At 37.9% G+C, this 72,089-nt stretch overlaps 1 protein-coding gene across 4 annotated transcripts; it reads left to right on the top strand.

The window, feature by feature from the left end:
* The first annotated feature begins 28,595 nt into the window (after nt 1-28,595).
* Nucleotides 28,596-71,155, top strand: LOC131151757 (ubiquitin-like domain-containing protein CIP73). Of its 4 annotated transcripts, none has more exons than XM_058103160.1 (16): nt 28,596-29,222; nt 37,436-37,588; nt 39,305-39,422; nt 39,958-40,038; nt 46,238-46,356; nt 46,464-46,535; nt 46,986-47,132; nt 47,218-47,287; nt 47,368-47,555; nt 59,682-59,846; nt 60,027-60,098; nt 60,191-60,323; nt 60,552-60,968; nt 68,047-68,396; nt 68,673-68,744; nt 70,761-71,155. In XM_058103160.1, exons 2-16 carry the CDS (start codon nt 37,457-37,459, stop codon nt 70,767-70,769), a joined length of 2,145 nt encoding a protein of 714 aa, XP_057959143.1. In that variant the 5' UTR covers nt 28,596-29,222; nt 37,436-37,456; the 3' UTR covers nt 70,770-71,155. The 4 variants fall into 4 exon arrangements, with proteins under 4 accessions (XP_057959143.1, XP_057959141.1, XP_057959144.1 ...); XM_058103161.1 differs by having other exon boundaries at nt 28,618-29,222; nt 60,570-60,968; XM_058103158.1 differs by lacking the exon at nt 70,761-71,155 and having other exon boundaries at nt 28,616-29,222; nt 60,570-60,968; nt 68,673-69,187.
* The last annotated feature ends 934 nt before the right edge of the window (nt 71,156-72,089 follow it).

The raw sequence follows: 72,089 nt of genomic DNA, 5'->3' as shown, positions 1-72,089 counted from the left end.
CTCTTGGCCTCCTCTGCCCTCTTGTAGTATGGCCAGCCTCCTCCACCATCTTCAGCAGTCCCCAAGCACAGCTGAACACTAGCCGACTCCATAGCAGGACCACCAAAGCGCAGCAGCAACTTCTCCAGCACAGCAGCAACTTCACGGCTCCGTGGATTTGTTTCTCTCTCTCTCTTTTCCTTTCTTTCTTTCTTTTATTTACTTTTCTTTGAATCTTGGAATATTGAAGAAATTTTAGTTTTTTTTAATGTTATTGGAGTTTTCTTTCTTTTTGTTTAAGTTGAGTAATGTTGAGTATTTCATTATTGTTAAATTAATCTCTTTGTTTATCTAATTGATAATTATTTTAATTTAGCATTCTTAATTAAATTCAGATATTTTTTTTGTCGAAATTCAATTTAGTTAGGGTCTATGATTAGTAAAGGTTGTGTTTTTATTGTGTTCCGTTATTGTTTATGTCTTTTAAATTTCCGTTGAGTTCATGTTTACATTTAAATTGTGAGTCTTGATTTGATCTCTTAATTGTGCTAAAGGTTCAATTTTTAGTAGGTTTGGTTTTTTTTTAGTGTGTGTCTAATTTAGTTTCCATTGTGTGTTTTTAATTCCATGTTCTAGGTTGCCATTTTTAATTAACGCGTGTCCCAATGTTTCCTTGAGTAGATTAGAGTTTTCATTTTTGCTCTCAATTTCATTGCATGCTAGGTTTAGAGTTTTGTTTGTTTCGTGTTTAAATTGTGATTGTGGTTGCGTATTTTTAATTCCATGTTTAAGGTTTCCATTTGTAGTTAGTATGCTCTAGTGTTTCCTTAAGTAGATTAGGGTTTTTATTATGGTTATTTAATTCTGTGCGTGCTAGTTTTAGGACTTTAATTTGTGTTTTCATTTAAGTTTCCACAATCTTGAAAACCCGAATCTGAACCAAGTTCAGTGCATTTTTGTTTTCGATTGGACGAACGTGAAATTGAGATTAAAACGCATTCCCTGAGGAGACAATCTAGCCCTTGGGCTTAATATTACACGATGTAACTCCTATACTTGGGATAGCTTTCGAGCTGCTCATTTTTCGAGTGAGTCACTCCTCTTCCTCATGTTCAACTCCTTCTATGTGAAAAAGTATTTGAGGCTCGTGTGGACTATGAAGATCTCACACTGTACACCGTACAAGTAGTGTCTCCAATCTTCAACGCATATACTATTGCCTCTAACTCTAAATAGTGCGTGGGGTAATTCTTCTCGTACTCCTTGAGTTTCCGAGAAGCATAAGCAATTACCTTGCCCTTTTGTATTAGCACATATCCCAAACCCTTTAACAATGCATCACTGTAAATCACAAAACCACCGTCCCCAGATGGGATGGTTAAAATCGGAGGAGTGACCAGTCAGTGTTTCAACTCTTAGAAACTCTGCTTGCACTCGTCAGTCCAGTCAAATCTCACATCTTCCTCGTTAACCGTGTTAGAGGGCCAAATAACTTAAAGAATTCCTCCATGAACCGCCGGTAGTACACAGCTAGTCCAAGGAAACTCTGAACATCCTGTACGCTCTTTGGTGTCACCCAATCAACAACTACATCTATCTTACTAGGATCAATTGAGATACTACCCTTCAACACGACATGGCCTAGAAACGCAACCTGATTCAGCCAGAACTCGCATTTCTTCAGCTTAGCATACAACTTCTTCTCCTGTAATACCTAAAGTACCAACCTTAGATGGTTTTCATGCTCTTCCGAACTCTTAGAGTATACTAGAATGTCGTCGATGAACATTAGTACAAACTGATCTAGGTATTCATGGAAAACCTTGTTTATTAGGTCCACAAATATCACCGGAGCGTTAGTCAACCTAAAAAGCATGACCAGAAACTCGTAGTGACCTTATCTAGTTCGGAAGGCAGTCTTCACAACATCCTCTGTCCTAACCTTCACCTAATGATAACCTGACCATAGTTAGATCTTCGAAAAGACCTACGTTCCCTGCAGTTGGGAAAAAAAATCATCTATACAAGACAACGGGTATCGGTTTTTTATTATCACATTGTTGATCTCATGGTAATCAATGCATATTCGCATCAACCCGTCCTTCTTCTTCACGAACAATACTGGAGCTCCCCAGGGCGAAACACTCGGTCTGATAAAGCCCTTGTCCAATAGTTCCTGCAATTGCTCCTTCAACTCTCTAAGTTCAACTGGAGCCATCCGGTATAGAGCTTTAGAAATCGGTGCCTTACCTGACAACAACTTGATAGCGAACTTCACCTCTCAATCGAGAGGTAAATCAGGTAAGTATTTCAAGAATACATCCAGAAATTCGTTAACCACTCGAATATCTTCCAGTTTCACATCATCTAGAGGTGGTTCCTTCACACAAGCTAGGTACCCTTGACAACCCTCCAAGAGTAATCATTTTGCCTATATAGCTGACAGAATTTATGGCGTCGAACGCATACACGATCTCACGAACTCATACTCCTACTCCCCAAGAGGCCTAAACACGACCTCGTTCCTACGATAATCAATCACCACATAACTAAATAATAACCAATCCATCCCCTGTATGACGTCAAATCCACACATGTCATACACTATTAGGTTCTCCGGTAGTAGTCTTCCCTAAATAACCACTGGGCGGTTTCCTAACATCTTACTACAAATCGTTACACTCCCAGTTGGTGTAGCCACAGACAACCACTCATCCATTACTTGGGTTTCAACCCCACACAGTTTCACAAAACTAACAGATATAAATGAATGGTTTACTCCCAAATCAAATAAAACAACAACTCTATTCAAAAGTAATAACATGGTACCTATCACCATGTTCCCAACGTGTTCCGCATCTGCTGGAGTAAGGCAGTACACCCTTGCCATAGCCATGTTTGCCTGATAGTTTCCCCGAGGCATCTAATTACTCCCATGGTTCTAGCTCTGTGCAGGCATATCACTCCTCTGTGCCTGACAGTTCTGGGATATGTGGCCCGATTTTCCACAGTTGTAGCAGTTACCCCAGAATGGCTAACATTCACCATTGTGCCATTTACGGCACTTGGTGCATGGTGCAGAGGATGGATCCCCCTAAGAACTCTGCCGCTCGGTATTCTGACGATAACCAGAACTATAGTTCTTCTTCTTCTTCCACTGTCCCTGTTGAGGACCAGTTTGAGAACTAAAAGATACTGGCCTCTTCTTCTGTTCATGTACTACCTCATCCCCCCCGGAAGTCAGTCTCAACCATGGTGGATTCATCCACTAGAATAGAAAACTCTCGGATCTGTAGCATCCCCACAAGCCTGCGGATGTCCTTCCTCATACCCTTCTCAAATCACCAAGCCTTCTCATACTTGTTTAGGACCAGGTATGGAGCGAAACGAGATAACTCGATTTATCTGGTGGCATATCTATGCACCATCAAGGTTCGCTGTGCCAGGCTCGAGAACTCATCAGCTTTAGCATCACAAGTGGAAGCTGGGAAGTATCTCTAAAAAAATACCTCCTTGAAGTGACTCCACGTCATACTAGATGGACTAACTCTCTACTTCTCAAGAAGATTCACAGTCATCCACCATATTTCCGCTTCTTTTGCCAGCTGAAAGGTAGAATAGAGAACCTTCTACTGGTCGGTGCAGTGCAGAACTTCCAATATCTTCTCGGTCTTTTGCACCCAATTCTCTACTATTATCGAATCGGGTCCTCCCGTAAACGTCGAAGGGTGCATGCGGGTGAACCTCTCTATAGTATAACCCGTAGCCGTAAAAGAGTGCTCACATCTCCTAACACTCTGTCCGATCTCCCGCATAACTTGCCTCGTCAAACCTCGAGGCACAGAAGGAGACTCATCACTCATAGTCCCCTTGGAACCACTATCCAAGTTGTTATCCTTAAGATCCATTCTAAAAATAGGATATGAATCAGTTAGAATTCCTATTTCATACACAGTTAACACAATCATTGAAAGCTAATCATGTCAACCACTACTCTCACAGGTACAGGTTCGTCCTACCACACCGACACAAAACCATCAATGGTTTACCGTGATTTTACTGAAATCATCATTCTAGAAAAAACACAGAATACCACCAATGAGTCTCCATCAAGCAACAAAACAACCCTCGACCTACTCTACACATTTCCTACATCCTATACTCTGGTATGTACACATAACTATGCCTAACCAAGTCTACAAGACCTAACAACCCGGTTTAACTCTAATACCAAGTTGTCACGCCCCGAACCTACAGATGGGTCCCAGGTGTAAATATAGTAACCTAACCTATCTCTGTATCAATTAAACATACATGATACAATACTGAATGAGGATCCGACCCCGTGGGGTACACGTACACCCTATACACATTGACATACATATCCATACTCACCAAATACGCAGCAAAAAATGTTCTTTCTATGCATACATCATACCATACCAAAGTCTATACATAATTGGAAATATACATCCCAAAATACAATACATACTCCGGGTGTTTACAAAACCCAACATTGACAACCCGACTACAAAACTCGTACCTACATAGGTACTAAATGTAGCTAAAAGACACCCCCGCTTTCGGACGCTAGGATGCTAGTTTCAGCTACCTAAAGGACCTGAAAAAAATTTGTATGTTCGGGGTGAGACACCTCTCAATAAGAAAGAAAGTAGGTTATATGAGTGTGTGGCATACGAGTGTTATTTCAGTGTAAAACATAACACAATACAATACAGTTCAATACAGTTCAATACAGTTCCAGTATTTTTCACAAATCCATTCCAATATATACAATACTAAACATACGGTCAGTGTCATTACACTAAGCATCCAATTACCCTGCGATAACCAAAGCCTCACAGTGATAACGTTGCCAATACGAGCACCCAATAACCTGCAATAACCAAAACCTCACAGCGATATCGTTGCCACTACGGTGTTGCTCACACCCATCAGTGACCACCTAGAAAGAACAAGCGATATTTCACACCCTCAGATATAGAGTTAGACACTCTCGCCCATAGTAATTAGTCGAGACATGGCATCAGCATACGGTAATTAGCCGCCCCTAGCTGATTCAGCGTATGGTAATTAGCCGCCCCTAACTGATTTACAAAACTTGGAACAATTTTGGAACTCATGTCCCTATACTCATCAGCGTACGGTAATTAGCCACCCCTAGCCATTTTACAAAACCTGGAACATTTACATACGACATTTTATTCCACACTTATTTGAGTATACAACAAATCATATCGCTTTTCAGTTCAAGAATACAATTTAATACAAATATGGGTATGATCATTTCAATACTATAATTTTAATAAAAGTATACGATTTCTCCAACAAAATAGAGATGATACCCGAAACCCCCAAATTTTTCCAAAAACTATAACCCAAAAATCCTACATTTTCACCCAATAGATTTTCCCAAATAAGTAACCAAAACATACATACGATCGTAAACTACAGGTTTACCGATCCTAATTTCAAAAATAAACTGATATAAACAATATCCCCTTACCTTTTCCTGAATACCAAAATACGAACTCTACGGCTCCAAAACTACGAATTGAGACACCAAAACCTAAACAATGAAGAACAATACTTCCTTACAATTCTTACTACTACATATATTCCGAAACGAAATTTAATCAGACCCTTACCTCGTTTTTGGGTCAAAACCCAAAAATCCTCAAAACGAGATTTCGATTTGCTAAAAACATAAAGCTTCCTCCCTTGATCCATGTAGTAACGTCGGATCGTTGAATCAAGCAACGAACAATGAAGAATCGAAGAGAGAAGAAGAGGTTTCGCTGGTTCTAGAGAGAGAGAGAGAGAGAGAGTTTGAGGTTTCTTAGCAACTAAGCAAGAGAAATGGATATTTATAGACCTTTTGACCCAGCCAACCTAGTCGACAAGATGGTGCCTTCGTTGGCGAGTCATCCATACATTTCGTTGATGAACTGGCTCCTTCGGTGATGAACCCTATTCTGATATTTTACAACACGTTCGGTATCTTTTCGTCAACGAGGCTCTAAATTTCAACGACAAAAAGTACGAAGGCCTTCGTCGACGAGAACAATGGCTTCGTCGATGAAGCTTGCAAAATTTACCTTTTTACCCTTTCGCTATTTAGTCAATCTACATATCTCGAGTCAAGTTTTTAAAAAATAAGTAATAAAGTAAGGATAAGCTAATAAGGGTCTAAAATCATGCATTTTAGGGACTCATTAGTAGAAGAAGGGGATTTTGGGAGCAGTAACAGTGATATGCTCTCGGTTTCATCTAGGTCAGATGAGTTTGCAGATGCTTGGATCTTGGACTCAGCATGTTCTTATCATATGACACCCAACAAGGACTGATTCACTACGTACAGATTGGTGAGTTCTAGTTCTGTTCTGATGGGGAAAGATGTTGCATGCAAAGTGATCAGGATGGGGAATATCATAATAAAGATGTACGATAGTGTGTTGAGGATGTTGTGTAATTTGAGGCATATACTTGAGTTGAGGAAGAATCTTGTTTCTTTAGGCACCTTGGATTGTAATGGGTTTAGTTACAAATATGAAGGTGGGATAATGAAGGTGAGCAAGGGCGTTCTGACCGTGATGAAGGGGAAGAGAGTGCGGAGGAATATATATACACTGCTGGGTATAACAGTTATAGGTGGAGTTGCAGCCGCAGAGTTTGAGTCTAACATTACAATTTTGTGGCATATGCGATTAAGGCATATGGGTGAACGTGGGATGAAGGAACTTCATACGAGAAATCTTCTGAAGGTTTTAAAATCATGTAAGTTAGATTTCTACAAGTACAATGTGCTTGGGAAGAAGAATAGAGTTCAGTTTATGGCAGTCATGCACAAAATAGAGGGATTATTGGATTGTGTTTATACAAATGTTTGGGGGTCGATAAGAGTGGCATCACGAGGGGAATATGTGTACTTCTTGAATTTCATTGATAGCTACTCATGAAAGGTCTTGGTGTACTTCATGTGGCACAAATCTAAGACGTTTTCCAAGTTTAAATTGTGGAAAGGTGAGGTGGAGAACCAGACCAGGAGAAAGATAAAGTGCCTTGGGTCAGATAGTGACACTAAGTACACAAATTTAGGTTTCAAAGAGTTTTTTTAGTAGCATGGTATAAGGAGACATTTTTTAGTATGTTGGACACCATAACAAAATGGTGTGGTGGAGAGGATAAGTCGAACCCTAGCTAAAAGGGCTTGGTGTCTTAGTTTGAATGCTGGATTTGTAATGAATTTTTGGGTCAAGGCGGCGAGAATGACTTGTTTGTTGGTTAAGAAATCACCAAGGACATCACAAGATAAGAAAGTTGTCGAGGAGGTGTGGACAGGTAACGAGGTAGACTACTCCAAGTTTAAAGTATTTGGGTGTCCAGCCTATGCGCATATTCCTTGTGAGGAGAGATCAAAGCTTAAGGAAAAATCTAGACAGTGCATCTTTTTGGGGTATCAAAATGGTGTGAAAGGGTTCAAGCTGTGGGATCTAGTGGCAAACAAGGTGGTGATCAACAAAGATATGACTTTTGATGAGAAAGTCATGTTGCGACATACTCAGGAAGAAGAAGAGAAATAGGTGTTAGAAAACTGCAGTAATAATAGGCATATGGTTTAGCTGAAGTTGGGGACTCAAGGCAGAAATGCAGAGGATTCCAGCTCGAAAGATCAGCAAGTGGTGCAGTTGGAGTCAGAAACTCAAGATGGTAATGATGATAATGTTTAGATCACAGGGAGTTCTAGCTCAGGTGATCAGCATCCGCTATGTAGTATAGCTGTAGATAGAAATAGACGCATTGTCGGGCCACCCCCCAAATATGGTTTTGATGATCTGGTGTCTTATGCCCTTGTCACTAGCAACAGGGATCCTACTATGTTGACTTTTGAGTTCGATCCCTGTTTTGATTATGAAAAATCACAGTATCTCATCTGTGTGTTAAGTGTATGAACAGGTTCATTTTTCTAAGCATGGATGACAGATGAGAAATGGAAGCCGAAAAGTATTTGAATGCGCACACCATTCAGCGCAATCCATGAAATTGCAAATGAGCAGAGCATGAAGTTTCTTATTTTTTTCAAGTTGTATTGTATTTCATTCTATTTTTATTTAGGTCTGTAATAATTAATGCATGACATGCATGGTAGGACTGTAATAATTAACGCCAAGTTTTTAGGCTAAATTAAAAAGCCTAGGTCGTAGACTGACCATAGGTCCCTACACACCACATGACAAATCCCCTATATCTTAAAATTTATACTCATATGAACAGGGGTAAACTATAATCAAAATTAAGACCTAAAATAAAAATTAAAAGTCACTCAGTCGATTGAACCCAGCTGGTTATATTCAGCTCAGTCAACCAAACCATTCAGGGGTTAATAGTTTGACCAAGGTTCAGTCGACCAAATATATTATGAACGTATCTTCCACAATTGACCAAACTGGCATATGTCTGACCCCCAATAAATTAGTTGACCGAACTCATAGGTCATTTTAGATTGGGTCGATCGAGCTCAATGAGTAGTCGACTGAATCTAAATATAGTCGACCAAACCTCAAACGTTCTCAAAATCGCCTTAATTCAGCCCACTATATCTACAATTCAAAAGAGCCTCGGTCGACTGTACTTATCAATATAGTCGACCGAACTTATTTTTAAGTCGATCGAAAACTCTCGGGTTGGACATTTTTACTGCAAGTTAAATGAGATTAATTTTAATTAATCTTAATTAATATTTTCTAAAATTCCACCTATGTCCCCCAACAGTTATAATTTTGAGCATGTCTATATATACTCCTTCATTTGGAAAGATTAAGCATGGATTAGGAAAATCATTAGCCAAAAATTTCTCTAAAATTTCTTGAGCCTTTCATTTCCATACAAGCCCAAATACTCCACCCACTCTCATTCCTTTGCTAAAACATCTTTGGTGAGAGTATTGTTAGATACCCCATATTGTTCATATGTGCTTATACTCTCAAATACGTGAATTGGTTGTTGATTTTTCTGAAAGTAAACCAAGAGGTCTTCCCTGGTGATTTAATTCATAAATTCATTTTTGGGGAAACCTTCTTAAGCTTGTGAGTCTTTGCATCTTTATTGCAAGACTTTTGTGCTTGTCTTGTGTTTTGTAGAAAATATTTTTGACAAGCTTGTTTGCTAAATATTTCTTGTGCTTAAACTTTTGGAAATCATTTTTTAGATATTTGATTATACTATTGAAAATCTTTGAAACCTTATCTTTGGTTGATATATTTATATATATTGTTTCAAAGAAACTTTGCTAAACTCACTCTCACACTTTGATTGCATATTGACATTATATTGAGAGTAGTTTCATATATCTTCACTGAGCTTATATTTCCTATCATATTGAAGTGCATTGGTTATTGCTTGTGCTTATCTGTACAAATCTGCTTGTATTAGAAACATCTTTATTTGTACACAAATTTTATATTCATTGTTGTATTCCATGCGTGGTCTAAGGGTGTGTTGATCTAGCTCGCAAGGATCGATTGTTAGGGCCTTCTCCACTCCATAAGGAGAGTGTGTAAAGGTTTAGGTCAGCCCTGGTAATTTGACCTATTTGTAACTGGTACCGCTCCACTCGTTAAGTGAGCATTAGTTGAATCATCAGGCTTGCGAGCTAAGGCGGGGTCGTAAGCAGTATTGGCTAAACTTCGATAACATATCATGTGCACACTTTATATTTCCGCACATTATATTTATTTGCGCATTTGGGATTGTATAAACAGACCCTAGGTTGTATATTACTGATATCTGGTTTAACCTAGAAAGAGGTTTTAAAATTCCAATTCACCCCCTCTTGGGAATACACAAATTCCAACATACTACTTTTTAGGAGGTCGTGCACAGCCAGGAGAAAAGTAGTTGGATGAGTGTAATGACCCGAAGTATAATGGTATTTAAATAATAATTAAGAGAGTAGAAAATGGAAACAGGGAAAAGGGGGCCAGCAAGCTTCATCGACAAACGCTTCACGACGTTGCATTATGAGCTTGTCGACGAAAGTGAATTTTGTTGACGAGAAGATACCAAAAGGATTTTTAGGAGACTCTGAATTTTGTCGACGAGTCGATGAATTGCCTATTGACCTCGTCGACGAGGTGACGTGGCTCGTCGACGAAGCCCCTAGTATAAATAGTGTGAAACTCGATTTTAAAGCAAGAAAAAAAATCAGAAATCACTCCCTCTCTCTCTCCTTACGGTTTCTCTCTCCTCTCTCTTCGATTTCGGCTCCGTCGTTCGCCGGATCGATGATCTAAGACCACCACAATGCTCCTAGGGAAGTTCTCTCCAAATCTTCTGGAGCGGATCGTTGGTGGAAGCGAGTTGAAATTCATCCCTGAGTTGAGATAAGGTTTTTTATGCCAAATTTGATCTTTTCGCAGTTATAGGAAATGATACTCACGTGAAAATACTAAAGTTTAGTTCTGAGAGTTATTATTTTTAGGGAGTTGAACGGGGAACCCTGCGAGTGCAGGACCGAAATTTTTAGGGGGTTTCTCTCTAGTGTCAGGTAAGGGAATAAACTAAAGCAGTTATTTTTCCATGCAAATTAGTATTATTTATCAGCAAATTAATTTTTAGGAAAGCATATGATATATTTGAATATTATTGAGAAAATGGGTATTTGGGAAAATACTGCTGTTATATAGGAAATGTAATTTTAGAACGAAAAGTATGATTTTACTCAGCATTGTGTCGCATGAACATTATTTTACGTGACAAGTATTATGTTATAGTAATTTTACAAGTAAAACATGTTTTCAGGAATTATGAAATAATACAGTACATTATGATTTTGAAAATACATGAAAATTGGTTTATTTATTCAGAATGGTATTTATGAAATGTTCAGCGCAAGGCCGTATTTATGAAATGTTCGGCACGATTCCGTATTTATGAAATTATAGAAAATGCTATCAATTCCTTTATGTTAAACGTCATATTATCATGTATTATATGTTATCAAACCCCAGATGTTAGTTTAGTTCAGTTTCAGGAGCACGGTACCGTAGCTATATAGATCAAATATCTATATTCATATTGGTGCTAACCACCCCATGAGGGGGTGGGAGATGGATAGTTGATGTGGCTTTCAGTGTAGAGTTTTAGACGTCCACCTGGTAGTTCAGACCAGGGTGTGGCGGGCCTATCATACTTACAGACATTTTTGACTCGGCAGTGGTCAACCAGCCATTGTTGGGTCCCGCCTTCGGACTGCACAACCCGTCATGGGGGGTAATACATAGCATCAGCTAGCTATTCATCTTAGGTATGTTTTTAGTATTATTAGCTATAGCAGACATTTTATGTACGGAATGATTTATTAGAAAATACGAAAGTATATGATTATTCAGTATGTTATGATGAATGTTTATAGATATATGAAATGTATTGTATATGTATAATTACATTAAATGTTCATATTGCCACACAACTGTATTTAGTTTATTTTCCTTTATTGAGAAGTGTCTCACCCACGAACATTAAATGATTTTCAGGAAACCCAGAAAGACCAGCGAATCGAGGCTGTCGTTGAGTTAGTATGTAACACCCCGAACCCTTAAACCCGGGTCCGGCGCATTATGCCTAATAATATCTTGATAAATCCATAATCAACATATACGTAGCGGAAAACATAAACATAATCTCCATATAACATAATACCATAGTTTACTAATTCTAACTACCAACCATAATAAATTAATCATCCATCTGTATTCAAATATATACATGTCTCCAAAACATTATCCACTAATACCAGTATGTTTGACAACCATCCATATCTTATAAAACTTAAAACATAAAATATACATATCAAAATTAACATAAAAATATATCATTTTCTCTTTCTATTTACCAAAAATGCTATAAAATCTCGAGCTCTCTAAGTTCGATCTCAAGGAAATCCTGAAAAAAATAATTTCATATTCAAGTGAGACACATCTCAGTAAGGGAAGAAACCATATATTAAACTTAGCGTGTGGCCATCATGAGATTATACATATCATTTTATAATATTTGCAAATCATTAACATAATACTGAAAGTAATTTTCTAATCCTAATCAAACACATGCAAATGTTTAACCCATGAGATTACCCGAGGATAGGGGTGATTACCCGCCCATACAAGTAGCACCCCTCTGCTCTGATATTTAGGTAACCCAAAGGTCGCAGTTTAAGCATACCAGGGCACTCACCTTACTCAGTAAGCCCTCAAGTGTTAAATTGATCTCGTACTCACGCATTCAACAATAGTTTACCGGCAAAGGCCCTAAGGATAGGGAATTATACCCACCCATACAAGTAGGTTCCCTCTGCCCTAGTGCATTATGTAGCTACTGCCACATCTGAAACTACTAGTGTACTCGCCTTACTCAGCAAGCCCTCAGGCGAAGAGTATGCCTCGCCCAATCGTAACATGTTCTACGTACATACATGTTTCTAATATCATAATACACCATTCTTTCCATCGTTATTCAATCATTCACATTCTTTCATGTTCATAACTTAACATTTCCTTGTGTTTCACTTTAAGTGACTCTTTCCCATTTGTATCATTCACATTTCACATTTCACATTTCATTTCATTGCATTGTCATTCCTTATCATTTTATTTCATAACATTTTCATTTCATTCATTTGTACTACAACCGCTCTTTAGCCGTCATCAGTTAGTCCACATAGAAATGCGCTAGAATCTGCTAACAGTTAGTCCGCATAGAAATGAGCTAGAATCTGCTAACTCGGCTTTCAGCTATCGTATCTTTACATGGTTGCATTTAACATACACAGGCAACATTGTCCATATCATATTTTATTCTCATTATTTTACTTACTTAGCCTGCATCTCATACATTTAACATATATTTTGCACAAACTCTCATGCCACACAATTTAGTAGTAAAATTCATACATATTTCTCATAAAATAAGTCAACCCACATTTGACATTTATATGCTCAAAATACATTTCATTTCTTATTTAATTCATCAGAAATTCCTTTCCACTTTCATTCATTCATTTTCACATATGCATAATTATATCGACAATCCTAGGCTCAGAAAACATAAATTTCATGGCTGGAAGTTTAAACCCACGTAAAACATACATATATATATATATATATATATATAAATAACTCATAATCATTTTTTAATTCATGAAAAACCTGACTTAATATATAAATTTCTCCCTTACCTGATTTCTTGAACTACGCCAACAGGGATCCCGAAAAATACATGCGGCGCGCACCTGGACCCTGAATCAAAAATCCTAGTTCCATGTAATTAATCCTGAATAAAATATTATGTTAATATTTTCTAGGCCCATAAATTATAAATAAATAAATATACCCTTAAATATAACCAAATTACCAAATTTCTCAAATTCCACTCTCGCTTTGGAGTAAGGCCTAAAAAACCCCAATTGAAAAATTACCTATGTCAAAATGACGACGACGACGACTAGGACCTCGTGGTGGTGTCTGCTCGTCGATTCAACAATAGATTTAACCAGAAATTGAAAAATTAGGAAAAATATACCTTTTCCTAGGAATGATGCCTATGCCGCTCCCACGACAAATCCGCTCCAGTAGAAATGTCGGTGGCGGAGTTACGAATCCAACGACACCTTCCGTTTCCCGATCGGTTAAGTATCCACCGAGAAATGAGGGGAGAGGGAGAGAAGATAGAGACGGAGGACAAAGGAGTGGATGGACGAGCAGGAGACAGAGAAGGAGAGAAGCTGAGAGTGACTGAAATCCTGAGAAGCGTGAAGAGGTAAGGTTTCTAATTGAATTGGATTTCAAATTGAAATCCAATTCATTTAATTCTATCTTTATATTATTTTATATTATATATATACTTATTACTTCAACAATATATATACCTTATCCTTATATATATACTCATCATATAATTTACTTAATTAATTAAATTTAATAATATTTAATTAATTAGTTAATTACTAATTATTCTTTAATTAATTATTTTATTTTTATTTTCGTACTAATTTTTTTATTTGTTTATTTAATACCTTAATTTAATAGTGTTTAACCACTTAATTAATTATTTATTTTTTAAAAAAAAAATTTCGGGTTATCACATAGTAGTACTACCCACTCTATCCCACTAGGAGGATAAGTTTTGATCTAAGGACAGTAGATGTGTGTTGTGGGTTCCTAGTTATGCATATATGTTTTGTGTTTTGGTAGATGTATATAAACACCATATTTATCGATTATAGTTAACTCTGGTATTATATCTTTTGTGATTATCATGATAATGTTTTTCATTTACTGCTGCCTAGGTTCCACTGTGTATGATAGGTGTCCTTGTTACCCACGGGTTCGGGTTGACTTATTTATTAAATTCATATTATAATATGATAAATTAAGCAGGACATTACAGTTTGGTATCAGGGCCTAAGATACTAGGTTCTGTAGACTCTAGAATGCAACAGTAATGATACCAGAGTATAGGATAAGGGGATTTGAGGTCTGGTTTTGTAGTCTAGATGTAGGATTTCCATAGTGGTTTGAGTGATTTTCCTGGAGTGACGATTTCAAGAAAGTCATGGTAAACTATCGTCGAGTTGGGTATCTAGGTTGTAGGATTGAACCTTGAATTAAGATCAAGAGAGATGAATTAATTAGGAGTATATACTATATTGGTTGGGTGATATGTATAGTGAAGGGGTTCCAAGTTAAGTTATTTGTTTTTTAGGATGGACCCTGGTGGCAGTAGTGCCCACGCTTGTGGGAATGAGGATGCTAGACCCTCAAGCGTTGCAAGTGGTGATTCAGATGCAGTTTTACGTAACGTGGTAACAGGTTATAATAGAAATTGCCAGGAATTCCAGTGAACATGGTGGTCTGTCAGCGGGTCATGGTAGCTTGATCGAGAAATTCGTAAAGATGAATCCTCCAGCTTTCTCAGGGGGAACAGATCCTGCAATCACTAAAAACTGGGTACAGGAGATAGAGAAAATATTTGCAGTGTTGCAGTGTTCAGAGGAGCAGAGGGTGCTACTTGCTACCTACAGATTGATTGGAGAGGCCGAGAGATGGTGGATGGCGATGGAACTCTTAAAGCAGCAAAGAACAGTACCTGTGGAGATGACATAGGATAGGTTTAAGGAGATATTCTTCAATAGGTATTTTCCAGTCTCGTCCAGGGAAGTCAAGATTGAAGAGTTCTTGAATCTGAAGCAGGGACAGCAGACTGTACAACAATACGCGGTGAGGTTCATCGAACTATCTCGCTTCGCTCCGTACATTATACCAGATGAAGCAAAGAAGGTAAAACAGTTTAAAAGAGGTTTGAGGAGAGAAATATATAAGCAGGTGTCGATTCTGAAGTTGTAGGATTTTGCTGAGCTGGTGGATAGAGCCACTATAGCAAAGATTGGAGAGCAGTTGGAGGCTAAAGAGCATAGGCAGAAGAAAAGATCCACACCTTCTGGTTCCCAGTAGGGAGTCGGTTGTGGTTCGTGGAAGAGAGGTAGCTACTACAGAGATCAGGGGCTGGAGACTGGGAATTGCGATTTCCAGGGTGTGCAGTCATCTCCAACTTGCCCGTATTGCGAGAAAAGACACCTGGGGGAGTGTCATGCCAGGCGAGGTGTTTGCTACAGGTGTGGGGAGCCAAGGAATATGATGAGGGACTATCAGGCTCAGATTGGTGCTGCTCTTGCTCCTAGACCTGCTTGAGGAGGCTACTAGGCGCCACATGGAGGCCAGCAGCGGAATATGGCCCCAGCCAGGGTTTTTGCTCTGACGCCGAGTGATGCAGAAACAGGCGACAACGTGGTGACAGATACGGTTAATATGTTTTCATTTAAAGTTATTGCACTATTTGCCTCAGGGGCCACACACTCTTTTGTATCTATGAGATGTGTTAAATTGTGTAGGGCCAAAACATAGACATTAGATGTTGAATTATTAGTAGCTACACCGATCGAGTCAGCAGTGAGATGTAGTAGGGTACTCCATGGTTGTCTAGTTGATGTTTAGGGGAGGATTATATCTGCTAATTTGGTGGTGCTAGACATGCATGAGTTTGATATTATTTTTGGCATGGATTGGCTATCAACTAATTTTGCCAGTTAATTACGCATCAAAACTGCGTAATTGGGCATTGTTATCCGGGCTTTACGGTTTATATTTTTAATTAAATGTCCAAAATTATCCAATATTTTAATAAAGTTCCAAAATCATCATTCTTGAACTTTATTGCATTATTTATTAAATTTTGGTAATTTTTTGTCGTAGGAAAATTCCCGGGGACCAAAACCGACACCTATTTGTATTTCGTACATAACTTTTCCTTCTGAGCTCCAATCGAGACGATTCAAATTTCTAGAGAAAGAGGAAAGGATTATCTACAACTTTTATGTTTTGAGTTTTGTGAGATACGAGCTCCAGAAGAGTCAGATTTGCGATGAACAAAGAATAAATAAAACGAGAAAATAAAAAAAATCTATTTATGAATGGGTATTTGATGTGACCCGGCCATGCATGGCCGGGTCGGGTTGGCTAAACCGGGTAAGGCTTCTTCCTTTTATTTTTAAGCTCCTCCAGTGCAGCTCCTTGGGGATCCTCTTCTCTTCCCTACTTTTCCCTTCTCTTCTCCTTCTCTTCTCTGCTCCTTGCTGCCTCTCTGATCTCTCCCTCAGTTTTTCTTATCTCTCCCTTAGCTCTTCTCTTCCAAGAATTACCGCCAAGAATGAAATGCCTATGTCCCCCATATTGACTCTTGAGATTTTTGATTGTTGGGGTATTGATTTTATGGGACCTTTTCCTATTTCTTTTGGGCATTCTTACATTTTGGTTGCTGTGGACTATGTTTCTAAATGGATGGAGGCAATACCTTGTCGGATCAATGACCACAAGGTTGTCATACGTTTTCTCAAAGAGTTATTTACACGCTTTGGCATGCCTAAGGCAATCATTAGTGATGGAGGGTCCCACTTCTGTAACAAACCTTTTGAAAAACTCATGCAAAAATATGGTGTAACCCATAAAGTCTCTGCCCCTTACCACCCTCAGACCAATGGTCAAGCTGAGTTGGCTAATAGAGAGATCAAAACGATACTTGAGAAACCCGTGTGTCCTAACCGTAAGGACTGGTCAGAAAAACTTGTTGACGCACTTTGGGCCTACCGAACAGCTTTCAAGACAAACTTAAGGATGTCTCCCTACCGGTTAGTATACAGTAAGGCATGTCATTTACCTGTTGAAATTCAGCATCGTGCTTTATGGGCTATCCAACAGATTAACCTTTCACTTGATGATGCCACAGGTTTAAGAAAATTGCAGGTATGTGAGCTTAAAGAATCTCGAAGGGACGCTTATGATAATGCTCATTTGGCTAAGGAGCAGATGAAGTTGCTACATGATAGGAACATCAAAGAAAAACAACTTTTCCCTTCTCAACAAGTGCTACTCTATGACTCCCGACTGCATGTATTTCCTGGGAAATTGAAATCCCGGTGGGGTGGTTCGTATATTATTGAAAGAGTTCATTCTCATGGTGCGGTAGAGATTGTAGATCCGAAGAATGGCCACCGCTTTACAGTCAATGGATAGCGCCTAAAGCCTTTCATGACCCTATTCGATGTCAACAAAGAGGTCTTGCAAAGGGGAGTCCTCTGACCTTTCTATGCTACTGTTTTATTTTTATTTTTATTTTTCTCGTTTATTTGTTTTAGTTGTGTTTTTCCCTTTTCTTTCTTGTTACGTTAATCAGTAGTACTTTTCCATTAGTCGTTTACCGTGCATAATTTTATTTCTTCTACGCTTTCACATTGAGGACAATGTTCCATTTTAGTTGGGGGGGGTGAGCATTCGCATGTGACATTGTGCACATACACGTACCGAGTTTCATATTATTAAAACAAAAAAAAACAAAAAAAAAACAAAAAAAAATAAAAATCAAATCAAAAAGAGAGAGAAAGAAAGGAGGAGCACTGAGGAATTACATTGCACTATGCCATGCTTAACACTGTGTATACCTTTTACATACTTGCATATAACTTAAGAATGACACACTTGAGTCAATCATGTGTAGTTTTCTCTTTATATGATCTTATGACTCTATGAAGAATTGATTGGTAGCACACGCATGTTAATTTGGTTATATAATTTCATGTATTTACACGGTATCTCATGAGGTTGAATACACACTCACATGATTCATTGCACTTAGGGTTTCCAGTGAGCATTGAGAGAACACCCGTGGAGACTATGACACCTTGTGAGATATCCTTGAGCTATTTATCGTCATTTTGAGCATTAATATCAAATCAGAGTTCACAGAACTCAATTCTCTTTTTCTGGATGATTCCTTGTACACTAGTCTTTATTTTTGATTTGCTAGCCTAGAGGTGACACCTAGTGGGGAGATAGAAACCTAGGTCTTGTAGTCTACTCAAGATGTGAAGGCTAAACCACCCCTAGAGATAGACTTAGTTCATAGACCACTATTCGAGCTCAATTCCCATTGATGGTATGAAGATTACAAAAGAAGTGTTATGATTGTCCTAATTGATCAAGAAAAGACAGAAAATGAAGAATGAGCAAAATAAAGAATAAGCAATACACATGCGCGTGAAATGAAATGTCAATGCCACCCGAATACATATCACAAAAAGTCAAGGACGACACATATTTTCCACGTATGAAGATGCTTCAACTGGTTAATGCCTCAGATGTATTCACGACAAGTTTGTGAGTAAGTTGATCTAGGGTGGTCTCAGTTGGATACGGCGAGTAGGTGAGAAGATGCTAGGGTGAAGGACCCGACACCTCATAGATAGGCTAGATCCTTTCCAGACTAGTCCACTCCATATACTTAGCGTTTGTTCCTTTTTAATATGTGGGATGTTTGATCGCGACACTCCTCTTCACATATGATGAGTGAACCTATTTTCTTTGAGTGTTCTCGAGGGTATACCAGTTAGGCTGAGTCAAAGCGACCGTTCTGTAGGTGTCCACTGGTGTTCTAGGTGTACTAAGTCACTCACATCACATACACCTCGAGAATTTACTGTTTATACTCAAACTTATATGATTGCATTAACTCTAAATGTGCCACTGATTAATTACATGAGAGAATACTGCTCTCAAATCACATATAAACGATGAAACTTGCATGAGTGACGTGCTTCGAAGTCGTGTGTATTGAATATGAATGACCTTGTGTGAAATTCAATTATGTTCTTGTATGTGAAGTGGTATAGTTATATCGCATGTGCATTGATTTAATGATCACCACCCTGAGATTCATTCACGTCATTTGCTAGAGACTAGCAAAACGTTAGTTGGGGGGTGTGATTATGCGTCAAAATTGCATAATTGGGCATTGTTATCCGGGCTTTACGGTTTATATTTTTAATTAAATGTCCAAAATTGTCCAATATTTTAATAAAGTGCCAAAATCATCATTCTTGAACTTTATTGCATTATTTATTAAGTTTTGGTAATTTTTTGTCGCTGGAAAATTCTCGGGGACCAAAACCAATATCTGTTTGTATTTCGTGCATAACTTTTCCATCTGAGCTCCGATCGAGACGATTCAAATTTTTGAAAAAAGAGGAAAGGATTATCTACAACTTTTGTGTTTTGAGTTTTGTGAGATACAGGCTCCAAAAGAGTTATATTTGCGATGAACATAGAACAAATAAAATGAGAAAATAAAAAAAATATATTTATGAATGGGTATTTGATGTGACCCGGCCATCAGGTTGGCTAAACCAGGTAGGGCTTCTTTCTTTTATTTTTAAGCTCCTCCAGTGCAGCTCCTTGGGGATCCTCTTCTCTTCCATACTTTTCCCTTCTCTTCTCTGCTCCTTGCTGCCTCTTTGATCTCTCCTTCAGTTTTTCTTATCTCTCCCTTAGCTCTTCTCTTCTCTCCCTCCATCTCTTCCTTTAGCTCTCTCTCTCCCTCTCTTTCTCCTTCTTCCCTCTATCCCCTGTTCCCAGTATCCTCTGAAAATCTCTCCTCTGTTTGCTGCAACTCCGGTAAGTACCCCAGCAGGCTAGGCCAGCAGGACCAGAGCCACCAGCCCTCTCAGCTACCAACACAGCAGGCCTCTCAGCCAGTCCCCAGTACAGCAAGTCTCTCAGCCTCTGCAACTCTAGCTAGGTCCTCTATATCTCCACAACAGCCACAACCCGACAGCACCATCTCCAGCTTCTGTAAACCACCTGAGGCCCTCCTCTGCCTCTCAGCACAGCAGCACCCGAGAACTCCCAGCACTAGCAGTCCTCCTCTGTTCCAATCCAGCTGCAACAGTATACACCAGCAAACCTGCTCCGGCCATTCCACCTCAAGTCCAGTTGCAGCCAAGGACCACACGAGCCGTAAGCCAGCCGAGCAGTGCACAACCAAACACTCCGACAGCAGACACCATAGACCCTCAGAAGCCTCAACACCCCGATCCTCTGTTTTACTCTCTCTCTCTCTCTCTCTCTCATCTCCTTCTTCTTCTTGTTTTTTCATTTATTTATTTTATGTTAATTGTTATTTTGTTTTTACTCATTGGATTTTATTAAAGACTTGGTTTTTTTATTCTATTTTTTTTCTTTATCATTTATTTAGATGCTCTTTTAATTATAGTTCTTTTTAGTATTAAAGTTTATTGAATTTATGTGTTTAATTAATGAAGTCTAAGATAAAAATAAAAAATATATAGAAAAATAAAATAAAATACAAAGTTCGTGTTTTTTTTATTTATTGTGTCACGTTATTGTTTAGGTTGATTGATAGTCTAATTTTGATTCGAGTTCTGTGTTCGTGTTAAAGGTCCAATTTTTATTGCGCGCGTGTGTGTATTTGATTGAGTTTCCATTGCATACTCTATTTCCTTGTTTGAAGTTGTCATTTTTAATTAATGCATGTTTCAGTGCTTCCTTAAGTAGGTTAGGGTTTTCATTCTTGCTTTTTAATTTAGTGAATGTTAGTTTTAGGTTTAAATTGCGTGTTATTTTATTTGTCAAAAGTGAAATTGAACAATCTTGAGATCCCAAATCTGAACCGAGTTCAGTACCTTTTTAATTTTGATTGGAAAGACGTAAAATCTGAGATTAAAACGCATTCCCTGAGGAGACGATCTAGCCCTTGGGCTTAATATTACACGACGTAACTCCTATACTTGGGATAGCTTTCAAGCTGCTCATTTTTCGAGTGAGTCACCAGTATAGATTGTCGTGCGAGAGAAGTGATATTCAGATTTCCGGGAAAATTAAAATTCAGATTTACAGGGTCACGAGTGTAATCTCTACCTCAGATGGTCTCAGTTGTTCAAGTGAGGAGACTACTCTTGAATGGTTGTCAGGGATTTGTGGCCTTTGTGAAGGAATCAACAGGGAATGAAGTAAAGCTTACTAGTACTCCAGTAGTAAAGGAGTTTACCGATGTGTTTCCAGATGAATTACTAGATTTGCCACCTGATCATAAGGTAGATTTCCCTATTGATCTACTTCCAAGTACAACACCGATCTCTAAAGCACCGTATCGAATGGCGTCAGCAGAGTTAGCAGAATTAAAAGATCAATTGTAAGATTTACTTGATAAGGGCTTCATACGACCTAGTGTATCTCCGTGGGGAGCTCCAGTATTATTCGTGAAGAAGAAGGACGGGTCTATGAGAATGTACATAGACTACAAGGAGATTAATAAATTGACCATCAAGAACAAGTATCCTCTACCACGTATTGATGATTTGTTTGACCAGCTCCAAGGTACATGGGTATATTCTAAGATCGACCTCAGGTCAGGATACCATCAAATAAAGGTAAGAGCAGAAGATGTATCGAAAACGGCTTTTAAGATCAAGTATTTACATTATGTATTCCTTGTTATGTCATTTGGTCTGACGAATGCTTCTGCGATATTTATGGATTTTATGAATAGGATTTTTCATCCATATTTAGATCAATTTGTTGTTGTTTTAATTGATGATGTACTGGTCTATTCGATGAGCTATGAGGAGTATGAGATACATTTGAGGCAGGTTTTGCAGATGCTCAGAGAGAAGAAGTTGTATGCCAAATTCAATAAATGTGATTTCTGACTCGAGAAAGTTGTGTTTTTGGGGCATGTTATCTCAGGAGATGGAATTTTTATGGATCCCAGTAAGATTGATACGGTAGTGGATTGGGCTAGACCGAGGAGATCAGGAGTTTCTTGGGGTTAGCTGGATATTACCATCATTTTGTTGAGAGATTTTTCAGCTTTATTAGGGCCTTTGACACAATTGAGTAGGAAAAATGCCAGATTTGAATGGGACGACAGTTATGAGCAGAGTTTTCAAGAATTGAAGCAGAGGCTAGTCACAGCACCAGTACTGATCATCTCGTCTTGGGGTGAGGGTTATACTATCTACAGTGATGCGTCCTTGAAAGGACTTGATTGTGTATTGATGCAGCATCATAGAGTGGTGGCGTATGTGTCTAGACAATTGAAGGAATATGAAAAGAACTACCCTACTCATGATCTTGAATTAGCTGTTGTGGTACACGCATTGAAGATTTGGAGGCACTACCTGTACGGTGAGCAGTGTGAAATTTTCTTTGACCACAAGAGTTTAAAGTATTTCTTCACTCAGAAGGAACAGAATATGAGACAGAGAAGGTGGTTAGAGTTGATTAAGGATTTTGATTGTACTATCAGTTACCACCCAAGGAAAGCAAACGTGGTAGTTGATGCACTGAGCCAGAAGTCTGGGGAATCAGCGTTGGCTGCTATGAAGATCCAGCATCAGATCATGATCGATCTAGAGAGACTCGGCATTGAATTGATCGAGGGTAATTCTTCAGAATGTATCTCTAGGCTAGTAGTATAGCCTACTTTGCAGGAAAGAATTAAAGCCACTTAGAAGGAAGACCCATAATTAGCAAAGGTGATAGATAGAGTGCAAACAGGCCAGGGAGATGAATTCTGCATTTTAGATGACGAGATTTTACGGTTCCGTTCTAGACTGTGTGTTCTTGCTGATGCTGGGATCAGGAAGACTATTTTAGAGGAGGCTCATAGATCTTTATACACAGTTCATCCTAGCAGTACAAAACGTACAGGGATCTACGAGAGTTTTACAAGTGGAGTGGTATGAAGAAGGAAATTGCTAAGTATGTAGCCCAGTGTTTGATGTGCCAGCTAAGTAAAAGCTGAGCACCAGAGGCCAGCGGGTCAGTTGCAGCCGCTATTTATCCCAGAGTGGAAGTGGGATCATATATCCATAGATTTTGTTTCAGGGTTGTCATCGACATTGCATGGCCATAATGCAATTTGGGTGATTGTAGATCGGTTGACTAAGACCGCCCATTTCCTCCCTATCAAGATCAACTATTCCCTCAACCATTTAGTGGAGATTTACGTTCAAGAGATAGTTTATTCTCATGGAGTGCCAGTATTTATAGTGTCAGATCGAGACCCGCATTTCACATCACGTTTCTAGAGAAGCTTACATGAAGCTTTAGGGTCTCGATTATCGTTTAGCACAACATTCCATCCTCAGTCAGATGAGCAGACTAAGAGGATGATAAGATATGCTCTGAGCATGTGTATTAGATTTTGGGGGTAGCTGGGCTCAGTTCATGCCGCTGGTGGAATTCGCATATAATAACAGTTACCAGTCTAGTATTGACATAGCACCGTTTGAGGCTTTATATGGTAGGAAATGCCATTCTCTAGTATATTGGGACGAGATGGGTGAGGGGAAAGTTGTGGGACTAGAGCTTGTACAACAGACGTACGATAAGGTTCGGCTCATTAGGGATAGAATTAGTGTAGCTCAGAATCGACAGAAGAGTTATGCAGATAATCGCGGTAGGAATTTGGAGTTCGATGCAGGTGATCATGTATTTTTGAAGATAGCTCCGTTAAAAGCAGTTATGAGGCTCGGAAGGAAGAGTAAACTTGGCCCTAGGTTCATCGGTTCGTTTAAGATTTTAGAGAAAGTGAGACCGGTTGCCTACATGCTAGCTTTGCCACCTACACTATCCAGGATGCATGACGTATTCCACGTATCTATGTTGAGAAATACGTCCCAAACCCTTCTCATATTATCAGTTAAGGTGAGTTAGAGCTCAGTGATTCGCTAGTATATGAGGAGGTACCAATGCAGATTCTAGACAGAAAGGAACAGGAACTACGTAATAAGAAGATTCCTCTAGTAAAAGTTCTTTGAAGGAATCATGCAGTACCCACAATTGTTCCAAGAAGTTCAGATGTAATTAGGAAATGTAAGTAAATATGTAGTATTTCTTTTGTAGGTACATGTAATACTTTGGTTAGTAAGTGATATTTCAGTTTTGGGGGAAATTTCTTTTGATATATGTAATCTTACAGAACTCGGAATATAACAACGGTATTCCTCCGCCATAAGTGAGGGTAAGTAATAAAATAAATAGACCATTTTACCTTTAAGGGATGATGAGTTATATGAATAGTAAATTTCGAGGACGAAATTTTATAAGGAGAGGAGAATGTAATGACCCGAAGTATAATGGTATTTAAATAATAATTAAAAGAGTATAAAATGGAAACAGGGAAAAGGGGGCCAATAGGCTTCGTCGACGAATGCGACGTCGTATTATGAGCTCATCGGCGAAGGTGAATTTCATCGACGAGAAGATACCGAGAGGATTTTTTGGCGACTCTGAATTTCGTCGACGAAGGGGAGAGTTCATTGACAAATTGCCTATTGACCTCGTCGACGAGGTGACGTGGCTCGTCGACGAAGCCCCTAGTATAAATAATGTGAAACTCAGTTTTAACACAGGAAAAAAAATCAGAAATCACTCCCTCTCTCTCTCCTTACGGTGTCTCTCTCCTCTCTTTTCATATTTCGGCTCCGTCGTTCTCCGGATCGATGATCTGAGGCCACCACTAAGCTCCTGGGGAAGTTCTCTCCAAATCTGCCGGAGTGGATCGTTGGTGGAAGCGAGTTGAAATTCATCCCTGAGTTGAGGTAAGACTTTTTATGCCAAATTTGATCTTTTCACAATTATAGGAAATGATACTCACATGAAAATACTAAAGTTTAGTTCTGAGAGTTATTATTTTTAGGGAGTTGAACGAGGAACCCTGCGAGTCCAGTACTAGAATTTTTAAGGGGTTTCTCTCCAGTGTCAGGTAAGGGAATAAACTAAAGCAGTTATTTTTCCATGCAAATTAGTATTATTTATCAGCAAATTAATTTTTAAGAAAGCATGTGATATATTTGAATATTATTAAGAAAATGCATATTTGGGAAAATACTGCTGTTATACAGGAAATGTAATTTTAGAATGAAATGTATGATTTTACTTAGCATTGTGTGGCATGAACATTATTTTATGTGACAAGTATTATGTTATAACAATTTTACGAGTAAAGCATGTTTTCAGGAATTATGAAATAATACAGTACATTATGATTTTGAAAATACATAATAATTGAATTATTTATTCAGAATGGTATTTATGAAATGTTCGGCTCGAGGCCGTATTTATAAAATGTTTAGCACGAGGCTGTTTTTATGAAATATTCGGCGCGAGGCCATATTTACGAAATGATCGGCGTGAGGCCGTATTTATGGTATGATTAGCGCGAGGTAGTATTTATGAAATGTTCGGCGCGAGGCCGTATTTATGAAATTATAGAAAATGCTCAATTCTTTAATGTTAAATGTTATATTATCATGCATTATATATTATCAGAACCTAGATGTTAGTTTAGTTCAGTTTCAGGAGCATGATACCGTAGCTATATAGATCATATATATATATATATATTTAGATTGGTGCTAACCACCCCACGAGGGGGTGGGAGATGGATAGTCGATGTGGCTTTCAGTGTAGAGTTGTAGACGTCCACCTGGCAGTCCGGACTAGGGTGTGGCTGGATCATCGTACTTACAGACATTTTTTACTCAGCAGTGGTCGACCAACCATTGTCGGGTTCTGCCTTTGGGCTGCACACCTAGAGTAGATGGACATAAAGATGACGTTCCTTTATGGTGATCTCGAGGAGCTAATTTACATGACACAACTAGAAGGGTTTTGCCAACTTGGACAAGAGCACTTAGTTTATAAACTGAAGAAGTCACTTTATGGGCTTAAGCAATCTCCAAGGCAATGGTACAAACGATTTGATGCCTACATGATCCATATCGACTATAGAAGGTGTGAGTACGATTGCTGCGTCTATTTGAGGAGTCTTAATGATGGGTCTTTCATATTTCTGTTGCTTTATGTAGACGACATGCTGATTGCTGCTAAAGACATAATCGAGGTGAATTGGTTGAAGATTTTGTCAGGAAAGGAGTTAGATATGAAAGACTTGGGTGCACCCAAGAGAATACTTGACATAGAGATTCGCAGGGACAAAGTTGCTGGGAGACTATGGTTATCTCAAGGTGGCTATGTGGAGAAGGTGTTGGAGCGGTTTTGTATGACAGATGCTAAATCGGTGAGCACACCATTAGTGAGTCATTTCAGGTTGTCTACCGCCTAGTGCCCTAAGAAGGACGATGAAATCTGTGACATGTCGAAGGTCCCCTATGCCAGTGTAGTGAGATGTCTGATGTATGCCATGGTATGTATGATTCTAGATCTGGCACAGTCTGTTAGTGTGGTGAGCAAATTATTTTCAAATCCGGATCGACAACATTGGGATGCAGTTAAGTGGATTCTCAAGTACTTGAGAGTTACGACCAGGTATGACATCATGTTCAGTACACAATAGAGTGATCCGTCAGTGGTAGGGTATGTGGATGTAGACTACACAGAAGACTTGGACGACAGGAGGTCCACCATAAGGTACGTATTCACCTTTGTGGGTGGACCCATTTGTTGGAGGTCTATGGTATAGTCACTAGTTGCCTTATCTACTACTGAGTCGCAGTACATAGCAGTGGCTGAGGCTGCCAAGGAAGCCTTGTGGCTCATAGGATTGGTTAGGGAGCTGGGAGTCCAACAAGGTAGAGTTCAGTTGCAGTGTGATGGTGAGTGTGATCTACTTGACAAAGAATCAGGTGTGTCATGCGAGGACAAATCACATTGATGTTCGGGAGTAGTGGGTATGCTTTCAGTTGTTTTTCTTCTACGTGGTGAATATTCACCAAGGTTGAGATGTGGCTTATATTTAGGTGGATACATGTACTGGGAAAGCATAGTGATGCAAAGAACAAAAGGGAAAAGCTTATAGGAGGAAACTGTCACCGATTTTGCTTAACGGTTTGGCATCAGCAAGGAAACCGTCGACGATTTTGTTAGGCGCAAATACGGAAATTCGAATCAGAGATTGGTAGATTGGGGAAATTTGGGGGATTTTCCTTCGGGATTTTATGTAGGACCTCTTGTGCGCATATAGTTGATATATATACATGTTTATGTAACCTTATTTGTAAGTTTGAACAATCTTATAGTGAAAATCGACCATTACTCTCGTGGACATAGGCACATTACCAAACCACATAAATCTTGTGTCTTTTGTCTATTATTTTTCAATTGCTGTGTATGATTGTGATTCGTGCTTGCTTGATCCGTATTTTCATCATTGATTGTTTTGTATCAATTGTTCTGGATTGATTTGAGTTGTGTGTGATTCTGCTATGTGTTCAACTTCGACGATTAGTGTTAGAGCACCGATTGTCACAACAAGCATTCTATTAGGAATTTTGACAAGATTATGTTACATGCACTTTGGATCAATTTTGTAAATATACTTCATTTTGGGTGAAATCCATCTTCACCATTTTTCTTTTTGTTTTTTAATAACCAAATATAGCTACATTCAAGAAGCTTACTTATTTTGAAGAGCTTGCCACCAACATTGAGTTTGATGTGGTCTTCCCATAAACAAACTATAATAACATTGAAAGTTTTGTTTACTTTTTAAATTATTGTTATTATTATTGTTATTGTTAACAACAACAATAACAAAACAATTACAACAACAATTATTATTATTATTATTATTATTAGAGATACAACATTCTTAAAAAGGAACAAAAGTTTGCATGGGTAGGTCCTAGAGTTGCCGTGCAAGTATTCTCAGCGGAGGAATTCTCCTTTAATCTAGTCCTATCATCATTTTCTTCAAATAAGACTGCACCCCAATAATTGTTACTTGGGACTGCTACAAGATTCTTTTTGGACGAAAAAAGAAATGTTGCTATATTTTATGTACTTTAGAAGCCTAATTACAAAAATTAAAAATTAACAAAAAACATTGTTCCCTCATAAGATTTGGCAAATAGGCACGGACTTTTCTTCAAGTTTCAAAAATTCAGGGACTTCCATGAGATTTGCAGTAAAGATGCAGAGTTGTGATGAAATTTTTAAAAAAAATTATAAATCTCCTTTTAAGTTTAACACAAATATTTCCTTACTTTGGTAAATAAATAAGTTTAAAACCAAATACTAGGAGAGGTTTGTGAGATTTTTTGAAAGCACAAAGGAGATTTGTGTTTTTTTTTTTGGTCAAATTAGGAAGTTCTTGGCAATTTTAAAAATTTAGGGCTAAATTGCATAAAACCTCTCCATACTAAAACCCAAGTGCATGAAATGCCCCCTTACCATCTAACCCTGTTCAACTATTCATAATATTTTTTACTTCTCTTTTGTTAATGAATTGTTAGATATTTTGAAGAAACAATTATTCAATTCCATAAAACCCTTACTAATAATTCTATGATATATCTTTTTTTTTTCTTAAAAAAAGAAAAAACCTGAGGTGACGATGCCGCTGGTAGACGCTCAGGTGAGGTATTGTCAGGCGCACGGCAGATTGAATCAAGAAGAGGAAACGCAACATGAATGGACTCTCTCACTCTCTCTCGTTCAGTCTCTTGCTCTATGTAGCTAATCGAATAGCTTCTTCATTGAACCTGAATACCGCCCACTGTTGATGTCCCTAATGTGATATCTCCCTCGATTGAGCTCGCCAAGAACCTTCATGGATCTGGAGCCGACGATTTCGTTGTAAAACATCTACAATAAGATATCATTCGTGCAATAGAGAGTGGAAAGGTGTTGGTGCTGATGGGTGCGCTAGAGATGGAATAAAATGTTCGTCGTTTTAACCTCCTTGAAATGGACTTCAGAGGGAGATTTGCAAAAGGAGTCGGGTCGAGTGTAGCAAAAGGAGTGATCGAAGCCTTTGTCAAGATTCTCAATGCTTAGATCTGCAGTTGGAAGGTATCTTTCTATAGGGGAATTGTTCATGAAATTGAGATAAATTTTTATTACATGTAGAGCTGTGGGTCCAGTTGTAGTTGATTGAATGCTAAATATATTTCCAAACTCCTTGAATTTCTCATTGTAATAGATTAGGTGCCTGCCTTTTTAGGGTAAGGATCATATTATGGGTTGAATTTCTTGGGTCAAAGTAATTTATTCAAAGTTGGAGGAATGGTTGAATGTGATTGGAGATTCTATAGTGGCCCTTTTTGGTTGAAAGATCCACTAAGGGTGCTTCTTTGGTGAGAAAGATAAGAAAATCTGAAATTGCTTTCAAAGCTTTTATGACTTTAGTTCAAACAAAGAAGATCCCAGCATTAGCAGTAGTCCATTCTCGGATCTTAGTAGCAGTCCGTTCCCGGAGATCCCATTTGCAGGTTCTGGTTGCTGAATCCTTTATTAGGTGACACTTGGTGTTTCATTTTGGGGTGTTCTGGGCTTTGTTTTTTGGTTGTGTGTTGTGGTTTGAATCTGTTTTGGTTTGTTGTTTGTGGTGGTGCGTGTTTGTGTAATTGATTTCTTGCTCAGCCAAAAAAGAAAAAAAAAAAAAAGGAAAAAGAAAAAGTAAAGAGAAGAACTAAATGGCTTGAGTTCTTTGGCAATCCCTTTTAATTGAAAGAGACTGATTTCTTGGTTTGTATTGTCAAAGATGATGTTTCCATTTTCAGTGAAGTGCATTTGCATTTTGCAATGATACAAGCTTTCCGTCGGCATATACTGTTGAAATTGATTGTAACTGATTCTAAGATACATTAAGAAATTTGTGTTGGAATATGATTGTAAGGCCCATGTGGCCAAGGATTCAAAAACGAATTTTCTTAATGTATTCTTTTATACTCAAAAACATGTTTGGTTAGTTTTTCCAAATTGTTCTTAGGAAGGAAAATAGCATAACCCTGTGTTTGGGAAAGGACTTGGATTTGGATTTTTGTAGATTAGTAACACAAAATTGTATTTTGTTCAAATCCGCACAAATCCAACTTAATTGTATTTACTTAAGATTTATTCAAGTGGCAATTTGCTAATAAAATAATAATATTGCTTATAATTATAATTGTTGGTATTATTATTAAAACATAGGTTGTATTCCATGAGGGATTTTTTATTTTCTTCTGGATTGATTTTTTTTTTTGGGTTTTTGTTTTGTAGTTTTATTCCTCACTAACTATTGTTCCCATGTTTATGTATTTTCTTTTGTTATGAATTTTAATTTGAAAAAAAGAGAGACTCAATTTTTTGGAGCCATAGCAACATAATTCATTGCAGCCGACCAGGTGATATCATTTTGGGTTTATATATGAAATTCATCTTTGATTTATGGGTGGAAAAGCAGTTGTATCTTCAACTGTGGTGGCTAATCCATCTCCAAGGAGGGTGAAGTAAAATATTTGATTTAACCCAATTAATAAACAGGGTGCAGCACATTGTGGGTGTTGGATGTCAGAGTATGGACGTAGAGTAAAATATTTTTTTAATCCATGTTCATTTGCATCAAGTATCAATCCACCAAGGGAATCCTCCGTGCATTAAGAGATGATATCACATACCTGTGCGCATACTGTGAGTTTTCAAAGTTGCAATTTATCTTCAGCCTAGGCAATAATATTTTTGGTTGGTAGCGGCTAGGATTTACAACCCTAATCATTCTTTAAACATTTTAAATATTATCTTGGTTACTATGTAATTTGTTAAATTAATTGTTGTAATATATAAACACTTATTTAATTATTATGTTCAATGGTCGTCTCACTTTGGAGGTTATAACAGTCTTTTGGTTATTGTAATTAACAATGTAACCCCCTTGAATACTTAAAAGGGGTTAGATAGTGATTTACTTAGTGTAGAGGGGCATTCTGCACTTAGCTTTTAGTATAAGGGGATTTTATGCTTTTTAGCCAAATTTCAGATGAGGTCTGTGTCCTTAGGCGGTCAATGTTTTTGTTCTTGAAAATTTGATAATGAATTTGATCATTAACTTAGTGATTATAGGGACATTTTATCCAAATAAAAAAAATACATTAAACAAACAATTACAATTTCTTTTTCAGAAATTTTATTTTTTTACAGCAAAGAAATGTAACTGTATTATTATTATTTATACTCAACTAAATTATATAAATTATAGTAAAAACATCAATTAATTAATAAAAATAGTTTATTTTAAATGTAAATTAATGTATAATTATTTTCTACAAAGTAGCTGGAACTGTTTAAATAAACAAGTCAATTTAAAAGATTTTAAAATTCATAATTATCAGCTTTACTCAAAGTTCTTGGGCACTCAAAGCCAAGCAGCTCTCTCTCTCTCTCCACCTGGTTGAATCCATAATGACTGCAGCATCAGGAAGCGCTTGCCTCTCTCTCTGTCCCAAGCCTCACAGCAGGAGGCAGCTCTCATTTTCTCTGTAGCAGGCTATGCAGCAGACTCTTGTCTCTATCATGGCAGACTTTGCAGGAGCAGGAAGTCCTCTTCTCTACTTCCACTGCAGGCTTCACAGCAGCAGTAATTTTTTCATATGATTTTGAACATTCTGAATATATTTGTATATTTTTTATTTTGAAAAAAAAGATAGTTAACAAATTGGGGTCGCTACTTTTGGCGATTTGGATCCTCACCCCCATCGATCTGAGACCATATTGATCCTCCAGTTGGTATGTGGGATCCAAATGGCAGTTCCGGTGGGGACCAAGGTAACTCTGGTCTGGACTTGCCTTACAATCTAAGGCTATTTCTTATAGAGTACTGCCTGGACTGTAGAGCAGCACCCCTGCTTGTCCTAGTGCCTTTATTTGTGATCCTCATGCTAGTAGCTCCTCAGTTTAGTGTCATCATTGTTGTGCTAGAGATCATATTATTGCTTGATGCTCCAATATGCCTTAGCTTTTGATAGTGAGCTAGTTGACCTACAGGTGAGGGAGGATCTGATTATAGTTGCAATTGAGTACTCAGGAGATGAAGGCAAGCTGTGGATGACTTTTGAGATTGATGACACCCATGTTGGCATTTTGAGATGTTCCTTGTCCAGCACTGTGCAAAATGATGACTTGAAGAGGATCACTATCTTCCACACTTCCATTATATGTGGTGATAGGTCCTGTAAGCTAGTTATTGATACAGTTTATAGCATGAACCTAGTGAATAAGGCTGCTTCCATGAACCTTAAAGCAGAGCCACACCCACAACCCTTTAGAGTAGCTTGGGTTAATGGGACTGCTTTGTTCATTATAGAGGGGTGTTTAGTGGTCATTCAAATAGGAGACCACAAAGATATGGTCTATTGCGATGTATTACCTATAGTTTTGGCCTGACACCCTTGGTTATATGATTTGAATGTAAGATCATGGAGGGGAGAACAACTATATGTTCTAGTTAAAGGGAAAGAACATAATGTTTTGTCTTGTTGAGCCCACACTCAAGGAGATTATGAATAAGTAGCTAGTCACACAAGTCCTGTTAGGAAAGAAGTCCATGTCCCAAACCATTGGGTATTTTATTACGAGAGATTGAAGAGTGACTTTCTTGTTGGCTATTGTTGTGAGAGAGACCCCTTTGGAAGTTAGTGATTCTATTTGTAAGCTTTCTCATGCTATCAAAGATTTGTTGATCTGGTTATGAAAAGTTGTCCTAATTGAGCTCCTTGTGAACTTCCACCCATAAGGGACATTAAGCATGCTATAAATTTGGTTGTTGGATCCCTATTATCTAATCTTCCTCACAGTAGCTTAAATCCAAAGGAGTGTGCTGGATTGAATAGGCATTTAGGAGAGCTTTTAGAGGGATTTTGTAGGGCATTTCATTAGTCAATGTGTTGTGCCAGCCCTTTTAACCCCTAAGAAAGAATAATATTGGAGGATGTGAATAAATAGTGGAGCCATTTATAAGACTATTGCCAAGTGTAGGTTTTTGACACTTGACTTGAGGGCATGATGCGTTAGTTGGCTCCAGTTGGTACTTTGTGATTGATTTAGGCCATGGTACCACTAGATTAGAATTATACTAGACATTTAAGACCTAGGATCAATGTAAGATTGCTCCTTTGTGACCAGTTGGTCATGGGTTCGAGTCCAAGGAAACAACTTCTCTGCATTAAAGCAGGGGTAAGCTTGCATACATTATGACAACCCTCTCCCTACCCTTGTAAAGCGACCTGGGACACTTTTTTTTTAATTACTTAAGAGCTAGGATTCTTTTAGTGCTTGAAGTGGGGAAGCCTTTTCCCATGAGTGGATTGTTAATTTTTTTTTTTTTTTAAATGAATCCTAACTATTCTCCATTCCATAATGGAATGGAAATGAATGTGTAGAATAAGTAGCATATGGATAAAGAGTTTTATTTGAGTGGTTGTTCGTGCCCTTTGGACTTCTTAATGTCCCTAGCTCATGAGGGTTGTGAGACATGTCTACGTAGAGAAATTTCTAGCAATCTATTTTGGTAAAATTTTTGTGTATAGTAGGACCAAGAAGGAGTACTTAACACATCTTTGTTAGTTTTTGTCACTCTATGGGAAGCTAAGTTGTATGCTAACCTCAATAGTGTCGCTTTCTCCATGCTCTTTCATGTTTTTATGGTTTTGCATAAGATATGATAGCTGATTGTATGAGGTTAGTGCCATTAAGGAGTGTCTTGAGCCTGATGCTATTTCTGGAATCCTTATATTTTATGGCTTGGCTAGTTCAGACAATTCATTAGGGTTTTTGACATTATTATGGCTCCCATCATTGATTGCCTTAAAGAAAAGAGAGTTTTTTTGGACCTTGCTAGAGCCTCTAGAGATATTAAGAAGAACATGATTGAAGCACTTGCACTTAGGCATTCGTGGGGAGTTTTTGAGGTTGCTTGTGAATCTGTGATGCCTTTGGGGTGGGTGTGGGTGGACTTTTTAGTTAAAGGTGGCACCTTGTAGCATTTTTCAATGAAATAGAGCACACATGATAAAGTGTTTTATGTAGTATTGAAACCCTTCCAACATTGGAGATATTATTTATGAACACCTTGTTTGCTATATTTGAGTTCACAAAAGAAGGTAGGGCTAAGCATGCTGGTTGGGTAGAGTTCCCTAATATCTTTATTTTGAAACACCTCGCTAATGTTGAGAATTAGAGAGTTGATGTTCTTGGTAGAATTGTGCATGTGTCATGAGTGCTGAGGTCATTGGATTTGATCATTTGAAGGATGAGGATTCTACTTGTCTTGATTTTAAGTTCATTTTTCAAGAGGCGATTTGAAACACCTCGCTTGTGTTGAGAATTAGATAGTTGATGTTCTTACCTTTTTGGTAGAGTTGTGCATGTGTCATGAGTGCCTAGGTTATTGGATTTGATTGCTTGAAGGATGAGGATTCTAATTGTATTGATTTGGGGTTCATTTTTCAAGAGGCGAGGGAGGGTAACCTGAGAGTTTGTAGACTCTCTTGTCTATGGAAGCTACCAATTTAGGGGGCACAGGTTATGCATTCTCCACACTTCTTTAAGAGATTCTTTGTTTGAGTCTTTTGGGAGTTGCATGCTAGTGCTGTTAGCTGGTCAGTTGGGAAGGTATAAAGTCATTGGCTTAGTTGAGAATGGGTTTTATCGACCTTCTTAAATGAGGATTGTTGTTAGGATGGTATTGTTAGCTAAAGCTTGGAGATAGATTATAAACCTTTTATACCCCTCTTCCATCGCACGCATGCCTTGGAGAGACTTGAGCATAGGTTTTGTTCTTGAACTCCCTAAAACAGCCTTGGGACATGATTTCATGTTTATAATAAGTAATAGGTTCTCCAAGATGTCACATGTCATCCCATGTGGTAAGAGTCCTCTATTGCCTCTCATGCCACTAAGTTGTTCTTCAAGGAGGTAGTCAAATTGCGTGGTTTTCTGACTTCCATAGTGTTTGATAGGTACATAAAGTTTGTTAGTTAACTTTGGAAGGCAATTTTGAGAATATGTGGGACTCAATGCTTTCTTCGATCCCCACACTCTTAGTTAGACAACGGTTTTTAATTTTAGTTTGGGTGACCTACTTAGATGTATAGTGCGAGAAAAATAGGGCAATTTGGGCTTTGTGCAATTGTGCAACCGATTGTTTGAGTTTGCTTATAATAATTTTGTGAATAAGTCCACATATAAGAGTCCATTTGTGTGTGCATTTTCTTACAAACCCATGTACCCATTTCTTGTTCCTTTGTCACTAGATGCTTGTATTTTAGAGCCTAGCCTTTTTTGTGTCACATTCATGTGTCGCATGTTGAGGTTAGATGAAAACTTTGCACGAGTAATATGGATTATTAACTTGTTGCTAAAGTGCATAACTAGAGGATTTAGTATGGATGATAGGGTCATGGTTGCACCATACCTGAACATTGCCTTATAAATTCCTTTACAAAGCTTCATGCTTATGCCATTGGTCCTTTCTCCATCCTTAAAAAAATTGGACCTCATGCGTATTTACTTGATTTACTAGACCAATTACTCCAATTATCAGCATGGAGGATTTGACACCTTACCAAGACATTTTTGAGCCTCCTGCTTTGTCATCTAGTGCTCATATGGGTTTTGTAGTTTCTCAAGCTTCTCCCATATTTGAGCTACAAGAATGGGTCAAGGCTATTCTAGATGACGAATTTGTGACTTCTCCTTAGTATTTTTTATGAATCATATCTGTAGTTGCACTTTCTAAAGCTGAGTTTCTCTCGGCTGGGGAGCATGATGGAGGATAGGCCGCTTGCTCAGAATACTTATACTTATTTCAGCCTATATTTAGGACAATATGCATGAATTAGACTTTATGTTCTATAATTATTTGCCATGTTGGAGTTACTTCATAATTATGTGTTTGAGTTAATTGTAGGATATAGACATGGGGTTGTTGCATGTGTGAAACAGTGTTTTGATCAATTTGAATTTAGTGAGTGTGTTCTCTTCCCTTCCTCACTGCATACAGTTTAGTTGCATGTGTGAAACAGTGTTATGGTCAATTTGAATTTAGTGAGTGTGTTCTCTTCCCTCCCTCGCTACATACAGTTGTTGTTGTTGTAGGATATAAACATGGGATAGTTGCATGTGTGAAACAGTGTTTTGATCAATTTCAATTTAGTGTGTGTGTTCTCTTCCCTTCCTCGCTGCATACAGTTTAGTTGCATGTGTGAAACAGTGTTATGGTCAATTTGAATTTAGCGAGTGTGTTCTCTTCCCTCCCTCGCTACATACAGTTTATCTTCTTCTTCTTCTTCTCTCTCTATCCTATGCTCCTTAATTGTCCTGCATCAAGTTGCCACGCCAAGGGGGCATTTGGCTTAAATAATGATAGATTTTTTTTCTGGGTGTTGTTTTCTTGTTTAGGAGGAATGTTTGAAAAGCCTTTTGAACTATTCTTTGGTCTTGCTATATTTGTATGTGTTCCATGAATGATTTCAACTTCTTTGCTGCCATTACTTCTGCCAATCTGTGTAATTCCAATCCACAGTTCCTGTGTAGAATATGTTACATGTTTTTTTGTTAAGTTGGCTAAGGCAGCCTATAAGATAGGCTATGTTAAATGGATCAAGTTGTTGGGTGACTAGGAAACAACATGTATAAGCAGTAAATGATTTTGGGGAATGTTAAGATGGATGAGCAGCATAACTAGAATGGATAAAATAAAGGATGCACATATTTTCTGTAGGCTAGGTGTGGCGTTTGTAGAGGTATGGTGAAGGAAGGGCGGTAGAGATGGTGTAGGAACTTGCAAAATACCTTGTAAGACTTAGAGTGATTTAATTGAAGTTAGAGGTTGTATAAAAGGTAAAAAGTTGACTGAGAATAACTTGGAGGTGGTAAGAAATGATTTGATGATGCTCCAACTTTTGGAGGATATTGGCGATGGTGTAGAATGGTGGGAAAGGATTCATATAACCAATCCGGCTAGTGGGACATAAGGCTTAGTTATTGTTATTGCTGTTGTCAAAGGAAGATGCATTCAGTGTACACATTATTATGTGATGTTCTTAACAAATATGCTCTTCAAAAGTTGATTATAGATGTAACGTATGCACTAACTTCTTTTGATGATTTAGTGGGTGAATTGATGTTTAAAATAAGTTTGTACAGTTGTCATTTATTATATCTTTTAAATTCTCTAGATTGAACTGCTAATTATTGTGGATGATTTTTCTGACTTCATGCGAACTCCAATGTTGAAATTCTTTCAGGTATTGAAGATTTTGCAGAAGATGGGAAGTAGTGGTGCTAGCAGTGAAGTTGTGGTTTCCAGCAGCGAAGATGCTGAATGTTCTGAGGCTACTGTTGAAATAAAGATTAAAACATTGGATTCTCAAACATACACTTTGCGAGTGGATAAATGTGTAAATCCCATTTGCCTTTCCATTATTTTTAACTAATATTGCTTCCATATTTTTCTTTCAATTGCAATTACACTAATTTCAAGTATAGATATGGAGCTCAGAATTTTTAGTTTCATTTAGGATGAAAGTTCAGTTTGGCTTCTTTGCACAAGTGTGCGTGTGTGAGAAAGAGTAAGATGAAGGGTGGGAGTGAGAGGGAGATATTGGCCTATGTTTCAACTTTGTGATGTTTCTATGGGGCAAAGTGTGAGGCTCAAAGGGGGCAAAGGAGACAATTCCTCTCTGGAGTTGGGTTGAGATCATTACATTTGGTGTTAGAGCCAGCAGGGTATTACCTTGTGAGTGTATCTTGTACAGAGGTATAGGTCCCTCACAAAGGAGTAGCTAGGAGAGTCCATTATGATCCCACATTAGGCATGTACTAGGGAGATCTTGGTCATCTAAGAATATATTAGGTTTCGGCCTTGTGAGGTGCCTTTTATGGGGAGCTGAAAGTGGCTAAAATGGACTACATTTCGTGGGCCTAGACTTCTACACAAGGCAACCCATGGGCCTCAACAAAATAGGGGATACACTTTTTATTTTCTTGTTATGTTCTATATGGATGGTATAAATTATAAACATTAAATAAATCAAATAGTTTTAAAAAAATATTCAATATACAAATTATTCAATCAACATATTTTGTAATGTAGTTAATGTAAGTACAAATAATGTAAATCCTACACACAACACATTAAGAATCAAAGGAAAATATATTCAAAGTCCAAATATCGTTAAAAAAGATTAACAGTTAGTAAATTGCCATGTTAGGTACATAGGTGCATGCTTAGATTTATTTGTAGAGGCACTGAAAGCCAAACATCTTGTCAACAGGCTACTAAAAATTAGCATAGAAAGCATAAGAAGGAAGAACTTGAGAAGTAACACAAATTAAAACAGAGGGCATACAATGATCATAAAGATAAAAATAAAAAGGAGAAGGTGCAAGTGACAAATAGAGTAGAATAGATGAGGAGGTGAAAAATAGTTGGTGACCAGAGCTGCTCCAGCACTCAAAGAGAGGATTTATGAATTATGAGGCTTCGTTCTGGCAAAATATATGCTTTACAATTGTTATTTTTTAATTTTTCCCTTCAAAATTTTTAGTCCTTCTGTTGACTTTTACAGCAGGACCAGAAGTGCAATAAATATAACCTGAGAATGTTGAAGCCCGAAGCATTTAAATAAACAGCCTAAACTAGCCAATACCTAAAACACACACTGCACGCTTCATTGAGGCCTTGCACCTGGTTTGTGCATTTTGGCCTAGGCTCGTGCTTGGTTAAAGGCACCTTTCCTGGGTCTCAGTGAAACCCAGTAGACAATAGTTGTTTCTGGCTGCGGTGTGCACCTTTATGTGCTGTGGCACGCTTTTAACAACTATGATTATATGGAACTTACAAATTTTAGTTTATGATGGAGGATCATTCAGGTAGAATTATGGTCATGGCGCATGATGCATGCATGTGTGTGTATGTATGTGCTCAAGACTCTGACATCATATTGGGATTAGGAAGGGCATGATGTGTGTGACCTTACCTATATATTTGGAGAGGCTGTTTTCCATAACTTGTGAGCTTCAGCTTTGAGTGTGAGAGATTTGTATGGTTTATATCTGTAAGTGTTAGTAATTTATCTTGTTAAAATTTCTCCCTCATTCTAAATTCCCTGCAGATGCCTGTTCCTGCATTGAAAGAGCAAATTGCTACTGTTACTGGTGTATTGTCAGAACAGCAGCGCCTGATATGTCGAGGAAAAGTTTTGAAGGATGATCAACTACTCTCAGCCTACCGTATCCATTTTTGTTTCTTTCACTGTTTAGTGCATGACATGAATTTCTTTCTTTATTAAACATATTACATTATTAGTGATTGATGTCAGACTGATGTGCATACTAGCGATTGCCTTCAATTTTTGTGATTTCATTATGCAATATAAACACCCTACATTTGGAAATATTATTAAAATGCCATGGAAGATGTATACCATTTAGGCAAAGAAGATCTTGTTAATTAGGTTAGAGAATGTTTAACAAGATAGGTGAGGTAACATTGCCTAACAAAGAGTGATGAAAAGAAGACTTGACAGTCTTTGCGAGTTCAATTGCATGGCTTGTAGATAAGAGGTAGGAAGATGTAGGGCTCTAAAGGACTCGGTTAATCCTTGAAGTGTAGGTGTTAGTGAAAGAAAGTTTAATATGCTTTAAAAGATGTTGATTTGATATAGTCATGCTGTTTTGATCTATTCAGATGGTAGTTGTTGCTGTAGTCTTCCAATATTTGCTTATTCTATGCGGGCTTAATACTTCCTTATAGAATTTGATTAAGATGTGGAAGATGGCCACACTTTGCATTTAGTAGTTAGACAACCGATTCCCTCATCATCAGAGCCCTTGCCTGACCATCCAGGTTTGCTGAACTCTTTACTTTTTCATGATGTTATGACCTTTTTATGCTTAATTTAGATTATATTCTCTGCTGGTAACTGAGACAGTGTCTGCTGTGGTTTTATAATTAGTGCAGTTAAATCTTTCGTGGATAAAAACATCCCTTTCCTTCAAAGATAGGACAAACAATCCCAAAAATAATTAAGCTTAACAAGAATTAGGTGGTTGTTTTTAGAGGATTTATGGTAGGCATGTTAAAAAATTTTATACCATAATAAGTCAAATTATCCAAAAAATATGACTACCTCAATTTCATGAAATAAACCGAGAAAAATGAGAAAAATGTTTTTAAAAAGATTAATTTAAACTGGATATCTCACAATTGATTGACATATATATATTGTCAATTAACAAAGCCATAGTAAGAGTTTTATTCTAAGAGGATTTTTTAGGAATTGCAATTTGTTTAATCTTTAGTGAACTATACAGAAAATAATATTTTTTTAGCCACCTTGTGTACCCATCCCTTCTTGAAATCATCAGTCAATTAAGCTTGGTTTGCCCAATTTTTTTAGTTAAAATTTATCTGGGTATTTATTTTAAAATTTTAATAGTTTTACTAACTTTCAATTACTCACACAAGGAAAATGACTCATAATGCAGAAATGCTTGGGATCATTATCAAGTTTTTATTTTTTGTGGCTGCATTATTGATGTTTCTATATGAGACTTTGTTTAAACACTTGAGCGTATGACTTTGTAAAGGTCTATTTCCATGAGAACACGTACAAGCATGTGTCAAAATTCAGTTATGAAATTTCGACATTTACATTTATGCTGTCATTGAAAATTTTTAAGTTTATATGTACATTAATCCTTGAGAGTAGAAATTAGAATGTAGAATGGGTATTTTTTATTGCTGTGTATTCAATGCTCATTTTAAATAACTTCATGCTGGATCCACTCCAGTAGAAATTAGAATGTAGAATGGTTATTTTTTTTTTTGCTGTGTATTCAATGCTCATTTTAAATAACTTCATGCTGGGTCCGCCCCAGGGTAAAGATGATTAGAAAAATACAAGGATACACCAATTCACAAAAGAGGGGAAGAAAAAAGAACAAAAAAAGAGAGAAAAGAATGTAAGCACTGCTACCACTTTATTAGTGATGGATGTTTAACCAAGACCTTAACTGCTATTGGGGCTGTTATCTCTAACATAGCTAATGTTGGAATGATATCTCGTGTCATTGTTCCATAAACTGGTGTGCATGGTTTAAAAACCCAGATCAGTGACCAACCCAGTGAAGCCACTGTGTTGGTCAAACCAGTTGGACTGATGTGTTGAACTGGTGATTTCAGTATTACATAATAATATATGTTATTGGAATGTATGTATATTGCAAAAATATTATTATAATAATCATGTATGTAATATAAGTATGTTGATTAAAATCACCTATTTAATTAATCTTAAGCCATTAAAGCCAAAAACAAATTGCTAGTAGCCTAAAATTTTTGATACTTTTCTTATTTTTTAAAAATAATTATAAAATTTATCTTTTATTATTTATATTTGTGTGTATTTCTTGTCATTTAGATATATCACATACCCCATTATATATCACAGAAAGAATGTGGTACCGTGGCAGGCCCTGCCGGGTTGACCCATCCTTGAACCCGGTTTCGACCATGAACACAACATTTCAGTTCTTGGACTTTGACACGATCAGCCGGGTGATGGTTCTAGTACTTCTAGTTGAACCGGCAGGTCTGGACCTGGTTTTAAACCCTTGGGCTGGTGTTCTGGTACGAAGAAAAACTTCCTCCAAGATGGTGTTTTTGCAAAGAGAAAGCTAAGTTGCATGGTTTTTAAAAATAAAACAAAATCTGGAAAGTTCTATCACAGTATCTGTAAGATTTTGAGTTCAGACAATTTCAACATGAAATAAATGCATATTGATACTCCATTCAATTGAAAGAAAAGGATTGTGCTATGGAAAGTTGGAAACAAGTCTGACATGTTGACAAAAATTCAATGGAGTTGCAATTCCATGATTGCAAAACCAGAGAAATATGTCACAACATTTCTCTAGTCAGTGGAAACTAACAAGATTACATAGCATCAATGACGAAGGGAAGGGAGCTGCAAGGGGCTTGTAATCTCCATGGAAATACCTCCCATTGCTTGAAGAGTTTTATGTTTATGATGCAGTGAGGTGTTACTAAGATTGATCTCAAATCATAGTAGCCTCACTTCTTTGCTACATCCCTAGGTTTCGAATGGTTCCTCTCCCGTTTCTTCTCTCTCTCTCTTGTTTGTTTTCTCAGCATTGTTTGTAGTGATTGATATTCTTCTTTTCTAGTTTTAGACTCTGTTGATTATGGGATGTCTTCTCTTTTTATTGGTAATGAGCAATTTTCTTTCATTAAGGATGCTGTTTCTAAAGATTACGGAAAAGCGCTAGACGAGATTTGCACTTATATCTTCCTCGGGAGGAAAGGTGGTGACTTGTTGTGGAACTTGGGGCTGCTATTCCATGGGTTAGGACTTGCAGGGGGCCCAACTATTTCGTAATGATTAGAACGAGGACAAACCATTTCGGGACGTTCTTGTCTATGGGGAAATTCCCACATGGTGGCCCTGTTCAATCTATCTACATTCCAGAAAGAAAGGAAGCAGGAGGTTGGAAAAAGTTCTTTGGGGAAGTAGAGGGCAACTCAACAAAGGGGAATAAGGAGGAATATTGGGTGGGTGGTGGACAAGTGTGGGGACATGTTTTTTTTACTGGTGTGCAAATTGTGGTTTAGCGAATGTGCATTAGTGCACTAGACCTACTGTGGCATCCAGTGAAGCGCAAGATAGTCGGCGGAGGGAAACTTCGATGTAGACAAGCTGGGAAGGAAAGTTTTCAAATATGATAGATTTTGGAGAGGATTTCTTGAGCATAATCAGTGCAATCATAGATAGACAATCTTGGGGGGAAGTTTTGGGAATTATCAACAACGAGGAATGTGGAAGATTTGAGTGTCAAAGCTTTGGACAAGTGGGGCAGAAAATGGGGAGTTACAGAGATATAGGGCCCAGTTTTGAGAAGCACATTAACAACCAAATTTTAAAATGTGGGTTAACAAATACAGGCCTAATGAAGCCCAAAAAGAACATTCCTTTAGCGCACAGATGGGGATAGGGCATACTGGGTTTCGTGCTTGGGGCTTTGTGAATAGCAAGGATCCCTCTTTTTCAAAGAGCATATTCTTTTGATCTAGAAGAAATAAAGATAAGAAGAAATTCAATGTGCAAATTCAGGAGATTATTATTGAAAACCAAAACAAAGGGAGATGAACAAGGACCATGGCATAGGGATTTTGACCCAAACACTGCGAAGATTGTTGGATGTTTGTGAAAAGAAGTTGGAAGAAGAATGAGCATATGTAAAGAGGAAAGGAAAGGAGGTGATGTCTTTGGAAAGCCAAGATGAGAGACACTTGGATTCTGAAGACAAGTAGGAGGATTCATTATTTTTATACAATTGTGAGGATGAGGAGCTTTGAATTGAGAATCTAAGAAGAGAGGGAGGAGGTGATAAAAGTGAGGAAGAAGGTAAGGTTACATGTTGGGTTGAGGAAGGCACCGAAGGTAAGTATTCAGACTTCTCTCTGTCTAAAACATCTTATACGATCCCTGTTTTGGGAGTCCAAAGTACAGAGGATGCAACAATAACAACCTAACCACATGATATTCCTCGTAGTGCAGCTGAGCCTTGTTCTAGTTCCTCAGCTATGACCAGTGGTCTTGAAAAGGATATTCTGTTAGCAAAGCAAGAACGTGGTTGCTCTCCCTGAAGGTAAATCTTCCATCCCTATGTCTATTTATACTATTTTTCAATTACCTTTGTGCCATAAGGAATTAGATATTAAGGGGATGCCCAGTATTGGAAGCCTTTTTGGGGGTGAGAGGGGAAACAAGATGTGCAGAAACTTCTGATTGACTTAGGTCTCAAACTGACAACTGACAACTGACAAGCCCTGTTGGGGATGAGATTAGAACTAGTATTGAGGGAGTTTGAGGGGGAGGGGAAAGAAAACTAAGAAACTGAGCAGGGAATTGGGTAGACTAGCTTTCTTTGTCAATTATGATAAAGGGGGGAGGGTTTTAGGGGTTAAGGGTGTTTTGAAATAAAGATTTTTTTTTTGGTGGAATGTTAGAGGTCTAGGGTTTTGGGAAGGAGAAAGATTGTTAGGGACTTGGTTAATAGACTTAGCCCTGATATTTTATTTTCGAAGGAGACTAAACTAGAGGAGATTAATACTTAGGCTTTAGGAGTATTTAGGTTTGAGGTTTAGAGAGTGGGTGCCTTTTCCTTCTTCAGGGGCTTTGGGGGGCTGATTAGTGGCTTGGAACATCAAAATTTGCATGATAGAGGATTGCTAACGAGGCTCCTTTTCTCTATCAATCTTGAAACTCTTCTAGAGGTTAAGGGGGTTGGGGATTGGTGGTTTACTTCTGTATATGGTCCCACACTTTCTTGTTTGTGTAGTAGTTTTTTCAAATTTAGTTGGCCATCCCTTTTGAAGTTTGTAATCCACACTGGTTGGTGGGGGGGGGGGGGGTGGTTTCAATATTAGTTATACTTTGAGGGAGAGTTTGGTGTTCTAGGGTGAATAATAGCATGACAAGTTTTGATTCTTTAATTTGAGAGTGTGCTTTGAGGGCTGTGCCCTTAAATAATGGCTGTTTACTTGAGTGACCTCAGGAGACAGAGATTCGCTCTATATAGATAGACTCCTCGTCACAAATGATTGGGAAGATTTGATCCTGAGCATTGTACAAGAGGTGTTGGTTAGGCCTGCCTCTGATTCTTGTCCAATCCTTTTGGATTCTTTAAAGTCTTTTTTTTTTTTTTGGCCCATTTTGCTATATCTCTTAGCCCTAATCCTTTTTATTTGGATAAAGTTGTGTGGAAGGCTAAAGTCCCTTTTAAGATTCGAGCTTTCGTTTGGACTTTGGTTCTCAACAGTGTTAATATGAATGACATGCTTCAGACTAGAAGGACTCACAAGTCCCAATGCTCTTATTTGCTTTTGCATTGTGGGGTGGTGAGATTTTTTGTGAAACAATCTATTTTCCTGTTTTAGTGAGGTTTGGGTGGCACTGATGAGTGATGTTCATGAGTTCATAGCAGTGCATTTTTGGGGTTTTGGAAGGAATACGAAAAAGAAAAGATTTTGGAATTGTGCTGTTTTTGCTATTTTGCGAACACTTTGGCTTGAAAGGAAAGCCAGATTTTTTATAGATCAGAAGACTCCCCTGAGTTTGATTTGGGAGCAAGCTACGTTTTTTGGCTTTCTTTTGGGCTTGCTCTTTTGGGGTTTTTGAGGGTCTTACGCAATTCGATGTCCATAGGGAATGGAAGGTAGTGTTGTTGTTAATATTTTGTGTTTTCTCATTTCCTGGTTTTTTGTCTGTTTTGGAGGATGCCTTATCCTCCCTCTCTATTATTGTTTTCTTCTTTTTTCAACGAAGTACTGCGTAGGGCTGTAAGTGGCAGTGTTGTGTGGTTGTACACAATGCAACAGTTGTGCAGGGAGGGCTGGAGGCCAGAGGGGGTTGTGCTGGCGTTGGCAGAGAGAGGCCGAGAGCAGAGAGAGAGGCAGCTGCGGCTCAGAGTCACACAAAAGAGTTAAGACACAACTACAGAAGGGTGCATTAGGTTTTGGGCCTTGAGGCCTTTTGGCTTTACATTTTTTAATTGGATTTTAATTCAGTTTGGGTAGTCACACTGTAGTTATGTAGACTAACCACTAAAACATAGCCACGTGTGTTGATTTTTAATTTTAAGACATCATATATAATTTTATGTACCATGTATAATATATTATAATTAAATAGACTGGTCCAGGTAACCGTTAGGTTATTAATGTTAAAAACTGTAACCAGACTGGTAACCAGAAACTGTTAAAATGGTGAACTGAAACTGAACTGAAAGAATTGGTTAACTGAATTTTCAGTTCGGTTTGGATGGCTTTTTGGTTTTCAAAGATTTTTGCAGCCTTAGTTGTAACTCTCTCTATTCTCTTTCTTCTTTTAATTTAAAAAAAAAATCCTAGTTTTAAAAAAAAATTGTAGGGATTTTATATCTTCAACCTGCCAACCATCTACATTTATTGGATGTTGTTTTTTGTTTACCTGCAAGTTTTAACGAAGCATTATTACTTCTAGGGGCTGATCTGGCAGCAGGCATTGGCAGTGGTCAAAATAATCAAACAGGTCCAAGTGTACTGGTTGGAACCTTCAACATATCTGAACAAGGCGATGGAATTCTTCCAGATTTTCATCGGGTATGTGGACGGATTTGTATGGCATAGAACTTGCATTTTTTTTTCTTTGAAGATGTGCTAGTTTACCATTGTATTGAATGATTTCTATTTTTATTTTTCCCATACAGATTGTCTCAGCTGTTCTCAGCTCTTTTGGTGCCGCTAATATTGGCAGTGGTCGTGAAGGGGCCGATCTTAGGGTAATTATTGATCACATACTTCATAAAAGCACTCACTGCAGGCAGCTCGGTGGTGTTTTACATGATGCCTTTTATGATTTGTTCTAATTTTTTCATGGGAACCTACGCATGCTCTCTCTCTCTCTCTCTCTCTCTCACACAGACACAGACACAGACACAGACACACACAGAGGCACACATGTGCACATATAAACAATTGTCAGATATAACTAAAAGTGCGATAAAGAATTAGAGTGGTTAGTTTATTGTTTGAAACTGTTATCAATAATGCTATATGCTAAAGTTTTAATTGGATAGATGAGCGGCTACTATCATATAATGAGATATTTGGGCCACCATTCAAGATTCAGATATTACCACCCTAAGTGGCTTGTTATGATATATGCAATCTTAGAAGTCAAAATGATTGAAATTTCTAGCCACCTGATGCATTTATCTTTTGTTTGGCAGGAGCATTTTAGAAGACATGGTCTTAGTGGCTTGAGAGATTCTAGTGGACAGCAATCTGACCAGGCCACTGCAAGAGGCCACTCTAATCCCATGAATGGTGCTTCTATGCCTTCCGCTGTTGTTCCTTTGGATCATCTGCCCCCACTGGTAAATTTTATTTTTGAAATTATTGCTTTGAGCAAGTGTTTGTTATTAGAAAACCTTTCACATTATCATCTTAGCCCACCTGTAGGTGATTCCTGACGCTTTGACGACATTGTCCCAATATTTGAGTCATATGAGGCATGAATTCAGTTCCAGTGGTAAGCACTAGTTATATACTTCTTATTTGTAGTTGAATATTATTTTTCATTATCTTGCAATTGAGATGGTTGAAATCCAGAGTTGGCACTTGGAGGTCATGGCAACAATTCTCAGGCTACTGGTACTCGTGGGAGAGATGGACAAGAACCTAATGCTGCTTCGCACGTAGCTGCTAGGCAAGGAGGGCTGCCAACACCAGCATCACTGGCAGAAGTTATGCTCTCTACAAGACAAATACTCATTGAACAGGCCAGGGAATGCTTATCTGTATGTTCTTTTATCTTTGGAGCATTTGTTTATATTTTAGAAATGTCTTGATTTAATAAGTAGTATGATTTGTCCGTATCTACTTTGAGTTGGCATAATGGTAGTTTGTTTGTGGATTGGGTAATAAGCAAAGATAGATAGTTTCACTGTGTCTTGGATAATTAGGCACAAACCTTGGGCAGCATTTTGATTTTGGATCGCATTTGGTTGTGCATTTGCATCCAATCTTGCACCATGTTTTCTCCCATTCTGTCCCAACTGATTGCTAGGCTGTACAACTTCTGAGCATGGTTTTAAAAAATGGTCATAGTGTAATGGTTGTAACCATCACGGATGTTACATATAGATTAACAGACACCATCTTTGTGAATTCGTTTTTTGCATTAGAAATCTTGTTAGAAACATAGATTCATGAGTTTTGTTCCTAAAATCCTACATACTTCTAAATGATTCTTAGTAAATCCTAATCAATGTAAATATAACTACAAGGTACAATCAACAAAACTGATTAGTCAAGTGTCTTGTTCTCTCTCTCTCTCTCCCTTCTAGGGCTTTTGCCATTGATGACTTTTTTTGGTAGAATCAGTGCTGGTTGGTTTACTTGGGTGGCTTCTGGTGAAGGACAAGCCTTTTCTTTCATTGATAGATTCCTTCGCTGATAATTTGGAAGTCTTGTTCCCAAACATTGTGCAAGAGGTGCTGATTAGGCCTATTTCTAATTGTCGCCCAATTCGCTTGGATTCCAACCCCATTCAATCAGCTCTGATCCCTTTTAGGTTCGAGACCACGTGGGCCATTGCACCCTTCTTTTTGTGACACAATTGGTGATAGGTGGGAGGAGTGCCATGTTTAGGGGGTGGGAACTGGAAGGTTTTAATGTGATGAGAAAATTGAAGTTCGTAAAAAATAACCTTAAGGATTGGGTTAAAGTGGAGTTCGGAATTATTGCGGAGAAGGAAAACAGTATTTTGAATGATATAATTAGTATGTATAGATTGGTGGAGTATGTTTTGTTGGGGTGGAAGAAGAGGCTAGGAGAGTTCTCTTTATAATGAGAACCAGGGGAGGAGGCTGCAAATTGGTTTAGAGAGGCATTTTTGATATGAAGCTAGAAGGGTTGTCTTTGATGTGGAGATAGGGATAAGGCCTGTGTCCATAGGGTTTTATGGTGGGTATTTTTCCAAGAGAGTTGGGAAGTGTTGAAAAATGATATCATGTGCTTTTTTTTTGGGAGTTTCAAAGGAATGGGGCAGTTTCTAGTAGTATTAACTCTACTTTCATCGTCCTCATTCTAAAAGAGAAAAGGTCAAGGAGGGTGAAGGATTTTAGGCCGATTATTCTTGTGACCAACATTTGTAAGGTGCTTACTAAGGTTTTGTTGAGGAGTCCTAGAGAGGTGTTGGGGGAATATGGTCTCTACTTTTGTAAATCTTAGATACTGTTTTGGTAGCTGATGAGGTGGTTGAAGATGTTAGGGGTAAAAATTGCATTGTTTTTAAATTGGTTTTTGAGAAAGCATATGCCATGGCTAATTGGGTTTTCCTTGATAAGATAATGGGAAAAGGGTTTTGGGCTTGTGTTGTATAGTTGGAGTAGAGGATGCCTTAGCTCCACTAGTATGTTGGTGATTATTAATGGTCAACCTAAGGATTGGTTTTGAGTTTATTTGGGGTTAAGACAAGGATCCATTGTCTCCTTTATTGTTTATGTTGGTGGTGGATGGTTTGAGTAGGCTTGTTCTTCATGTTCATGATCTAGGGATGGTTAAGGGTCTTCTGGTTAGGAAGGAGGAGGTGGAGTTGTCTCATCTCCTGTTTGCGGATGGCACTATTTTTCTTCTTGGAAAATAGTGTTGAGAAATTCCTCAAGGCTCTTACTTTTTTAAGAACTTTAAATAAGATTTAGGGCTAAAGTTAAATCAGTCCAAGAGTGTTTAGTGGGTATTAATTTGACTGGTAGGCAGTTAGAGGTTTAAGATGCCTAGTGGGTTGACACACTTTGGCTTCACTTACTTTTTATCTTGGTCTTCCCTTGGAGGGAAATCCTTTGTCTGATTCTTTCTGGGATTCCGTGATTATGAGGGTGTGGAAAAGGTTAGAGGGCTGGAAGAAGGCATACCTTTAGTTGGCGGGTTAGGATCACTCTCATTAGTGCTCCCTTTCTAATGTTCCCTATTTATTTTTATCTCGTTTTAAAGTGGCCGATAATTTGAAGGAATAAATGAGAGTTTTTTTGTGGTCTGTGTTTGGGAAGAATGAGAGAAGATCACCTTGTTAGTTGGTAGGTGGTTAGGAGACCTAAATCTGAGCAGGGACTGGGGCTTGGAAATGCGGTTTCTAACATTTATTTTATTGGAAAATGGTTGTGGAGGTTCCTCTTAGAGTCTTAATTCCTTATGACATCAAGTTATGAAGAGCAAGCATGGAATTCATAGGAATGGATGGATACTAGGAGGAACGGCAGTGTTGCCCATGTGAGCTCCTGGAAGTTTGTTTCCCAGGTAGCTTGTTGTTTCTTTCCTCTTAGTCATCTTAAAGTGGGTAATGGTACTAATATTCGCTTATGGGAAGGTATTTGGGTGGGTGATATGTTGCTACAAATGTTGGTGCCACATTTGTTTAGACTTTCTTCAGTTCATAATGCACCAATTTCAGCTTTCTATTTTTCAGAGTGGGACTTTCTTGGGATTTCCATTTCTGTAGGAGTCAATGGAAGAGAGGTTAATAAGCTCATCTGTATATCGAGTGTTTTAGATTTTTACATTCCTAATGTGAAGGGGGGGGGGGGGGGGGGTGTGCTAGGCTTTGGATTGGGGATTCTTCCGTATTTCTCTTCAAAATCCTTTTTCACTGACATCACAAGATCTCCAAATCCTAGCTCTTTCCATTTGAACAAAGATGCATGGAAAGAAAAACTCCCTTGTAAGATTCAGGCTTTCGTTTGGACTTTGGCTATCAACTAGATTAATATGAATGACTTGCTTCGGACAAGGAGATCTCATTAGGTTCTCAGACCTGATGCATGTGTGATGTGTTGTGAGGAAAACAAGACTAAGGAGATCACTGTTTCCTTCATTGTTGGGTGGCAATGTATTGTGGAACACTTTGTTTTCTTCTTTTGATGAGGTTTGGATGGCTTTACAGAATGTTTGCAATTTTTTAGTGGTGAAACTTTTGGGGTTTTGGAAGGGATAGGAGGATGATTTTGTGGATTATGCAGTATATGCTACCCTATGGATACTTTGGCTTGAGAGGAATGTTAGATTTTTTAAAGACCAGAAGACTTCTGCAGATTTACTTTGGGAGAAAGTTATTTTCTTCCTTCTTTTTGGGCTTTTTCTTTTGTGGTTTTGGGTGGTTTCTCTCTATCCGATATTCAAAGGGATTGGAAGGCAGCTTTGGTGTAATTTTTTTCACTTTGAGGATGCCTTGTCATCTTTATGCTGTAATTATTCTCTTAATGGATCTATTTTTGTTATAAAAAATAAGTGCCTAAGAGGAACAGGTCTTTGATTTTAGACTTATTAGTTTCATGACAGTGTATGAGATAGTTGCTGAAGTGCGAGCCAACAGGTTGATGTTATGTTAGATTTAGATGAGAAGAGTGTGACCTATTAGTTTGCTAAGGTGCTAGCTAAAATCTCAAAGTGTGTTTTTCTTCTTCTTCCCTTGTTTTTGTTTTTTTCGTGGTGGGGGTGGGGAGCATGATCGATGTGCTATTTTCTTTGCTAATGAGGTAGTGGAAAATGTTCGTAGAAGGAATGAGAAGGGGATTATTTTTAAATTGGATTTTGATAATTCTCGTGACAGGGTAAGTTGGTTTTCTTTCTTTATTCTTTTTTTTTTTTTTTTGGGACCAGATTTTTCCTAGGAAGTTGTTTTGGGAGATGTGGCACTCCTAGATGAGAGGTTGCTCATCTAATGCCTTTTCTCAGTTAATGTGAATGGACAGCCTAAATCGCAGTTTGAAGCGACGAGGGATGCTAGACAAAAGGGATCTGTGATTCTGTCATCTCCTTTCTTTTTGTGTCAGTGGTTGATGTTTTGAATAGAATGGTAGAAAGGACGGTTGAAGGGGTTTAGTGGAAGGATGTTTTGATCGTATGTTTTTCTTAGGTGATCGTATACATTCTTCTTTGAACATTCTGCCTATTCTTCAGATATTTGAGAGGGGTTTTGGGCTTAAAGTTAATTTGAGGAACAGTGGTATTGCAGCTGCTAATCCAAGTTCCAGTAGATATAGGGAGTTCGACTACCAGGTTGTGGTCTTTCTGATTGGCCCCTCTCTTATTTAGGAGTCCTGTTGCGTGGCAATCCTAGGTTGGTGGTTTTTGGAATCCCGTGATGAAGAGGGTGTCTAGGTGTTTGGATGGGTGGAAAGGCTCTTATTCAGGCTTGTCTTTCTAGTAGCCCTCTTTATTGTTCATCCATTTTTAGGATTTTGGTGGGGATAGCTAGCAAGTTTGAGAAGATTAGGAAATATTTCCTTTGGGTCTGAGGTTGGGATAAAAAGGGTCATTTCGTTAGTATGAATATTGTGTATAGGTTTAAGTTGGATGTGGGTTATGTCTTGGTCTTGGTCTTGGTCTTTGGTAAGTTGGTGTCTAAGAACGCTGCGCTTATGGCTAAATGATTATGGCAGTTTCCCTTAGAAGAGTTCTTTCTTTGGCATAGAATCATTAAAAGTAATTTAGGCTTGCATGTGAATGAGTGGGATGCTAATTTAGGAATTAGATGTTCTTTAGAAAGCCCCTGGATGAGTATTTCTCAAATGTATCCCTTTGTTTGCCATACTAATTTTTTCTTTGGGTGATGGTTCTCGAATTCATTTTTGGGAAAATATCTGGATGGGTAATGCTACATTGTCCATATTTTTCCCTTGTCTTGAATTTATTTCTCCCTTCTTGATTTTTGACGGTGATTTGTATTCTTGGGATTTCCACTTTCACAAAACTCTAAATGATAGGGAGGTGGAGTAGCTTATTTCTTTGTTACTTTTCGTGGAGAATTGATTTTCTTCATTCGTGAGAGATAGTTGTTCTTGGTTTTTAGATTCTCCCGATTTTTGGGTGGGGTTGGGGGTTATTCTTGCAAATTTCTGTCTTTTGACTAATGCTAATATCTCCCTTTTGCTCCACAGAACTATTTGGAAGGCCAAAGTTCCTTAAAAAGTCAATGCTTTTGTTTGATTGGTTCTTAATAGAGTTAACATGAATAATCTGTTGAACGGTAGGAGACCTTGAAAGGTACCTTATCTTGATCTGTTTTTTATGTCTTGATAGTTCAGAAACAGCCTCAATTTTTTTTGCATTGCACTTTTGTTTGGAATATTAGGAGTAAACTTTTTGGTCTTTCAGGAGGAAGTTAGGTTTTGTCTGGAGGGTTTTTTTTTTTTTTTTGGGGATAGCAAAAGAAGATGCTTCCATTAAAGAAGGAAGAATGTATAGAAAGGAGAATAAGAAATCCTCCAAACAAAAAAGGAAAAATAAACAGTAGAAAGAACAAAGGAATCAAACTAACAAAGATAGCCAATCTCGCTGCGTTTTACAGAAGCTTACTCCTATAAAGCACCCAGAAACACCAAAGTGAAGCTAGATAATCAGTTGAATCCCATAACAAAGAAATATTCATCTTCTTCCCAAAGAAAAATATGTGCATTATGTTCCAACCATAAACCCCACAGTATTGCGAAAAAAAAAAAAAAGCATCTCCATAATAGTACAGCATCCTTGTTGCTTTCCAAAGCCAGAAGAAGAGATAACCAAGAAGTTCACCATCTTGTCCCAGCAAACTTAACTTTCTTCCAATAAATCAAAAATCTTATTCCACACTTGCGCAGCAAAATCACAGTACAAAAACAAATGAGAAGCTGTTTCTGAACTGTTAAACCAAAAAATGCATACATTTGGAAAACATGCCTCCAAAGGTCTACTCTGCAACAAGTTATTGGTGTTAACTCTATTAGGCTCGACCAACGAAATAATTGCCTTAAATTTTGGGGGAATTTTGACCTTCCAAATTAATCCAAATATCTTCCCAAAAATGAATACAAAGACCCTCACCTAGAACAAGCTTAGTTTGGGGAATGAGGAGAGGATGAATCTAAGAGATAGACCTCCACGGACTTTGCAAAGAACATCTAGATCCCAAGTTGGTATCCCAACCATTCACATGCAACCCTAACTTACTTTTGAGTGTAATATGACTCTTGAGAGAAAATAATTTACCTTTCACGCTTGGACATCTTCTCCATCATTGGGTCCAAAAAGTCTCCTTGACCTAGAAGAACCACCAAAGGGACTACTGAATAAGACGGGCTAGTCCAAAATACCCACAGCCTGAAAGTGAGTCCAACTCCCTAGCTCTTTTGCCACTCGTATTAATAGCAACAATACACACCCAAAATAATTTTAAGCCCGAAAACCTGCTCAAAATATTCACCTAAAAACAACATAGTATCATCGACAAATTGAAGATGGGAAACAAACAGCCCCGCTCTCCCCACTTCCAATCCTTTCACTAACCCTGTATCCACTGTCGTATCGACCATTCTGCTCAAAACATCAACCACTCAAACAAGAAAAGGGGAGAGTTAATCCCCTTGTCTAACACCCCTCAACGCATTAAACCAAGATTTTGGCTTACCATTCATTATACAAAAGAACACATAGGGCAAGCAGTCCCTCATCCAAGAATGCCACCTTTCCCTGAATTTCTTTCTAACAAATATCTTGCCAAGAAATTCCAACTAATTTATCATAAGCTTTTTCAAAATCCAATATAAAGACAGTTCCCTTCTCATTTCTCTATGGGTATCCCCCAAAGCATCATTAGCAATCAAATAGTGTGCATTTTGCTTACCCCCCACAAATGCATTATGAGCCCTAGAAATAGTCTTATCAAGCACGACACTCAACCTATTAACTAGCCCTTAAGCAATAATCTTATACATGCTAGAAAAAAAACTGAGCATATATGTCTAAAATATGCATTCTTGATATATCTACTCTTCTTAGACTCCAAAGTGATGAAGATGGAGTTAAATGGTCTTACTCAGGATCCAATTCCAATAAAATTCATTAAAAACCTTCAGAAAATCCCCCTTAATAACTTCCCAACAATCTTTGGAAAAAAGCCATGTCAAACACATCTGGATGTGGAGCCTTATCCTTTTCCATCCAAACATACTACTCCTCATTTCCTTCTCCTAACGGTCTCTCCCACCATTATTTCTAATCTCGAGAAATGGGAATCTAATCTACCCCTTAATCATAGGTCTACAAGCATCCTCCTCAGTATATAGATTAGAGAAGAAATCAATGAACTTAGAAGCCATCAAACAAGGATCTGAAATGGCCTCACTGCTACCAAATCCAATACTTTGATCAAGTTCTTCCTCTTCTTTCCATAGCAAACCTATTTAAAAAATCTTGACAATCATTCCATTTAACTCATTTGAATTTAGTCTTCTATCTCCAGCTTCTCACTTATAATTTATTACTCATTCTTCCAACTCATTCGAAGACCCAATTAACCTCCTTGCTCTCCTAAAGGCTAACATCTTCTTTTCTATCTAGGTAATCGAACTCATCTAAAATGCGGGCCTTCCTAGTCACTGTGTCGCCCAATACCTCCCTATTCCACATTTGCAAGGTCTCTTTGAGATGCTTAACTTTCCTCTAAAACCTAAAGTTTTGCCACTCCCTCGGCAAATCCGCACTCCAAGAATTCCTAACCTAAGACTAAAGAAAATAATGATCCAACGAAATATTCTCAAAACAAAAAGGAGCAGGGCCCCAATAGAAAAATGATCAGACACAGGTGTAGATAAAATAGTTTGAGAGTGATTCGAGACCTCATCCTCCCACGCACTATGAAACAAAAACCTATCTAGCTGACTAGCAACAGCACTAGTATTGATCATGGACCAAAAGAAAAGTGTGTTAGCCAAAGGGAAATCTCTCAAGCCACAATCCCTTATAAGCCTATCAAAATTTTGCATGCTCAAAGTAGCCCTCTTGGCCCCCTTTTTTTTCCCTTGGAAACCCAACAATGTTGAAATCACCACCTATAATCCTCCTTGGGGAACAAAAGCCATAAAACATGTAATTCATGCCAAAATGAAATATTGAGAATGGTGCTAGTGTGTGAATAGAAGAGACCCATCAATTACCTCTGCCTCTCACGTTTACTAGAAAGGAAGAAAAACCTAACAAGACTATTATTACCTATGGAAACGAAATGAGTATTCTCCATAATAAGAATGCCCCAGACAACCCTGAGAATAGAGAAACTCCCAATACTTACATCTTCCCTCCTAAATGCTCTTCAAGCCACAACCTCCAGCCCCGCCCCCACCTTTTTTTTCTCTTTTTTCTGTACCTCCCTCCTGCCCGCCCACAAAACATTTCCAACCCCCCCTCCTTTTCTTCGCCCTACAAAGTTAAGGACTTGTTTAGTTGTGGAAAACATTTTCCTTTTTCCAATTTTTTGTTTTCCAATAATTATAAAAATTGTACCTTGTTTTAAAAATTTTCAAGATTCGTATTAAAAAGGTAGAAAATAAAGAGTTTTTTTAAATATGCAAAATAATTTTTATTTCTAGATTTCAAAATAATCACACAAAAAAAGAAAGACAACTTGTTTTCCAATTTCCCAAAATTTAGATAAGATACTATCTAGAATCATGGATTTTGGGACTTGAATTTGGATTTGTGTAGATTTAAAAGAAACTCTAGTGTTCAGAAATAGTTGAAGTAGTTGAATAGGAGGATCACTGTGACTATAGCCCTTGGTAAATTTACCAAAGACGAAAATGTTTTATTTGATATTATGGATGATTGGTTACGTAGAGACCACTTCATTTGTATAGGGTGGTCTGGTCTATTGCTCTTCCCTTGTCCCTATTTCGCTTTAAGAGGTTGGTTCACAGGTACAACCTTTGTAACTTCATGGTATACCCATGGATTGGCTAGTTCCGAATTCATTGCTCCCATACGCAAAGTAAAGTTAGAAATCCAGAAAAATAATGAAATGTTTTTCAACTTTTCTATATAAATTGGAAAATTGGAAAACAAGGTGGCATTCTTGTAATTATTTGAAAAATTAGAAATGAAAACTGAAGTTATTTCCACAAGAAAATAATGTCAAAAATGTATATTGTTCTTCGTTTATTTCAAAATTCAAATTATGAATGTTGTAAAAATAAAAAATTAGCTAACTTTTTTGCAATTTTTTGAAAAACTAAATGGAAAATGAAAATTTTTTTCCACAACTAAACAGGCCCTTAAATTTTAAGTGTCTTTTGGAACCCTTTTTTTTTTATCCCTCTCACAGGTTTAGGACCAAACCCCACCCTCACCTCTTGCCCTTTAGAAGTCACTAACTTTAAACCTAGGTCCTCCAGGAGTTTTGCTTGTCTCTATGGCCTCCCCCACTCTCCGCCCAAAAAAAAAAAAAAGGAAATATGATCACCTATGGAATTTTATTTTGCTTAAGAACAGGGAAAGTGGCCAAAGATCCTTCAACAGCCAAGTCTTACTAGATCTCATTCTCCTCAGCTTGCTACTGTTCATACCAAAAGACATCTTCCATTATCTCATGGCCATCAGAATCTATTTTAAAACCACACCTTGGGAGATTATATAAATTATCCCCCCCTTTGAAACCTTATTCTGCTTTCAACTAATCTACCAACAAACCTTTCTCATAATCACACATATTTACCCTTATCATCTTCTGAACCAAAGGACGAAACTTCATCTGATTCAGCACCCTGAGACTGCGACACGTCCCATAGAGCAGACATCAGTGTCAAGAAAAACAATGAACAGATATATTTGTTTTGGTTGAATGATTAAAATCCTTCTCCAGCCTGTTATTAACTCCTCTAAGAGAACTTACTTCCCTGCAAGTCATCGACAGCTGGCCTTCTGACTTGTTGACATTTCGTATCATGCATACTTTGAGATCCTACTAAGACCTGCTTTTTAGTTCAGCGCTGTCTCCTTAGCCAAGTGAGGCCCACCGCTAGTAAACCCAGTGCCCTCAGGCCTGGCTTTATCCAACTCACTTTATTTAAGTGAGCCCAAACCTTAAGCTACAGTAACTCAGAAGTTCTTTTCTTCACAACCAATTTGTAAGCAGTCCTTTCTTACCTGTCCCTTTCAGTGGAAGCCCATTAGCAAAAAGACCCATTTTTAGCATAACATCTACGCCCACCGAAATATTTTAAACTTTTAAACCTTACTATCTTCTGTCAACAGATCTTGTTAGAGCAGAGGACGTGTTTGGAAAGATATCAATCAAATCCATTTAAGTTCGGATGCCAGTTCTCCTGCAGAGGAATGATCCTCCCGCTGGAGAATTTCTAATCACATTGGTGAAGGAGAAATCTGGAAAGAGCCTTGGGAAAATGTTCGCTCTTTCACCATGCACATTGATTGCTTTGATATTAGCGGAACCACAATCATACAATGAAATCTGGGGTTCTGCCAATTGAATCGCCCTTACCAATTGTCAAATCCTTTAGAGCAAGGAAAAAAGATTGTCATTTGGAAGCCATGGTTTTAAATCGCGGTAGCGGGTAGCGTAACGTAACGTAACGGTAATGGGTGTAACGGGAAGCGGGAGTAGCATATGTTACATAATGGGAATTGGGTGTAACGGACGTGAATTTTTTTGAAGCACACGCAACCTTGTGCATATTAGCGCACTTGCATGTTTTAAGCTTTTAGCTCTTCTTAGAAAGAGTTTTAGTGTATTTTGGATCCTTTAGTTCGAGTAACTAAGTTATTTGGTAAGGGCAACAAGTTTACATTTGTTTTAAACCACCATTGATATAAAAATTACGTGTGTGCGCGCGTATTTATACTTCTCATTGTTCTTATCTGTGATAAATTCTTATGTGCGCTAAATTAATTAATAAAACAAAATACATTATACAATTCATTAATCTATTAGACACATAAGACATACGAATAATACAAATATAAAATAGCTAGAAAATAAAGAATGTTGAAGTTGAAAAATATAGAACATAAATATCACATTACTAATATTATCAAAATAAAATATTTTCCTAACAAGTTAGTATTTTCAAATTGTTAACTAATGCATCTAATGTGAGTATTTAAAGAAATAGTAAATTTTGTATCATTGTCATCCTCTTTATAATCTTTTCTCCTTCTTGCCACTTGGTATATTGAGAATGATATATGAAAGAGAGGGAAAAAGTGAGAAGAAAAAGTGAAAAATAAAATAATTTTTTGGTGTAACAGTCCTGTAGTGGTTACTTAACGGCTGTAGCGGCCTTTACGTAACGGTTGCGGTCCGTAACGGCCACTACGGCCATGATTTTTCTTCCCACCGATTTCGTGGTGTGTAACGGTATTTGTAACCCAAAAAACCATTACGTAACGGCGTTACATACGGTCATGGCCTTTATTTAAAACCATGCTGCAAGCCTCTACTCCCTCTTGGATGTGAACATTCTGAGACCTCCCTCCATTAGTGGGACATCGACCTTCTCCAAACAAAAAAATCTACTCCATTCATCCAAAAACAGTTTGAGGCAAACGGTTCCTCTGGCTGCTCCAACTTTCAGACCACAATGAACCCATCTTCCTTACAACCCGCACAAATTCATCCTTCCTCGACAGAATGAATGACTAATGCATCCCTGCAAATTCTGAGATACAAAAAGCTGATAAATCTGTTTCTTATTTTATCGTTTTATTTTTTTTTCTTCATTTTGTTGAGGATGATTTTTTATTCTCCTTTTTTTAAAAAAAAATATTCTTTCTAATCTCTTGAATTCATATTTCATCTTCTTTTTGTTATCCCCCCTCCCCCCCTCCAAAAAAAAAAGGTAAGTAAACCAAGAAATGAGAAATTACTTATTAAACTAAACTAACTTATAATTAAGTTTTTAAGCTTTAGGAAAAAGAGTGAAAAAAATATGCAAGAGATTCAAAATTTTATTTTAGTAGTTCACAGCCAGTCTGATGGGCCCCTTGAATTAGAAATCCAGTTTGAGAGTAGTTTTGAGGTTGTTAAAGCCCACTCTTGGTGTTGACTTCTTCATTTGTTTGACAAATTTGGGCATTCACATCTTATGTTCTTGCAGCAACTTGCAAGACAAATAGAGGAACATGCAAATGTAACTGATCCATCAGCACGCATGACCATCCAGTCTAATGCTATGAGATATGGAGATCTTTTGCAAAAGTTAGGTGCTTTGCTGTTTGAGCTTGGTCGTACAACGATGACATTGAGAATGGGTCAGGCACCGGTAGGTTTACCAATTAGTTTTATGGGATTGCAACATATTTGATATTTGAACTGGGTTTTGTTGCGTTTGTCTGTGCACGCGCACGTGCACGTGCAGTTTGGGAAAGGGGTGGTTCATCTATTTTTTTCTTGGGAGTTTAACTCTTACTGCTCACTGGATTATGTTTCATTTCTTTCTTAGGCCGATGCTGTGGTTAATGCTGGACCTGCAGTCTTTATAACAACATCTGGTCCTAACCCTATGATGGTTCAGGTAATAACATAAAATATGTGAAAGGATTCTTCTATCTATTAGCTGACTATTGTTATTATTTATGCTTTTAATTCATCTGAAATTTCAAGCAGCCTCTACCTTTTCAACCGGGAACTAGTTTTGGCACAATCCCCTTAGGAAGTGTACAACCTGGCTCTGGTTTTTCTGGTGGAACTCCTGGTTCTGGTTTTCTTCCAAGGAATATCGACATAAGGATACGTACAGGTGCCATTATTTATATTAGGGTCATGCTATGTACTCTGATTTAATAAGTTCCACATGTTTGGGATTCATAAGCATATGGCAGTGCCTTGATATGTTTTTTGTCTTGTTTTAATTTTCATTAGATATGAATACATTCTCCTTGCCTTTTAAACTGGTCCTCTTGCATTTTTTGTGTAACTCATCAGTAAATGTTAAATCCATAATGTTGGATTTTAACATGGTCATCAGGTTCATTGATGTCAACAGCCTCAGTTAACCCAGGAGAACCAACTGTGGCACAGCAAACCCTGGGGCAAGACAGCCAGGCAATCTCTAGTCATGCACATTTTGTTAATCAAGCTACTGCTGTACCTGAGGGTCCATCTTCTACTAGAGAGCCTGAAGTACGAGTGGTGCCTATTAGGACTCTGGTTGCAGCAGTACCTGCTCCTCTTAGGCGTATACCTTCTGATTCATCTCATAGTTCAGTGGGGTTATTCTATCCTGTTCTGGCAAGAATTCAGCATGTAGCTAGTGGAAATTTGAGCAATGCTAGAACATCTCAAACTTCTGATGAGCATCTCCCTACTGGTCTAGATACTGAGCGGCAGCAATCCTCGGAAGCTACAGTGCAACAAGAAAACAATGCCTTTCCTGAAAGAGATGGTAACTCTGAAACTGACTCTAATGACAAGACATAGTGTGAATTTTTTTTTTGAAAGTGAATCTGCAATAAGTATTTTGATGCATAGGCTGGAAAATATGGGTGCAAAGCAGCTGAACTATTAGCACAGTGTGTACAAGGATAGAAGGGGCATTGCTCTTTTATCTGCCAATTTTATGCACCTTTGCATATCTGATGATCATTATGTTTTGCACATACATGGGTTACATATATGCATTAGAGCCTAAAATTAATGAACCTAGTTATGCAATTGGTGCTTCTTTTGTTTTTTTTTTTTCGTTTTTTAATGAAAGAAAATACAATTCTTTTTTATTGTGCTGATACCGGAGATGCTTCGTCTTTGTTGACCTTTAGTTAGTTAGCACATAGTGCATTTTCCTGTCATCCAAAAAAAGAGTCCACCTTAAGTGTACAAAGAGGTTTATTTGTGTCATTTTTCCCATGGCCTGAATGAAAACAGCACTCTAATTTCTGATATGTGATTTGTAGTGTAATTTGAACATGGAATTTAAAAACTGAAAGTACATGCATTTGGTATGAATGAAACGTGTTGATTGGTTAGCAGCTTGATCTTAAAATGAATTTATCTCCTTCCGTGTTGAAATTGAGATTTTAATGTAACTGCACCATTGACACCTTGGCCTATTTGCATTTGTCTTTTTGTATTGAAGATGCAGGCTGTATAGCCGCCTAAAGTGTTGTAAGAATTAGCTTGTGTCCCTTCAATGTTACTGTTGGTTGCAAATGTGCAGCGGAAGCCCTCACACAAACGAATCAATCAACAAACAAGTAGTGCAATCATTCAATGATGAACAATACGAAAGAAGCAACCGCTCAACAATGAGAATAAACGAAAGCATTAATCAAAGATATAAGATTTACGTGGTTCGGCAATTTGCCCATGTCCACGGGAGCAGCGGCTGTTTTTCACTATCACAATGAAGCTTACATCAAGCTTATCAAACTATGGTTACATAATAATTGATTAAATACTAACCTTATGCGTACAGAAGACTTCTACTATATCTAAAGCACTTTGGTTGCGATCCCCTGGAGGAAAATCCTTCAAAAACTCTCAATCTATTGATCTCTGATTCAAAATTCCATGACGTATGTGGGTGCAAACTTCTCTCTTGTTCCTCGCTTCACGATGCTTTCCCTGATGCATGTGTTCTACTCAAAATATGAGTCAAAAACCCAACAATCTCCACCTTGGCGAATATTCACCACCTAGGAGAAATTCGAAATCATAGCCCCGTTGCTCCACCTAGGCTAGTAGATTGGGATTGCCTCCCATCTAACACCTGGAGACATAAACTAAGTCCAAGTGACGCTTGAACTTGTCCATGGTAACAGGAACTCCACCTAGTTGAATACCTAGCTCCTTGAATAATCCTTTAAAACCACAATATTACCTTGGCAGCCTCAACAACTACCAAGTACTCCAATCCAGTTGTAACTAGTGCAACCTGAGACTGTATCCTGGACTTTAAACAATTAGACCTTCCCACAACACGCCTGTTGTAGGCCTTCTGTCATTCAAGTACCTTGTGTAGTTTGCATCTACGAACTTCAAAACTGACGGCTCACTCTGTTGCTCGCCGAAGTACCCCACTGCACTGGCGTAGGAAATCTTTAACACGTCCTAAACATCACCGTCCGTCCTTGCGTACTAAGCGGTAGACTATTTACTTTTATTTTCCAACGGTGCACTGGTGATCGGTTTAACATTAACTATGCTAAACCTCTTCAACACCTGTTCCATAAAACCACCCTGAGATAACCACAATCTCCTTGTAGTTTTGTCCACACAGCCACCCTGAGATAATCCCAATCTCCCTGCAACTTTATCCTTGCGAATCTCCAACCCAAGAATCTTCTTGGCAGCACCCAAAACCTTTATGTCAACTTCCTTTCTCAATAGAGTCTTCGACTGATTTATCTCAGTCGGAACCTTCCCAGCAATTGGCATGTCGTCACTCACATAAAATAACAGAATAATTGTCCACTTGCATCCTATCTTCCTCTCCTCCCTGGGAGCTCCACCAACCCCCCTATTTGATTCTTATAAAGTAACTCCATCTCCTCTATCATGACACCTATCCATCTATCATTCTCCTAGCCGTGCATTGCCTTTTGTAAGGTAGTAGGATCCTTCTTGGTAGTAATGAATGCATAAGACATCAGATCTTTATACTTGGGCGGTAGCCTGATAGTGCATCTGAGCCCATTGTGATCCTGCTGGTCTTCCGAGCTTGAATTCCCTGCATTATGACCAATGTCATCTCTGCCCCGAGCCTGTAGCTCCACCTGCATCACAATCTCCTTTCTGCTCAAGTTTATACTGTGATACTGTAGGTCTCCTGAGTTAGAACTCCCTGCACTTTTGTCGCGAGTCTCCAACTTTGCTTGCACAACATGCTCGTTGTTGCTGTAAATTTTTGGCACCCGTTTCTTTTCATCTACCTGAGTACGCTGCACCATGGCTTTAACACTTAAAATCATGTCTCCATCGATCATCACCTTGTTTGCCATTGGATCACCCATTTTGAATTCGCCTTCCTTATACCCTAGAAAGATGTACCGTCTAGACATTGCACCAAGCTTAGATCCCACATCACTAGAAACGTGCATTGCTGGACCTCCAAACTCTCTCAAACCAGAGAAGTCTATTGCATCACCTGTCCAAGCCTCTGTTGCAACTCTCCCATCAAGTGATACTCTTAGCGATCGATTAATCGAGAAACCCGCCATACTCGTTGACTTTATCAAGAAGTTCCTTGCAATCCCTGCATATACCATGTCATGCTCGTAAGACTCCTTGAACGCTAGCGTACTTAGCTCCAATCTCCGACCCTAGGAACTCTTTTCCGATTTGGTACTCCACCGCAGTCACAAGTTAAACTTGGCAAACATCTCCAACTTGTGCCGCATGAGATACCCCCAGACCTTTCGTGACAAATTCATGAAGTACCCATGTCCAACCCGTGATGCTACCCTCAACGGCCCCCAAACATCGAAAACAATGTAGTTAAGAATATCCTCCATTTTGTGTGTGGTTGTTTTACACAAAACGGTATTATTTGACTCAAAATTTTCAGTTGCAGCTCCACCTACAACTGTGTTACCTAGCAGTGCATAGAGATTCTCTGCTAACCTTTGTCCCTTTATCAACATCAAAACGCCTTTACACACCATCATTGTCCCGCCTTGAAACTTGTAACTATACCCGTTACAATCCAAAGTGTCCAATGTAATTACATTCTTCTGTAGATCTGGTAACGTCCTTACCACACCATCATACATCTTGATTCTGATATCCCCTATTCTAACAACTTTGCAGACAACATCGTTTCCCATCAAAACGTGAGGCGTTCTAAACCCGATGAAACAAAAAGCATGTCACAATCACTGCTCCTTGAGTCTTCTTCTACTACATTAGCAGATTTTGACGAACCCTCTTGAGTTTTTGCTTTTCCTTTCTCCCACTCCAGACACTCCGGTTTTATTTGTCTTATTTTTTCGCACTTAAAACAGCGAACGTCCCTTTTCCTCCTACACTGCGACTGAGTTTTATTACCACTCAATCCGCTCCAAGACTTGCCTCTCTCATGATCTTAATTGCCGCTCGCCACAAGCCCTTCACCTTGTGAATCCTCATCGCTAATCTTCTTCCTCTGATGGAACCCCAGCAATGCACTCATGATGCCCTCCAACTCCTAGGTTTCCTTCCCCCAAGTTAGAGTCGTAACCAAATTCTCGCATGTAGGCGACGCTGGTAGGGAATTCAATAGATCAACGCTTTGTCTTCTTCCTCAAACTTCACATCAAATCGCATCAAATTACTGATGATCTGATTGAATGTGTTGATGTGTTGAATTAAATCTCATCCCTCTACCATCTTAAGTCAATATAATTTTTGCGTAAGATACAACTTGTTCGTCAATGACTTGGACATATACAGGCACTCTAGTTTTAGTCAAACTACTGCCGGCGATTCCTCATCCATGACGTGATACAACACGTCTTCGGCTAGACATAACCTGATAGTGGACACATCTTTCGCTTCAGACTCCTTCCAACTCGCGTCGCCCATGCTTTCCGGCTTTTTCCCGTGTAGAGGCTTCACCATACCTTGCTGCACTAGCAAGTCTTTCACCCTCCTATGCCAAAGCCCGAAATTCCCCATTCCATAGAACTTAATAACATCAAACCTCGCAGAAGAAATCCCAGTCATTGTGAACCAATAGCTCTAATACCAATTGTTGTAAACAATTAGTGCTCTGATTGTTGTTCGCAGATGTGCACCAAGCAATTGTTGTTCACAAATGCGTAGCGGAAGCCCTCACACAAACTCACGAATCAATCAACAAACAAGCAGCGCAATCACTCAATGATGAACAATACGAAAGAAGCAATCACTCAATAATGAGAATAAACGAAAGTATTATTCAAAGACACAAGATTTATGTGGTTTGATAATTTGCCTATGTATCGGGAGCAGCAGCTGTTTTTCACTATCATAATGAAGCTTACATCAAGCTTTTCAAACTAAGGTTACATAATAATGATTAAATACAAACCTATGCGAACATAAGACTTTTGCTATACCTAAAACACTTCTGTAGCGATCCTCCAGAGGAAAATCCTTCAAAAACTCCCAATCTATTGATCTCTGATTCGAAATTCCATGACGTGTGCGTGTGTATCTGTCGACGGTTTAGGCCAAACCGTTGACGGTTTGAAGCTGAGAAGAATTCCCTGCAGTACTGCCTGAAATCGCCAATGTTTGCACCCAAACCGTCGGCGGTTAGCCCTCAAATCATCAAGTAAATCGGCGACGGTTGCCCTCCTACAAACTTCTCTCTTGTTCCTCGCTTCACGATGCTTTCCCTGGTGCATGCGTTCCACTCAAAATATGAACCACAAACCCAACAACTACTTTCCCATCTACTTGGTTTTAAAGACAAATGATTCATTGAATTATGGTCTGTCACAGACCTTGCATTGAAATATGCAATTGAATATTAATGATCATGTTTTTTTGCGTATTTTAGTTCCTTTAATAGGATATAGAAACTAAATGTCCTATTTAAGTACATAAGAAAGGGTGATATTAAATCAATTATAGTTTTTTAGCATTTAACTCAAACGATACTCTTTATTTTAAGTTGGAAATAGAAACAAAACTTAAAATTTGTTAGAATTTGACTCTTTATAGAAAGCAAGTGGCAACAGTACCCTTACTGGACAGCAATTTTCCAGCTGAATTGATTCATATTGTTCAATATCTAAAATTTTAACACGTAGGCATTTAAGCACATAAATTGTGTGCTATGTTATTAAATTTGATCTTGATGCAGACAAGTACAGTACTACTAAATTTCATTGGATAGAATTATTTTGTTGTATATAAACTTCTAGTTTCTTTAATCACTGCATTCTATAAAAGGATATATTCATCCCAGGTAGTTTGTGTTTTTTAGGCAAATTGATTATGCTTCTTCTGATTATGCTTGTTATAAATAGTGTCCCACTCGAGGGATATTTAAGTCGATGAGACAACACTTTATTGAGCAAAGGGAAGTTTGGGTTAAATTATATGCACGCGTGTGTGTGGGTCTCTACATACATGTGCGCATAGAAATGCTCCACTGATGCTGAGTACAGGTTTCCAGAAAATTGGTTAGGGTGAGGAGGGACATTGTGGTTGGGGGTGGGTGAGAGAATAAGAGGTCATCAAGTTAGTTGGGAGAAGGTTTGTGAACCTAGCGGTCAAGGGGAGGTTGGGCCTGGGGAGGCTGGTGTCTAAAGATGTTGTGTTGGCGAGTAAATGGCTTTGACACTTTGCTGTGTGGATAAATGGTTTTGACGTTTTTCTTAGGAAATTGAGTCCCTTTGGTATAAGGTGATCTCAAGTATATATGTATTTCACAATGTTCGGAATGCCTAACTGGGATCAATTCCTTGTGGAAGCTCTTGGAAGTTCATTTCTCTGGTTTATCATCTTTTTATTCCTCAGGTGAAATTTATCTTGGTAATGGGGAGAGAATTGTAATTCATTGGTTGGGGGATGCTTCACTTTGTAGTTTGTTTTCTCACCAAGTTGTCCTTCTAATTGCTGGATGCCCCATTATCAACCTTTATTGGCTGGAGTTTTTGGAACTTCTTCCGGAGAAATTTGAATGAGAGTGATTTTGTCCATTTGTTGAATTAGATTCAGTTCATCCCTGTCAAACATTGGATAGAAGGGTTTGGACCTGGATGGTTCTGGGGTTTTCCGTTTTAAATCTCTTTTTCTCCATTTAATGCAGCAGGCCCCTTTGTACTCTATTTGAAAAGGTAAGAGCCCTTAAAAATCAATATTTTGCCACTGGGACATGTGGCCAGACCCCAAAAATTCATCCCAATGATTGTATCTTGAAGTTGGAAGGTTCGGGAGGCTTAGAAGTTAGATCTGAATCATCAGTTGAACACATCTAATATATTGATGGCGATATCAATAGTGACCCAAAAATAGCACATGTAGGAATCTCCAATGGCAAAGTGGCACCTGATCATGTTGATGGTCTGAAGTGATGTATAGTGGAGATGGCAACAAGCAGATATTATGTGGTTGGATGGGGCTGTACCTTGTCTGAAATAATGGTGTTGAGGTAACATGGCAGCAGTCCAAATGTTATTGCAGCCATGACTGGTTAGTGTTGCAAACGTAAGTAGAAGAAAAGACTTGCTTGCAAAGTATGGTTATCATCTGTGACACTTGCAAATGGAGAGAGGTGGTTAATCTGAATGCAAGATGGTGTTATATATTTAGTTACAGGGAGAGGGGAAGGGAACTGTGCAGAAGGTGGTTTTATTTGAGAAGCAATGGAGCAGCTGGCTTCTGCTTGCATGTTTCAGTGTCAGCAGTAGTGGGTAACACTGGGCATCATCGGAGTATTCCTGTGTGTATATATATTTGCATGTATTTTAAAATCTGCAGGGCCAGAAAGGAGGCACTGATTATAGCTAGGTCTAATTAGGCTTAATTTTGCATGAACTTGTTCATGTTTCCAGGCACTACTAGCACTCTGGGTGCAGCTCAGGATGGTCAGGGATCTTCTACGCAGATTCATGGAAGTCTTGATCAGTTGCTAAGAACTTTATTTCCTGGTGAGCAAATCCATGTTGGCAATGTCAACTTTCAGGGGGCACCTCCAAGTTCTGTGGCTGAGCATGTGGGAACAACTGAGGCTGGTGCTACTGTGCAGGAGGCAGCTCCTGCAGTGGCTGATGGACTATTCTTGTCTAATGTTCTTCATCAGATCATGCCTTTCATATCTCAAGGTGCTGGCATGGGGTCAAATATTGCATCACCAGATAGTGCATTTGTGGAGAATAGTACCGTGGAAGATTCCTCAACACAAGTAAGAATTGCAGTATTTACACCAAGTCAAGGTTCCATTTTTAAAAAAAAAGCTAGTTTCTTGTTAACTTACATGGAAGCACAAACTATCACGCAGGCATTCTAGCGTTTAAATTGATGATTACTACTTCAAAGGTCTTAATATAAATCAAGCATTGATGATGAAGATGATGTTTACCATTATTCTCAATTAATAAGTTGAATTAAGTAAAGAATCTGGTACTAAGTCAGCATGCTTCTTGTTTAACTGAGCACCGTTATGCATGTGCTATCTCAGGTGAACTCAGACATTGGTACTTCACGTCGACAAAGCAACCCTCCATTCCCTCCAAACTCAAAACGGCAGAAGGTAAAATTCCTGTGTAATGTGGAATATATCTCTAGATCGTCCTGCATAAGCTCAGGCATTTGTTGTCATATACCTGCTGATTTACTGATGAGAATCCTATTTAGTCTTTGGTAGCTTGGGTTGCCCAATGAATAAAAGGCAATATGATATGATTGATCATTCTCATCAAATGATGTTGATTTTTAGGGTCATAACCTAACTGGGACAATGGAATCCACTGAAGGATAGTTTCAAACCCTTAAGATATGGTTCTTATGGCAAAAAGGTCTTGGGCTGCTTTTTGGATCAGGTCAAATTTCTCTCATAATGGGGAATGCTTCATGGACATAACGTTTAGGGTCTGTTTGGATCTAGGATTTGGTGGGAAAATGAAAGGAAAGGAAAATAAGGAGGAAATTCATTTTTTCTTATATTTTCCTTCTCCATTAAAATTCTATCAAAAATGAAAGTTTGTTTTAATATGACTAAAAATTAGAAAAAATTAAATATTAATGATGTGTAAGATCAAATTTTTGTATATAGATTTAGTATATTTTTTATTTTCTTTCTCATTTTTCTTGATAACCAAACATGAAAATGAGTATTTCATGATGTTTTCCTTTCTTTTCTGTAATATTTTTTTAGTTCCAAATGGTGCCTTAAAACATGCAAAATAATTCTTAGTAGTAGGAGCTAGTTAATCCATGCTTTAAATATAGAACCACTAAAATTGAATTCTTTAATTCTTTTAATGTCCATTTAAACATGCCTGATATATCTACATATAATTTATTTTAGTTAGCCAATTATGCATGCTTGTTGGATGGCAAAATATTATACTAACACATGCTTGGCTCCTAACAATTTAACATTTATTTTTCCTTCAAAATTATAATGTTGATGGAGGATGCCTTTTGTGGCTTACTATATTTTTTTCAACTATTTTTGAATACATTGATAATTTTTAATGTAAAAGGAAAATATTTATAGTCATGCATTTAACTCAATAGTATTAGAAAATTAAAATGTTCACATGAAATGAAATACTATGAACATTATAAAAATTAAGGTTTCTTCCAAAACTTGGTGCGCATAATTGAACTCCTAAATTTTTTTTTTAAAGATAAAATATATTGATAATATGTACCATAAATATTGCATTTATATATTAAATATAATCAGAGCTAAATGCTGCTAATTTGCTTAAAAATATGGGGCATTCTGGACAATTACTTATCCATTAACCATAATTTAGTAATATGTTCCCTTAGAATTAAGTAAAAATGTTAAACTTCATTCTAAAATTTTAATTTTGAAAATAAAATAAAAAACAAAATGAAATCTATTAATGCCACATTAGAAACAACATAGTAATTGCATCTATAAAAATATGATAATATATTCTGCAATCTATATAAACAAATTAGTATTAAAAAATTTAGATGTTAAATAATATATCAATCTATCAATGTATTAAAAATTTTTATCTACCAGGGAGAATGATCTAGGAGGTAAAACTTTTGATAAATTTAAAATTGTCTTCGCCTAGGAATTTATTTTTTAACTTTTGAGGACGTCCTGCCTTCACCTAGTATTTAATCTCTCTCTCTCCCCCTCTGCATCTTTTCCTATACAAAAAATATTGACATCGTGCTTAAATATTACTTTTATTCTACTATTTAGTACACACACTCTTACGCTAGTCATTTAATATTGATCAAACATCTTTCACTTCCTAAATCTCATGTACATTCAAAATGACTAGTTTGCTAAAATATTCATTTCATGCAGTCTTCTCCTAGATAATTTTTGATAGGGGTACTCCCCAGCATATCAAATAATTTGCGTTTATATGTTTTGTAATTATAATAAATCCTTTTGTTCTTTTCATTGTAGTTCTTGTTAATTTGTTCTGTATTATGTTGTCCACTGATTAAATGTCCTCTTTAGAAGGTAATACCTATGCTGCCATCCGAAATTACTTTCTTTGGATATCTGATCTTCACTGTTTTGGAAATGAAATCTGTGTGAATGCAGAGGGAGTGATTCATCATTTCGAGACATAACTAGTTTCATAATTGCAACTCCATACGCATATTGCTGTTGGGGCTTCATGAGCTGAGTATAAAATTTCACTCTGTCGAGGTCAGTGAATTGATGGCAGAAAGCATACAAATTTTTCTGGCTTTGGGTCTTGGTTCCTTGTGTTTTTATTTCTCCTTATTGCTTGCTATTTTTTGAGTGTAATTTGTGTCCTTAGCATTGGATGCCAATTGCCAAATGTAAAATTCTATACTTGTCCAAGCAAATTATACTTCTGTAGCTTTGTATTTGACTAATTTATATGGTACTTTGGAGCAGGTTCATGTTCAGGGTTTTGACACTGATAGCTAGATGAATAAGGATCTGTAATAAAAATTATTGCTTCACAATTCTTGGTCAATTTCGCTAAGGTGCTGAGTTCTTTCTCATCTTTCAAACGGCCAACGAAATTTATTGCACGTCATTGAATAAATACCCACCCCTTGAATGTTAGTAATTCAGCTAATAATTGAACTTGCCCGAATTTTTGTTGTAAAAGAAAAATTAGGGCTGGAATGCTCTTGCCAGAGGCTTGCAGTTGGCCCTCAGCACCTGAGCTTTCATTTCTCCTTAAGTTGAAGGAGACTCCAAGATTATGATTGTGTGGAAATCTATTGTCCTAATATGAATAAGAGTTGAGAAAATTATGCTGGACCAGAAGGAAGCAGAAGTGAATTTCTACTTTCCCTAGTAGGACCCAAACCCTCTTGAACTATTGTGTGTGTGTGCCTCTAGTCGAGTAAATTGGCGCGAACTATTAAAATTGGATAACTAAGAAGTTTACACACACACACACACACACAATTTACATGACCTTCAAGTTCACAATATTAAAAAAAAAAAAAAAAAATGATCTTCTTTTTGAGGATATTTTTATCTAAAAATCAAAGGATGAGTGGATTTGGGCCTAATGCTATGTTTCTTTAAAAAAGGGTGGATTAAATTCACTAGATTTCGTACTCAATTCTATTAGGGTTACTAAATTTTTATAATTTAAATACAGAGTTAAGAAAATATATTTTAATATTTGATATGACCATTGTTAGAATTTTGATGAGGTATAATCGTTAGTTTGTTTCTAAGACTTCGTTTGTTTGCATTTAACTGTCTCCTAAATATAGGTTTGACTTATAATAGTTTAGAAAGCCATCAATCCATCATACAGTAACCAAAATGATTTATTTGAAGAAGATAATTTTGAGCATCCCAAACAATTGTTTGATTTCAAGTTCCGTAAGATAATGTGTTTAAAAATAGATTTTAAGTTGTGAAATATAATACAAT

The sequence above is a fragment of the Malania oleifera genome, chromosome 3 (genome assembly GCF_029873635.1).
Source record: "Malania oleifera isolate guangnan ecotype guangnan chromosome 3, ASM2987363v1, whole genome shotgun sequence".
Lineage (NCBI taxonomy): Eukaryota > Viridiplantae > Streptophyta > Magnoliopsida > Santalales > Ximeniaceae > Malania > Malania oleifera.
The sequence above is the reverse complement of the archived record's forward strand: the minus strand, read 5'-3'. Positions and strand labels throughout refer to the sequence as shown.

What these genes read in the sequence shown, in the direction of transcription:
- LOC131151757 (XM_058103157.1), top strand. Translation starts at nt 37,457, where the DNA reads ATGGGAAGTAGTGGTGCTAGCAGTGAAGTTGTGGTTTCCAGCAGCGAA. An exon ending in GCCCTTGCCTGACCATCCAG is followed by an intron (nt 40,039 to 46,237) that starts GTTTGCTGAACT and finishes TATTACTTCTAG; the next exon opens with GGGCTGATCTGGCAGCAGGC. An exon ending in TGAGAATGGGTCAGGCACCG is followed by an intron (nt 59,847 to 60,026) that starts GTAGGTTTACCA and finishes TTTCTTTCTTAG; the next exon opens with GCCGATGCTGTGGTTAATGC.